The sequence below is a fragment of the Anopheles cruzii genome, chromosome 2, assembly GCF_943734635.1.
Source record: "Anopheles cruzii chromosome 2, idAnoCruzAS_RS32_06, whole genome shotgun sequence".
Lineage (NCBI taxonomy): Eukaryota > Metazoa > Arthropoda > Insecta > Diptera > Culicidae > Anopheles > Anopheles cruzii.
The window spans coordinates 22,072,421-22,143,533 of NC_069144.1; the positions used below are offsets into that span (position 1 = coordinate 22,072,421).

At 49.1% G+C, this 71,113-nt stretch overlaps 4 protein-coding genes across 4 annotated transcripts; 3 read left to right on the top strand and 1 right to left on the bottom strand.

Moving 5' to 3' along the window:
• The first annotated feature begins 14,782 nt into the window (after positions 1 to 14,782).
• On the top strand, positions 14,783 to 26,422 carry LOC128278667 (uncharacterized). Its single transcript, XM_053017399.1, has 10 exons — positions 14,783 to 15,560; positions 18,086 to 18,478; positions 18,560 to 19,002; positions 19,181 to 19,405; positions 22,139 to 22,513; positions 22,588 to 23,302; positions 23,899 to 24,443; positions 24,507 to 25,040; positions 25,113 to 25,331; positions 26,159 to 26,422. The coding sequence occupies exons 1-10, from the start codon at positions 14,783 to 14,785 to the stop codon at positions 26,420 to 26,422; spliced, it is 4,491 nt and encodes a 1,496-aa protein (XP_052873359.1).
• A 63-nt stretch (positions 26,423 to 26,485) lies between these two features.
• LOC128278668 (putative protein TPRXL) lies at positions 26,486 to 27,304 on the top strand. Its single transcript, XM_053017400.1, has one exon. It carries the CDS (start codon positions 26,486 to 26,488, stop codon positions 27,302 to 27,304), a length of 819 nt encoding a protein of 272 aa, XP_052873360.1.
• A 2,154-nt stretch (positions 27,305 to 29,458) lies between these two features.
• LOC128278669 (testis-specific serine/threonine-protein kinase 3-like) lies at positions 29,459 to 30,591 on the top strand. The gene is made up of 2 exons (XM_053017401.1): positions 29,459 to 29,551; positions 29,614 to 30,591. Exons 1-2 carry the CDS (start codon positions 29,459 to 29,461, stop codon positions 30,589 to 30,591), a joined length of 1,071 nt encoding a protein of 356 aa, XP_052873361.1.
• An 8,196-nt stretch (positions 30,592 to 38,787) lies between these two features.
• Positions 38,788 to 42,078, bottom strand: LOC128267784 (ikaros family zinc finger protein-like). The gene is made up of 3 exons (XM_053004704.1): positions 40,408 to 42,078; positions 39,371 to 39,508; positions 38,788 to 39,306 (listed from the first exon to the last, which is right to left on the bottom strand). The coding sequence occupies exons 1-3, from the start codon at positions 42,076 to 42,078 to the stop codon at positions 38,788 to 38,790; spliced, it is 2,328 nt and encodes a 775-aa protein (XP_052860664.1).
• Positions 42,079 to 71,113: the final 29,035 nt, after the last annotated feature.

Here is a 71,113-nt window from a genome sequence, read left to right on the forward strand (position 1 = left end):
GGAAAAGCGATTACCACCCATATTGTTGATGCACACTTCTTTGTCGTGTGCAGGTTTTTCCTGTTCATGCAGACCGAACCAGCCCAAGGCTGGGGACTAGATGATGCCATTTGTCCCACGGTCCAACGGATCTTCAGCTTATGATGCTATCGTGGGAATTTGAACAGAAAGCCCTTCAACTTCAGCAACTTCATGGCTGGATTTTTTCCCGGTAACGCTCAACAATATGATGTATTTTTATAAGAACTTTATAAGAACTTCATTTCCCGATGAGGACTTTTGACAACACATATTTGAAAAATTATAAATACCTTTCAGATGATAGTTTTAAACTATTCTCGACAAAGCATTGATAGTCCCTCACCGATGAGTCTGACCTTCACATAGTGTGCCTTATCTTATCTCAATGCCGCACTGCGAAAACACATCCCAGGTGAATCTAGTGGAACCGGATAAGCGCATTAATGTTTAACGCGCCCATGCTGTAACACATAAATAAGTTCCAGTGTTTTCAGATTCCACAATTTAATTTGTAAATTTATTATTAGCGCCCGTTCGGTTGCCTAAGGGAACGCACGGTATCATTATCTTCCAGGTATCTCAGCCGCAACTTCATTCGGGAACTGTTCCCTAAAATTCTTACCTCGATCTTTCGTACTTTATACTGACCTGCCGCTTCGCTATTCATAGGGCAATTATTTTTTACATGCGACCCTCGCGCGCAGCTCGTTAATCTAATAGGTCCGCAGGGAAATGCTCTCTCTCTTATGGGGAAGAATTGTATGGCTTTCGAGCGAAAAATTACTTCCTTTCTTGCGCGCGCTCTGTGTTCTCGTGTCTGTGTGTTTCGATCGATGGTTTCGCTTCATTTCCATCACAAACAACAACGGCAGCAACGGAACCTGCTCTCAGCATACGACACTCAGGCTTGTAGCAGCTTCGAAACGAGAATCATTCGAGAATCTTGAGTGAAACCATGAATTTTTAATTAGGGCATCCGGTTCAAGCGAAGCCTGTAGTCCGAGGCTGAAAAGGTGCCGACACCGCGAGCCCCCGAGCATCACATTATCCCAATCAGGTGGATTTCGGTCGGTCAAGCCGGGAGTGGGCCATGTTCCTGCTTTCTTGTTTTATGTTTTTCGTATGTATATCTTTTTTTCGTTCGTAAACTAATTCTTTACTTACAATGCCGGCTCTGGCGAAGGTTTAGTAGAGGATTTTTTTCGAACTTAAATGTTGCTTTCTACATTGACTAATTAATTTTGATATTTGATTTTTAAGCTAGAATACGTTAGATAATACGGTTTATTTGGTAGCAGTTAAAACATTATTCAGGAGTGCAACTACCCCACACAATTGAATCCCATATTTATGGCCAAATGTAAATATGTGCACAGTACGTTGCGCGATTTCAACAACGAGAGTGTACATTAGGTTCCAATGGAATTAGTCACCACAGAGCGCGTTGACGTCCAGCGCGCGAACTTTTCTTCGCAAGTCTGCGGCACTCAACTCTACTCACTGGTGGGCGGGTGTGAATGTTTTCTTACATTATCTCTGTGCGCCGTTGCGCCATGTGGTGTGTGTAGTGTAGGTGGCCCCCCTGGTGGGTTCATGTTCCTCCCCGGTTGATCTGCAATCAGGTTTTCGCCGACGCCTTTCGCCAAAGAATGGCGTCTAAAATCGTTCAAGGTTAAAAAAGCGGAACGAAATGGATAGTTCCGATTTGGGGCCGCGCCGACTCGCGCCCGTCCATATGGCTGGCCAAAGAGGGAGATGACCGTTCGAGACATCGTCAGGCGCGTCAGGGCCGAGCCGGCTTGAGAAGAGTGTTCGGAAGTCAAGCATGTGTTAAAACACATTATTTTTCCATTTCCAGTGCACCGATACCGTGCACCGGTGGAAAACCAATCCGTTCGGCATCATTATGTTGTCCGATGGAACCGAACCGTTTCGTACGCGCGCCACTCGGTTCGGTGGTTCTAACGTACAGAAAGTTGCTTCGAAATTTCTCGCCGCAAAGTCAGTCGGTCAGTAAATAAAGATAAAATTACTAACGTACATACATGTACGACAGAATCCACGCTTTTCGAACCATAGCAAATCGAAGTGCAAACTATGCGGCCACCGTGGCGAAACCAAAACGACGGTCTCAGAGCTTCGGTGATTGGTTTCGGTTTTGTGGTGAAACACACCGCGTCGCCACGGGGAACACAGATTCCGGCAAATGGCACTCGACTCTTGAGAGAGTAAATATTCTCAATTAAACACAGAAGCAAACGCGCAAGGTCCGTTTCGGCGTACACTGCCTGAAACGGGCCTGGGTTTGCTGAAACTTTCTGATTTTCTTCGGCCCATGGTTTGAGTACAGAAGCTTGTGTTGACTTAGCTTGTCCACCTTTCGCTGGACCGTTGCTCTGTATGTTTGTTACGGTATTGTCAATAGTTGAACCTGTCGTACTTGTTCCATAACTCTCACAGCTTCCGTGCGGGTATATCGAGCCAGGCAAAACTTTCATTCAAGTTCAATCAGAACGCTCAAATTTTAAACATGTTTGGTAGATTACTGGAAACTGTCAAGAGTATTATTTTATTTACCTTAGAAACCGTATTGTTGGGCTTCAGCCGAGTCCAGCAATATGTAGGTTTTTAATGCATTTTAAATTAGAAAATAATATTCCGAATAAGACCAACTTCTACTAGCATATACCAGGTCAGGAGCCTAATCGATGAAAATGAATGATAATCGGTATCATTTGTTGTCAGACGCGATCTGAATTAATAGTTTCAACAGGTTTTAGAAGCTTGCAGTACACCAAACCTTTCTGGCTTCACCAGAAGATCCTTTTTTGGAGACAACAGTGGCAATTTTCTTCAGCCTCTTCAAAGATAAGTTGAAAACTACATTTTTACATTAAATCATTTGTGTGTTGTCAAAACAAGGTAATGTTGACAAAAACGCATAATTCGCAAGAAGAGGGTTAGACCTGATAAGGCAAACCGTTATCCTCATCCTACCTACACATTAAAGTTATTAACTTGAAGCAACTATTCTAACCATCTGTAAACTGCTGTGAATATTCAAGAGACATCTAAATAGCTAAGCTTTGGCTGGGATGCTGCAAGTCCGCTTCGACAGTTGCGCACACAAGAGCAACATCAAACGGAATAGTTATTACCGGCGCATATTATTGTTAGTGTTTAGCTGTTCATTGTACACGCCATATCAGAGCCGTGTCTTGACTGAAGTGTGTTGTTGGTGATTGTTCCGAAAGTAACTGCAAATTGTCGGCGGGCAGACGGTGCTCCATTCCCGACCGATGGAACACGTGCTTCGAATGTTTTATGTATCGTTTATTATCGCAGCGCGAACAACGGTGCCGCTGATCGGCTAGTGTCGGTGGCCAACGGCTCTGTAGGTATGCAGTGTGTGTGTGCGTTGTAAAGTGAGTGAGCTCAATACGTGAGGTCTTAATTATGCGAGACCTACCGAAAACCACCTCGCACGTGGTGGTGAAGAAGTCGTCCGAGATATTCCGCCCGAGTGACCACCGTTCACAACAGCCCCGCCTCGACGGTGGCGTTGAAGAAAGGGTGGCCGATGTTGCCGAAGAGCCCCCGGAAGATGCTGCTGGACCTTCGCAGCCGCCGACGCTGTTCGTTTCGTCTGGTGCCATACCGCAAACCCGTCGCGGCGCTGGTGCTGGTGTGAAGTTGCCGAAGACATTCAAAGCAGCGACCGGTGCTGGCTCGGGTTCCGGCAAAAATGTCCCTCACTGGCACGCCGAGCCTGCCGGAGGCCCGCCGGACGAGTCACGTTCGGCCAAAAGTCTCGCCGTCTCGACCACCGGATCACCGTCGCTGCTCAGTACCGAGGCCTCCGAGGATGACGAAATTCTCGAGTTCATCTCGCACGAGATCAACGTCAGCGATGAGCTGACGGCAAGTTCCGGCTCGTCCTCATCCTCCGCCTCCGACTCGGAATCGGAGTCGCTTTCTTCGACCGAAGAACGGCACGGAACGGCGGGGAACGCTGCACAACCGTGCACGGTGGTACCCGACGAAGAAGAAGAGCTAGTGGAAGGTGATGGGCGAAGGTTCGCCGCTGCTATCAATCAGGGCAAAATCGTTTTCACCAGAACACCTGTGCCGCTGGGTGCTGCGGCAGCCTCGAGACGGGTGGCAAGGACCAGCCATTCCCTCGACTTGGCGGAGCTCGCCGCGGCGCGGCGCTCACCGGAGGTGGATAGAAGCCGTATACCACGGCTGAGACGGGCGCCCGCCAGTGTAGGTAAGCAAACAACGGTGTGTGTGTGTGTGTGGGTGTGACTAGCGGCCCAAGACATGTCTGTAGGTGGGTGGTGAAGCTGCGCAAGAGGCCGCCCTGATTCGAACGCCCCGGGCTCTGTCGAACAGAACTAAGCAGAGTTACGCAAGGTGCAGGAAATGAGATGAAAATTATTATCAACACAGCAGCAGCAGACGTCGGGAACGACGCAGACTTTTTCCCGATCCTGGCCGGTCGGCAAGGCGGGCATTATTATGCTCTAGGTCACGCCGTGGCGCGCCATGAGCTGGCGGCAACCATCTGACGCAACAACCAACGGCTTGTCATTTCGGGGCGACGGCTAGGGAGTCTAGGCTTATGCTGTGACCGGATCAGCGCACACGCCGGCAAGTGCTCCACGGGGAAAATAAAGAAACAACGGCTTCTCTATAAACTATTTTCCATCTGGTGGGGGCTTAGAAGACGCGCTCCACTTTCGGACGCGTTGCAGGTGGTACCATAATTACCGTCTCCCAGAAGTGCGGGCTCAGTTAGGCCAATAAGTGGATGTCGTAAATTTCGGTGGCCGCTCCCGGCGGCAGTGGGCTTCCCCAGGAGTTGTGGGCTTACGGTAACCCGCATCCAAATGAAGTCTTTCCACTGTTGTGTCCACTGGAGAATACTTGTTCGGCAAAGTTCAATAATTTGTGTGCCACTCCTTGGGACAAAGGTCGTGTGCTCAAAGTTTTCGTTCTACATTTTACGCTCGAGGACTCATTAAGCATTATGTTTTGCGGGAGAAACCAGTACTCAAGTCTAGACCAAGACCTGGTTAAAAAGGGAACTTACTGAATTTTGGGGTCGCCGTGCGACAAGCACAAAAGATATTGAACTTTCTGTGGACGCTCAGTTGAGGTCACTACGTGCGAAAAATTCACGATTCGTATTGGTCGTTCGGAGATTGAAAGTTGCCATGACGAAATGTCATGAGTTGAGCTACAAATTGCTCCGAGCGATTGCTCTATCGCTCTGTTCTCTAGATTTAGCCCCGGGTTGCTAGGTGTTTTGTTTCCAAACCAAAAGAAACGACTTTGCGGAACGAGATTTGATGTCAACGATGAAACTATTTCGCAAACTAATTGCTGCTTTGAGAACTTCGACAAATGTAGGGTTTGAGAATGTACATTTTAGAGTAACATTGGATGCAGTGTTACGAGCTCAAACGAGACTACTAGATTGTTCAATAAGTTTCACGCCTTGATAAGAAAAACACATTTTTATGGTTTGAAATCCTCTTTATTATTCAGTATGGTCTCTCTGAACATCAATACACTTGTCATATGAAGAATGAACCAATATTACCGATAAAATGTACGCTAGTAGCAGCGCCCTCTACTGTTGAAGCTCAAAACTTATTGAACAGCCCTCGTATTGTTTATTCCAGTTCTTGTTAGCTTCTTCATTTATTTCCGATTTGGTTCTTTCATTTCGATGCCAGTGCTGATGTTGTCCCTTGTTTCGGCTTCACTAATATATGAAGTGGCATGAAACCGTGAGCCTCAGCGCAACGTAATTTATGCAACGGCCCATCAATTTGTCAATAGCCGCCAATTTGCTGCTTTCGCCCAACTCCCCTATTCCACGGTTAATCATCACGAATCACGGAAAACTTTGTCGTAGCCGAAGCCGGTTGGTGGTGCGCTGTAATACTTGTAACGTAGCGCTTACACAGATTTCGCCGGCGAAAGGCGACTCTCGTTTCGTTTCGGCCCGACTCTTTTGCGTCCGGACATTCGTCGTTTCGTCTAGTTTAGTATTCATTTGTCAACACGCGGGGCGAGGGAGGATTCGAAGTATGCAAATATGAATAACAACACGACTCGCTGTGGTTGTGCATGATAATTGGATTGTTTGACTATGCTGCTTTTTTGTTGCTTCTTTCGCTGCCAACTTCGCGGTACTTCAAGTTCCTGCGAACTTCTTGTTTTGGACCCTCTTACGGAGGAGACCCTGTGGGTTTGTGGCGATGCTTTAAAGTAAGCAGATGGGTCTCGTAATGTGTGGCGCGGCCCTATTGACACTGTAATAATCCGCTTATTCTCTGCTTAACGAAGAGTTATAGTCACCGCTCGAACACTCCATAAGCACCGGCCGGCTCCCGGTCCGGGACCTTCCCCATAGCCAGCCAGCTAGTCCCAGTGCGGCCGGGTTTCGGTATGTTGTCGGAACGAGATTAACCGGGCCAGCATTTATCTTGCGGCACGCGTTGCTTACTATTTATCTTAGCCCGGCCCTAGCTTTCGTGAGGACGTCAGCCTGCGAGGCCTTGCCAGACCAGATGAAAGCCGAATCAAACCGATGCGCGCGCCTTGCAAAGCGATTAGTCATCAGTTTCAGAAAAATGAGTTCCCTTCCTCTTGTGGATTGATTCGCTTAGGAGCGGGGCCTGTCTGCGGTTGTTAGGCCTAGCCGGTGGAAAAGATTTTTCTCGCAGTACATTTTTCCCGCGGCCAGTTTTCCCTCGCACGCTCTGGCCCGGTAATGGTGGTCGTTAATTTTTCACGGTTCACCGTAACACACACCGCATTAATATTTCCGCCAACGCGGACGATGCGTCTTAAGTGGTACGTGAAAGAAAGGGCTCTGTGGGTGCACATGTGTCTGCACTAGGACACGGTCGCTTCTGCTTGAAAACGCTGGGAGCTCTCAGGAAGTTTGCTCCCGTCGTTCATGTAAAAATATGACGGAATTTGCGTGGAACAATAATCTTAATTTTAATACTTTTCTTCTCATTTCTGTGCATCTTCCGGCGTACCATCTTTAACATGCTGGCACACAGTCGGCACGCTGGCGCAGATTCCGCCATGCTTTGTTCCGCGAAGGAAGAAACATTCGGTCCTCTGAGTGGCTCGTAATCGGAATCGCTGTCGGGCGCCCCCCGAAGAGCACTAGGAAGACCTTTTTGTCTTCGTTCACCGATTTGCATAGCATTAGCGAAGAAGCGTTGCGCGGAAACGATGGTGGAATTCGTTAACTAATGCTAATTCTAATCCTTAGCACACACACAGCAGGATTACAGGCGCTACTTACAGCGTATTGATGGGGGCCCTTTTTGGTGTGCCGACGGGCAGAGCGCGATGATTAGTGCGATAAAAATGAAATCAACACAAATCATCACCCGCGGGTTAAAGGTAGCACGTCGGTTGTAGATCTCTTGCTGGGCTTGTTTCGAGAATATAAGACTTGGTAGAAGCTTAGCAACAATTGTTCGGCAAATATAGAAACTCTCATGTTAACTTTTCCCGTGACACGTAGCCTTGGACACAAAAAGACTGACCTAAAGTCTGGCACCGTGCTTCGAGAGTGCGCTATGTTTCGAGAAGCGCTTCCGTACTTTATTAATCCGACAACAACAATGTTGTTGTCGCCTGCGGGTCGCTGTTAGCTGTAGTCCTCCGTTCCATTGCCATTTTGTTGCCAGTTTTGCTGAGGATCCGAAGAAGAGCGTTCCGGCGCTGCACTGTGTCCGACATTGCCTGAGGAGGAATGACAAACCCGAGTAGAAGTGGGCCGTTTGCTGGTGCAGCTCAGCTGCGAATCGAAGAACCGTCTGCGACTGGACTGCGAATGAAGTTCGCTTTCTCCAAGTGCATTCGTTGTCCGCTGTCCACAATTCGGTAGTGACACTTTTTTGGGGGCCGAAACTTGCTAATAATTCAACCGGACACTACCGGGGACCGGCGCAATGCAATTAGTTCGGGAAGTGAGATGGAATGTCCGTTGGTGCCGGTCGCATCCTTTGCTTTGCGAAGATTTTCTCTATTGTTTGCTAGAGCAGCGGCTATACATACTACTGTGGTAAAAAATTACTGGAACCAGTTGACTTCGAGTTTCGTGGTTGTGGTGCATTCTTGGCTCAACTTCTTCGTGATTCTTTTGCATCAATTTTTCGTGATCTCGATTCATGTCCTCCCACAACCGTGGCTATTGCTCAAACTCAAGAGACCGCTCCGTTTACACCTTTCACGGTCAATAGTTGAAACAGGAGTCGAAATGAAGAATGTGTTAAAGGCTATTGCTAAAAAGAACCTTTCGGACTGTTTAAATCATCGGAACAAATGTAGACATCGATGTACTGATTATTAGGGATTATTGTAAAGGTATATGACATATATTTAGTAGCAAAAAGGAAAATTCCTCGATGTATAAGCGATTTCCCGACATTGTTTGGTCACAGTAGTAGGTCATCCTAGGGCTAGGTTTGTAACTTGTGCCCAGCCCAGCGATTGTATTTTACCTTCGGACACCTTTTTCCAGGTTTCGTCTTCGTAAAATTCTAATTTGATTACTGTCTCAGGTCGGCCGACATTGCTGTGACACGTTGAAGTTTCGGAGTTTGCTGCCGCCCTCCGAACAGAGCCGAACAGGCCCGTCCAAAGGTTAAGACATGCTGCCATATGGCGGATCAAGCGGATGGCGCGGCTGCGAAGAGATAAATCAGTCACGAAAGTAAAATGTTCTGTCAAACACACTGACATCGATTGGCCACCGCGCGCGCGCGTCCCCCCCGTGACAATCTGGGAGCGGGCCGGGGGGCCGTCTTGGCATCGATAACACACACTCGCCGCCTCAGCATAGACATGCATGTTAGAGTTTTCTCCCTCGTTCGTCCATTTTTTTCGCCCGACTGTTTGACGTCTTAAACTGGGACGCACCCCAAATCCCGAAGAGGCCGCACAGGTTAACAAATCTGTTGCGCGATTCGAAATGTGGAGCACAGACGCGCAATAATCCTGTCTTTTTTGTAGGCATATTTAGCGTTTAACTTAATGTGAATGTTTTGATTCGTAGCTGGCTAAAAGCAATAATCTTTAAACAGTGCTATCAGGTGGACTCAGATAACCTTCTGCTGCCGGCAGAGCCTAAACCGTCGCGCGCCCTACGAACGTCAGGAAATCCTTTCGAACGAGGAACGGGTGCGCTTTCAACAGGATTACCGAACCGCTGTCGGATTGGCGTCTTCGACAGACAAAACCCGCTACTTGCCTTTCTTCGTTTGGCTTGTGTGTTCGCCCTTCGGCTGACACAAGACCGGTGGCCATTTAGTGAGATGTGATGTGTCTCTTACATAAATTGTCCATGCGTCGTTCCACGTGACAGCAGCAAAGTGCTGCCGAACCCGCCACGAGCGCCACAATATCGCCCCTCCCTCGGCGGGGTTCCCGTTGATTTGGCCACTTTTGGAGAAGCGTGACGCGGAAAGAACACGGGACGCGCGATCCGCATTTTCTGTGCCGTGTCCCGGCGACGGATCAACCGCGCTCCTTCTCGGGTGTGTGTGTCCCGGGAATATCGGAATTTTGTTCGTCGAAACGGCGCCGTTTGTGTATAGCTTTTCAGCATATTCGTTCCACATCGAGGATTTTCGAAACGGTCGGCGAGGCTTAAGGCCGGTGACAGGAGTCGGCGGTAATGAATCCTCCGAAAAATTGACACCTTTTCCGCTGATTCGCCGCCACGCGACGAGAGGCTGCTGGCGGTTGAGTAGTCTCTTGAGTGTAAACGGATTATTCGATACTCCCTGACCGGAGTTGATGTTGGAAAAAGCGTTGAAGCAAGAAAACGCCGAACATCATGATGATCGTTTCGGTTCGGATTTCGATCACGAAAAAGGGGTCTGTGTTCAACGCTCATTATTGCAGCATTAATGTTGCCTGCAGAGTTTTCATCTGTATCGTACTGTCTATTTGAGATTTATCGTTGCGTTTGGGCTTTAAGAACGCTAGAGCTCGCAATGGTTATACGGGGAGTAACTGACATGAATACTATCAATTGTTGGCACACACGCTCCGCATCAGTGTCCTGTGTGTGGAATTCTAGTTCTCTTCTGAGGACCATTTTAATGGCGCCCTATGAGCATGCTTTTATGACTCACTTCGCGCACTTTATGGTTCACGGAATGACGCAACCTTTAGGTCCTTCGACAACCGTCCTTTCCGTGGTGGACATTACTCTAAACCTGTGCGCATCCAGCTAGCATTCGTAGAAACGGAGACAGAGCGTCTCACACATCGATTCGCCACTGCTGGTTTCGAAATGATAAAATTTATCTCCACCACTACTGGTCGACTGCTCTGGCTCCGGCTCTCTCTCTCCCGCGCTGGGAATCTCTAATGCTACATTCTGTAATGAAGTTGAAAGTTTTATGCTCGTAGCTCATAATTCTATTTTCGTCCCGTGTCCCGCGCGGTGCTTGGTGGTGAGGCCACGAACACGACATTTACATTTACGAACGGCTGGTTCGAATTGAATTGAAAACAAAGAGCCCTAGTACCTATTCCCACTGCGGGCGCGAGCGCGGCCTAGTGCTAAACGGTGCCCTTCTCCGAGGGCCTCCTCCGAGCAGAGTGAGTGAGGTGGATTTTGTGTCCATTGTTGGGGCCATTCGGTAGACACCATCATCACCAACTCCGCCGTGCCGCTTTAAAATAGTGTTTTCGGAGCGCGTTTGTTGTGTGCTCTCCCGAACGAGGCAACATAAGTTCTCGGCTGGTAGTAGATATATCTTTTCAGCCCTTTCGGCATTCGCCATTTTATCCGCGAGACAACCATCGTTTTGCAGTATTGTACGTTGAGCGATCTCAGTGGGTTCATCAGGAACAATGCGGACAATTTGATGTTTATTAAAATTTGGTCATTGTTCTCAATTTACAAATTTACAACGCCTAGAGGGTAAAATAGGGGCCCTCGTGGTCCGGTTCCTTTATTCATGTTTTGCATAACAATTCGAATTTGTATTACCGTCAAGTGTAGGAATATACGATCGAATATATGGTTTAAGATGGCAGTAAACACATTCTGATATCTGCATTTGGCTATTAAATTGAACATACCATAGGTTGATACATTATTCTGGAAGAGGCAGACCTTTGCTTCGTCTTTTATAGGTTAGTTTGTTATATTATAGAGATTTTGAGCTAAACATTGAGTCTCTTTTTACATGCTCAAATAAATCTATCCTAATTTAATTTAGTGCCACTTGTCTTTCGGGGATCCGAAGTGTTGAAGCCCTAATACCCGCGAAGATTTTCACTGGCAAGGAAGACTAAAGTAAAAGAGTCCCGACTCAGATCGTCTGTTATAATCGATCCATTGATGGGGACATCTCCTTTTATTTACTCGATGCATTCGTAGTCTATTCAATTTATATTTTAATCTTTTTAAATTGACCTGCTTACTGGACACAAAGTAAATGTAATATTTTCTTGTACATTTAACAGACTTCCGTGATCCACATAGATTGCTGGAAGCAGGTCTGCTCCTGGTCGTTATTATATGCTAAAGCCCTAAAGCTATAAACAATAGGGAGCTCCTCTCTCTCACTGGCTTCGCTGGCTGTTTTGTTGAGCATCCAAATATCTTTCACATTCTTTGGCACAAAGATGAGTAATGGGACGGGTGGGACAGACTGTGAATAGTTGGTTGGCTGCAAAAGCCAATATTTCCTCGCGGAATGTTCTGTACGGTGATGGGGTCCGGGTTTAAACTGAATTCCGCCGAAGCACAGTTTGCTTCGAGTTTCCAATAGTTGTGAAGGCAGATTGTTGCTTGTTTCCGCGCGTCACCGCGTTCTATCACGTCGAGCAAGAGTACAATCAGCTGAACGGCAAACGAGATGATTCGCTGTTGATGCCGATGTAATCAGCAGCAGTTAGTTGACATAGTGTATGCTAATAACGGGGGGCTGATGGTTATTCTTTCGATTCGATTATCAAAATCGGGCGTATTGAGTCGGCGAAATGGGAGTGATTCAAAAACCAGATGGCTCGACTCCGGTCCGCCGGGGCGTGTTGTAAAACATACCCCAAAACCGTTGTTTATCCCTTCTGACGCAAGCATATTAGCCGAAACGCCGATGACGGAGTCGCACGAAATAAAACCAACGGCACACCCATATGTTTTCGGTTCACAGTTTCCACTTCATCGCCATCGCCTTCGGTTTTGACCCGAGACTCTCGACACTCGAGATAACTGTTCTGTTGTGAGGCGCTGCGTGATTTAACACCCAGCGGCCTCAGAAACATGAGGGCGGCGCAACTTCGGTGTCACGTTATGCTGGGATACGAATCACTTGAGTCGCAACGGCCACTAATCGTGCTGACGTGCCAAGGGTTTGCACGAGCTAGGAACGCTGTTGATCCTAGAAATTGTAACTCTCTTTTTGCCACCTAAACCCGATCCCAGTGTGTGTGATCATTCATCAGTCAAAACGCCAATGATCGTCGAAATGGTGTCGAAAAGTTGGTTCCATTTGCGGCTGAACGCGTCACAGACACAATTTCCTGTTGCGCTTTCCGTTTTCTTTCCTGTTCCCCACGTGTGCCGGCCCCTTCGGCGGTGTTCCTCTCCCCCTTGTTTTGTAGGGACAAAACGGGCCAACGAAGCACGCACACTCGGCGCACGGCGAAGCGCAAGCGAAAACGCTTGCCGTTACGTGCAAAATGCTCGAACGCGGTGAAACGCTTCGAGCGTTCGTTTCCCGGAGCACGCGAAATCCGTTCACTGTGGTTGTTAGGAACGATGGACCAGATGCTTAAAAATACTGTGTCCCTTTTAGAACGGACGGAGCGATTCTGGCCCCTGGAGTGATTTGGTTAAAAAACAATTGGAAAAACATAAATAACACCCTTCACCATCACAACTGCGTGGCGATATACTACTGGGGTCAAAAAATAACGAGAATTTGCTTATAACTCAACTACGAATAGCCAGAGGTCATAAAGTCAGGCGAATGCGGTGTTTGCGGAGCGAGTTTGTGACGAAATGACCACGAATTTCGAGTGCAATGTATTATCGTGATATCGTGAAACCAAGAATAGGAAGGACCTGAAGGATGTACCACATCAGGCGATAATCGGCGAAAACTTGTTGAAACAACAAAACCATGACTTTTTATTTGCTTTGACGTGGTTTTTATCGCTTTCGGCGAATTTTTGGCACAGTATTCTCCCGATGGGACGGGCGGTTCCGGCACCTAAGCCTAATCCAAGTCTCTTCTCTAGTTAGGATGTCCGTTTGTCATGATAGTCGAAAAGCATTTTTTTACACTCTTCAACTCGGCGCTGGTTTTCCATGGAAATGAACGACTGAGGGCCAAATGGTTTCTTAAAATGGTGTCCGCTAATCCTTTCGATATTTCAACAAGATCAGTAAGATCTCGGACTAAGGCTGTCGACGATTTCGGTCTCAACTTTTAGATTTTATTGACATGCAGCTCATCAGTTGATGCTGATGTTGATGGTCGGGCCTCGTTTTCAGCGCTTTTTCGACCCTCTTTGAACTTTTTGTACCACTTATAAACTCTGGTTGTCGATAGAACTTTGCTCCCCCGCGGCTTTTTTACAACATTTTCAGCCTTTTTGGCACCAGAAATTTCATTCCGCACAACCACTCCAATTAAACTGCGTTGTTAAACAGTTTCTGTCGTTATGGAAAACGAAGAATTAATTTTATAACTGCTCAGAAAAGGACCCGTATTGCAAACACTGATTAGTATTTTGACCCATAGTTTGACACAGATGTTGGTGATACCGGCTTAGAAATAAAAATGCTAGTCCACAATCGGAATTGCAAACAAGTTTAAAACAAAAATTCCCATTACTTTTTGGCCACTGTGTCAGTACCAAATCTATATCAAAAATGAAGCATCGCCAAATGACCGACTGAATGAGGTTTTCGTTGTGCTGTTTATGTTTTTGTTTTGCTGGTTACTGGCCAGAATCGGTGCGCGTCTTCCGAAGCGAACGTCTTCTCGAACGATCGCCCAGAACCACCCCATCCCGTCCCAGATCGTCGTGGCGGTCCTACGTCATGTCACAGCTCGCGAGGCCGTCAAATCGGTGGCCGCCAACGTTGCACTGCACGCCGGGTGGCCACGCGCGGGGTTCTCGCTCTGTCTCTCTGTCATCGTTGCGCTAATGCGCGACACACCAGTCCGCTCGTGATGCTCGCCGCGGCAAGATCGCGCGCCGCCCAAGCATCGATTCCGTCGTCGCGATTCGCGCGACCGGCGCCAAAAGGAAGCAGATAATGGTGTGTGGGACGTGTGTGCGTGTGTCCTGTGTGTTTCACCGCGGCGATCGTTGTGCGTGACAGACAGAGCGAGAGATAGGGAGAGAAGGGCGCGCCGTTGTTATGAGTCATAATTATTTCAAAAACCTCTATCCCTGACCTAAAGCGGATGGATCGGACGGATGATTGGCCCCGGTGTAATTGGCCGTGGCGCGAGTAAGAATATCGATAAACACGGTGTGCGTTGCAGTCTGTATCCGCTCATTATCTTTAAAGTGTGTCCGTGTGTGTGTGATCAAGAGCTCAAGTTGATCTAACGTGCCGGGCCCAAGTTTTCCACCGCACGCGTATAAATAAAACGGAATTCAAGTGCGCCGGGGATCTGAGGCACCCGATAGTTGGCCAATCTCTGGCCAAACGCCAGAGCCCGGCGAGACATAGTTCATGGAACAGCGTGCCGATCACCGGCCGCCGCCCATCAGACCGTCTGCTGCATCTGCCCGAGACGATCTGGAGACGTCTGGGTCGTCGTCACGGTCACGGTGTCACCATCATCCGGTTCTGGGCGACGCCGTGATGCGGCTGGAGACGATCCGCGAGCGCAACAGTGCGTACAGTGAGGACGGCAGCGAGTTCATCGACCTACCGCTGCCGCCCGTTCCGGGTCGGCCACCGAAACCGGAGGTACCGCCGCGCCCCAAATTCTTACCGGAAGCGGCGCCGACGGCGGCGGCTTCGGTCCGGCAGAATGTGATGTCGGTGGCGGCGAGCGAGTACCTCTGCTCCCGGCTGCGGGACTTCGAGGAGGAGGAAGGCGACCCCACCGGGGACGAGGCTGATGGCGTGGAAGAGATCATCCTCGAACCGATCGTTCCCGATGACCTGCGATCGATCGAGAGCAGCGCCTCGAACACGCTGCGCAAGAGCTCCTGGAGTGTGTCCTCGTCCACCGGCGGTGACCAGTCGGCCGGGGCGCGACACTCGGCCAGCGACAGCGATGATAGCGACGTAGACGGCGACGAGGAAGATGGCGAACGTTCGTCCGGATACCGGGACAAGTCGCCGTTCCTGCGCTCGGTGTCACTGTCGCCGGTTGGGCGTCGTTACCGTAGGCAGCAAACGTCTTCCGGCCTACGACGCCGGAAGACCCCATCAAGAACTTCCACCAGTGGCCCATCGTCGTCCGCTCCGTGGAGGCGCCACCACGAGCACCACGAAGCAGGTGATTGACGAGAAAGTCACGGGATGATAGGGACTCTCCGAGTTAACGTAGGCCCCAGTCGAGCACAACTGCTCGACTTCTCTCGTAGGTCACCCTCCCAGAACTCACTGCAGGGGACGCGGTTTGGGGAGCGATTTGCTGAAGTGTTTCGCGGCGGCCCACGTCTGGCGAGAAATTCTATGTCTGGCGGCCTGTGGGGTGGCGTTCTAAAAATATGCCTCTCTCCTTGGTTGCGCCTGGTAGTTTGCGGTGATCTTCGATCTTTCTGCGACTGGCTGGCGTAGTTCTGCAAATTAGACGCGCGCGCGCACGCGTGCTGGTGTGCGTGCGTCAGGATTCATAAAGTGTGCGAGATCCCCACGTGATCGTCCCGAGAATCGATCACGAACGGTGCTCCAACTTTCCGAACCACTTCTGGGCGAGCCACTTGGCATTTGCGCCATGTTTGCGCCCAACTTATGGGGCAGATAATTTGCTATCAACGCCACGGGCTTGTGGAATGTAGAGGTGCATACGTTAATCACACGGCCCTCTGGCTGGCTGGTAGAAAAGTGCGCGCGTGCAGCAAAAAGGCCGCTCGTGTGCATTCCCGTACCAGATGCGAGATGACTGCAGGATTACTTGACTCGAGGTGGTGGGGCACTAATTGATAACAATTAACAGTCACCCAGCAGCGCAATCAAGCATACTCTCGTGACGGAGATTTGTTGATCGGTTGCTTGATAGGGGCTGGCCCTTTGGAAGTTGTGTTGGTGCCAACACTACCACACCTCTATTCCTCTTCGATTTCGGAAATGCAACCACCGCCCCGCGAAACGTTCGAATGAAGATTGACAGTTACAATTGACAGCCAGACTTACCGTCGTAGATTAATCACTATCAGTAGCGTGGCCAGAAAAGGTCAGCTTGGAGGCTCGAGACCGCGAGGCTTGTGTCTTGAGTGGTGATTAACGGACGGACTCAGAAAATATGTTCGTCAGAAATCGTAGGGATTCGGGAGCAGAGATTCGCTTCAACATGTTTATGGATTAATTCCAGTCAATTGAAGGCCCCGGGAACCTGTCGTCGTCTGGGCTCTCGATAGACGTTTCCAGTCTCGATGAAGCTTGTGGAGCACGTATTAATTAAACATTCTACATCATTTTCATGTGATGGACCTAAAATGCGCACGCCCACAGTTTTGGAATGCGTGTTCTGGAATGGTTTTCTTTGGGGAATGCTTCACTTTGTTGTAGCAAGGAATTCAATATCTGGGTGTGTACTAGGTTGTTCAAAATGTTTGAAGCTTCAATAACAGGCGCTGCTCCTAGCGTACTTTTTCTTACATTGGTACAATCTTCATATGAACGTATGCAAAGAATTTTTTTACAATGGAAAAATTCAAGTATCGTGAGGTGAATGAATTTTTAGTTTTGGTAGGATTAAAAGCAAACGAAATTTATGAATGTTGAAAGTGTATAAGGACTCATCGCCTTCAATTAATACAGAAGAAAGATGGGTTGCTGAATTTAAGCGTTGTCGAACAAACCTTGAAAACGATCCACGTCAAGGACGTCCAAAAACGGCAACCATACCTGACATCGTACAGGAAAAATACAGGTTATCGTATTGGAAAATCGTCGAGTGACGGAAAGAGATTTAGTAGAAGCCCCTAGGCATCTCATTCGGCAGTGTAAGCGAGGGTTTTCGAAAGAATAATGTGAATTTAGTGCGTCGACTTATCACTATCGATGAGGCTTGGGTCCTGAATGATCCTGAATGATCCTGAACCATGATCCTGAATCAAAACCAGAGACTAAGGAATGGTGTGAACCTGATTCTTCGGTTCCGGAACGAGTTCGTGTTCAGAAGTTGTCGTATCCGTAGTAAATAGTGTGTTGATTCAGTTGCGCAGTTGTCTGTAGCTTCCCAACAGTTCCATTGGTCGAGTGGTTCCAACTTTCTGGATCATCATCATTTTCTGCATGATCTTCATGGTCCAACGATTTTAATTGGCCCAAAAATCATAATCATTGTGTCAATTTTTAATTTTTGTAACCGTTGACACAGCTGCAGCTTCTCTTAATGATATGTTTACATTGGTCGGATCCCACGAACTGGGTGTCTGTGTAGCGCATACAAGGCTCATACAAGGCAAAGACCGCAAAGAGGCGCAGACAGCAGTTGATTGTTTCCTTATTCCGTGGCTGCAAAAGCGCGTGGTCCTACGAAACGTATGCCAAACCCCTTAATAAACGCTAATTGGGAAAAGTTAGCTTAGGACGTCTGGCGCTGGGCAGTAACATCCGCCAGCAGCGAGCGAGACTGCACCGGTCCACGGCGCAATTGCGTCACCATCGGCATTTCCTGCCTTCATGCGATTTGCAAGGTTCTGGCTCGGAATCGGAGCCTTCGGTCTCATCTTTCCCCCCATACATCGATCGGCTGGTTACGTGTCAGCCAGCCACAGCCGCGTGTGTGTGGGTATCAGATTTGGTAATTCGAGCATTTAATTTTTTCCGATCCATCGCCCACCATCGTCGCAGATGAGTCAACCTGTTGCGATGATGACTTTACCTGGGTGATGCGCACTCAAGCCAGACTGGAAGCTCCGAAGGCTTCGGTCGAGTCCGACGTCCGACGGTCGGTGTCGCGTACCGCACCGGGTACGCGGACACCTTCGCGCGCCGATCGAGGCGAGGCAGCATCCGTAGGAGCGCGGGCTGACGCGAGCGGAGCCAGCACTCCGGGCCCGAGCGGTAAACCACCGAGACCTTTGCGCGAAACGGGCAGCCTCGATCGGCGGCGGCACCTCGGCTCGAGCCGCCACGAGCGGGACAGCAAGAGCCGCAGCACCCACTCGCTGAAGGAGAAATCCTCGTCGTCCGAGTTCCCCAAGCACGACTCGATGTCGAGCAACCTTAGTCTAAACTCCAAAGGTGAGCTGGCGACCGCATCTCTTCCTCCGCTGAGTGTGTTCGCTAATCCGGGACGTTCGGGTCGCATTTCCACCTTCCAAGATCATCATCACGATTCGGGCAGCTACAACAACTACAACAGCAGCGGTAGCGGCAGCCAACAGCACCAGCAGCAGCATCACCATCATCATCACCCGCACCACCGTCAGCGGCAGAGCCCGAGTCCGGGTATCTGGGAACCGCCGCCACCGCCACCACTGTCCCACTGGGACCCGCACTACTACTGGGGGGCTTATCCACACCATTACCACCACCAGCAGCAGCAGCATGGCAGCCGGGAGGAACTACGGTTAATCGACTACCACCGGCGCCAGCAGCAGGAACTCTACCGTTACGGGAGCAACAGTGCGCTGGGCAGTAGCCAGGATCTGTCGTCCTGCGCGAGCGGGTGCTGCAGTCGGAGCTTTTATCCTCCACCACCGCCGCCACCGGGCGCTGGATGCTGCTCCTGCGAACATCGATCGCCCTGGAGCAAGGATTGTCAGGTTTGCGAGATAGCTCTACCTTTAAATCAAATAATACCAAGCCACGCCGTTGACCATGTGAAACACCCCATTGATCGAGTAGCATTTAGTGCAAGCTTTAGTCCCATAAGTGTTGTTTTGAGTGGACTTCAACTAACTAACCCAGTGGTATCTTCTCTCTCCTACTTCCCTATTCTAGCGCCAGGATACGGACGAGCGTCTGCGGCGGCTGCAGACGGACAAGGAAGCGCTAGCGCTGCAGGTGAAGGTGCTCACCGAGCAGGTGCAGACACTGACGGCGAAGATCGGCGAGCTCGAGCGCACGGTCAAGGAGAAGAACCAGCTGCTCGCGAACGCCGAAGATCTACTGCAGCGAGTAAGCGTATTTGCAAAAACAGTTGGCATCCAGATTGACAAACAAAAAGTACCGCGAAATATTACAATTTTTTTCTTACATCCTTCCTCCTTTTTTGTTTTGTTTTAGACCCACTAGTTTTAATAGTTGTCGCCACATTTTCTCTCGTATCCTGTTTACACCTCTATCGTTTCGTATCCTTAGAATGCCCTCGGCCCTCTCTAGAGTATACTCTGCCATGTTGTGTGTACTGTTTTTGCATAATGCATAGAGTATGTTGCACCCACACCCGGTAGAAGCTCATCCCTTCAGTTCCAGTGCTCTGCTACGAACAGTGCATGTGTAAATTGGAGGCTCATTTCTCAAAGGCTGTAGGAATTATTTGTCTTTTCGTTCATCTAGACACTCGTCTTGTAGCATGAGCTAGTGATTGCATTATTACATTAACATCCGCCGTAACGGGTCCTTTTCCGGTGGTCCTTTTGTATATGAACAATTTAACGCGTCATCAAAGGTTTAGTGAAAGAAGCAGATTTATGGCAAGAGGATCATCGGTTTTAGAAAAGGATCACATTTTTAACAACAAGAGGCTCAAAACAGAAAAACAAGAAAACCCCTTTAGTTATTTGTGTCGCATACCTTCGGGATCGGATAAATTCCTTCGCAATTGAGCACACGTTTTGTGTCTACACGAACACGCCTGCACCACCGTGTCACGCACGCACACAGTTTAATCGAATGAAATTACGAACTGTTTGTCAGTTGGGTTGCCAATTTTCAGGCATTTTATGTATTACTATGTGTGCTTATGAGTGTGTTTGTTTGTGTAATCCACTGGTATTGGTGTCCCCATGTTTTGGTTCCCTTTTTTCGTGGTTTTTTTTCTATATTGGTTTAACCCAACTCTGATAATTGTCTCACTTGTACACAATGCCGCATTTACACACAGCCAGCAATAATCAACAATAAGATGGTTAAGCACTTGGGGTGTAACATTCGCAACAAACACAACACCCGCTTTGCCTGTGTGTGCGCTTCGAAGAAAACCCATCCGTCACACCTCCTCATGCTGTGGGGTTCTTTAGGTGTGAAACAAACTACCATCGGGTTGTACTTTTTGTGTTTGGTTTTGGTGTTATAGCGAATTGAATTGACACTGTTTGGTTATGGCACATCCTCATATCGACTGCAAAGTATGCATCACCTAACACAGGATAGGAGAACTAATTGTACTCGATTGAAGCATTCCTTAAGTCACTGCCAATAATTGAAATAAAAATTGTTGCATGCATCTATTTCATTATTATCTGCATCCAACTTCGCCGTTTTCTATTATACTAATTTTCAATACTAATGACAATTTTGTTTTAAATTATATTTTTAAGCTTTTCGGACTTAAGAACTCAATCCAATCACTCAACCAAACGTTAAAATAATCAACTAATCAGATAATCAAAAAAGTTTTAAAACATAACAAACTAAAAGCATTGCAAAGTACTGTGGTTTGGGCTCATTTCACGCTTCAGTACTACGGCCGGTCGTACTAAAAGAGTCACCGTAGTCAACCGACCAGCCGTAGGTCCGGTATTATCATTCAAAACCCAGCCCGTGGGTAACCCGGGACGGTACTGCCTGCTGACAGCGTGATCCCAACCGATCCTTACCATGACGGTGCACACTTTCAAACGGGACTGGAAATTAATTTCGATTGTTTTTAATTGCTAAACGTCCGTCCAGCTGTTTTGATTCTATTTTGTACCTTTTTGGTCGGGCGTTACCGAGGACCATTTTCCTCTTTAGTTAATTGACACGGAAAGGACACGGCGTGCTTATTTCGGTCGTTTCGATACAACGCCTTTTCCCTTTTTTCGTCGTCTAATGTAAGGATTCTGTTAACTAAACACGGTGAGAGCTTACAGAGCGCGCTTGGTAGCTTTGGAACCAGTTAATAAGTTATTTAACATCGAAGTCAAAACAAAGCTCTCGGCCGCTTGCAAAGAGCTGTACGAAGGCGTGGTGTATTTAAAATGATAAGCAAACCGCAGTTTTCTCTGGTATTTACACGGAATGGCTTTTTGAAAGTGTACCATTTGTGTTGTGTTTACGGTTTCGTCAAATAATCCGCTCTTCGCCATCAAAGCCGAGGTGCTCGCGGAACATGGTTAATAGAGCGTTGTTTTCGTATACTTCTGACAGACAGTAGAAACCCCTCGGGAAGGTCCTTCTGTTAAGTCGTTTAGCCGTTTGTTTCTTGTTTTGCCACGGTCCGCTTTATGGCGCAACAGTTGCTTAATGTAGTAACATCTGCTGACCCTTGGCCAAACTCTTGCCCTTTGTGCTGAGAGAAGGTGAAGTGTTTGCTAATCTGACTTAATCAATTACCATTTTTGATTATTTCGACTAATGACCAGTTTGCAAAAAAAAAATTGAGAATGGAATAATCCCTCAAAATAATGCGGACGGAAGCATTTCACGCCATGGTTCACCATTTCGATGTTCATTCCATTTTAAGCAACCGATTTATTGGCATCTTACGTTATACAGTAAACTTTCTTTAATTTGTTTGTGAATTAATTGCTTGCTATTTGCTGTACGTACTCAATGTTGTAGTTTGCTACTCCTTTCTAACATATTGGATCATTAATTTCTGCAATAATCTTTGTTCTTTGCTATCCTTAGTATCATAGCTAGTGGGATCTCCCGGTCATTTTGGTCCTTTCACCTAATGCAAAAACAATAGAATGTTACACATTTGCCATCTGTGAACTGTACTTCTGATACTGCTTATTGGAATGCACACAGGAAATGCTGTCGCGGTCATCGCTGGAAACGCAGAAACTAGAACTGATGTCGGCCATGAGTGAACTGAAGCTCCAGCAGGCTGCACTGGAGCGGGAAAACCTGGAACTTCGCACGAATTTCATGACCAGCTCCAGCGGATCGGCGGCCCTGATGAATGGCAGTCTCACGAACGGTGGTGTCACTTCCGCGGTAACGAACGCACTGAATAACAATAGCATTACGTCGGGGCTGCTCCGGCGGCCTCAGATTATCACCAACACGCGAATGGTGGGCATGTCGGCCTGTGTGCCCGGTACCGCCTTAACGTCATCCCCGTTGCACCACGGAAGCCACGGAAGCTTGCCTCAGACGGCTATCAGCCCCATCACACCGAAGGTACGGGTCGTCCGTCGATTTATTTGCTCTCTCTCGAAACTTATTAATGCAGTGCCACCGTCTATGTTTTGCAGACACCGCCGGCCACGTACCGACAGCGAGTCGATGTTCACTACAGCAGTCTTCCACGACAAGCCTTCGCCACCACGCTGTCGACCGTCAGCACATCGAGCGGATCTTCGACGGCGACGGACAGTAATGCGAACCCGAAACGAAACGTGGCCTTCGGTAAATGTCTACCATCGCTAGAAACTTATCTTACTAGGAACACGAACGACGGTGACGGCGACGACGGGTCTGCTGCGCTGGAAGAGCCGGAAGAGAGCTGGAAGAGCCCGGAAGAGCCGCTCGGAGTGGCCAAAGAACAAAGCGCACATCCCGGCACGGGAATGTCATCGTCAATGAACGCTCTCTCGCTGGCCCGAGCGCTCCGTGCCACGGAGGAAACGAATCTGCCGCACATGAAAGCGGCGTCGGCATCGGCCAAAGAGTTATTGCACAATCAAGCGGCTGCTGAACGGTCCGGCGGCGGACCTCGAACGATCGCTGATCTGGCTTACGGTAGTCCGTACGTTGAGGTACACCTGCTGCGCGCCAATACGGAACCGCCGTCACCTACGGTCCCAGTCCCGCCGGATGTCAAGCATAAATCCGAACCACCGAAAAGAGTGCCAGCTACGGGTCAGGATTTCAAAGCGCCGTCCCTGTTCGTACCGCTACCGGCAACCGCAACACGACCGCGGCACGAACCAATCGATAAACTGCGAGGATTTTCTGTACCAAACCTAGGTTTTCGGATCGTTCACAGTTGTGCTTGAGTTGGCCCTATTTTGGGTTTCACAAAACCGTTTTTTCTTCATTCGTTTTGCTTGATCGTTCGTTGTTTCGCTTCTAACTTCCGTTGTTTCAAATTTACTGTTGTTTCGTTTCGTTCTTCATGTGTTTTTTTTGTCTTATGCGTAAAAACAAACTAACAAACACTCCATTTGCTGGTTGTCTAGGAGCTCTTCTTTAAACTGAGAAGAGTTCTCGAGAAGTCCTTTCAAACCGCCACAAGTGACATTGAGCCGGCACTATTATGATAATTTGGAATTAATTCAAAATAATCCAACTCATGCACCAAAATTCTAATTTCTCACCTCGCTAATTGGTCGTGCTTCGATTCTGTGTGTAGGCGTAATTTCAGCGACCGTAACCGATTCTCTGTCAGTCCGAAGTACTCCGATGCGTAACCAACCATAACCCGTAATGCGCTTTGTCCGTGACCGATGTCGCTGTGACCGATACTCTCTAAACATGTCACCAAACACGCTTGTCTCGTTGTCGTCGGCTCGAATGCTGCTCCCTCTGCGCGGGCTAACGTTTCTTCCGATTCTCCCTTTCAGCCGAAACAGAAAACGCTAACGATGATCGGACAGATGGATCGCTGCCTCAACGGAGCTTTACTCCGCAACCGGCTCCTTCGCCCTCGATGAGCAACAAGCTGAAGAACATTTTCGGCAAGATCAAGCGGAGCAACAGTGGAACGCTAGACGATCTGCCAAGCGGTGTTGGTGGTGGTGCCGGTGCTGAGGGTGAGTTCAAGCGTGGCGGCGTACGGGCGACTGCCGGTGCCAGGTTAGGCTGGAGCGGTTCGGCGCCGTACCGTAAGCCTGACAAAGCGTTCCGCGAATGGGATCTGGAAGCGGTGTGCCAGTGGTTCGACCACCTAGGGATGAGCATGTACGAGGAGGAATTGCGGCGCTGGCTCACGCCAAGCGCAGCGGCTGCCACGGAGCTACTGAAAGCGTCACCGGTCGATGTGGAGAAAGAACTAAACCTGCGCCATCCGTTGCATCGCAAGAAAATTGTGCTGGCCCTTACGGATGTATCCGGAACGGAGAACGACGATGAACTGTTCACGAGTGCTGCCAAGCTAGACACAGCATGGGTACGTAGAGCATTACTCGTCTCTTTCAACTACTTTAGCTGAAATTCTCTATCGAAACGACAGATTCTACGATGGCTGGATGACGTTGGAATGCCACAGTATAGGGAAGCGTTTACGGCCGCCCGAATGGATGGTCGGATGTTACACAAACTGACCATGGACGACTTGGTGCACCTGCAGGTAACGTCGTGTCTGCACGTTGCCAGCATACGCCGCGGCATACAGCTGATGCGTCACGAAAAGTGGCATCCCGAGAGTCTGGTACGGCGACCATTGCCACCGGATTCGACCGTGAAGGATGACGTGCGGCTCTGGAGTTCCCTGCGGGTGCACGAGTGGCTCCGGGCGGTCGATCTGGCCGAATACTCACCGAACCTACGCGGTACCGGTGTTCACGGTGCGCTAATGATATTCGAGGTTAAGTTCACGGCTGAACTGTTCGCTGATCTCCTGAGCATACCGTCGAGCAAAACGCTCCTGCGCCGGCACCTGGCCACCCACTTCAAAGATCTACTCGGCCGAGACATCATACAGGTGAAGCGGGAAGCAGAGAACACACTCGGCTTTCAACCGCTGACGATTTCGGCAAAGATCAAGGTACGCATCGCAGCGACGTGCGTCTTCCTACCGATGTCCTAACGTTTTTAACGCATCCTATTTTTTTTGTAGACACCGAAGAAATCACAATTTTCACTGAAACGCAAAAAGAGCACCAAAGGCCTGCTGGGCGGAGAGGAATGGAGTGACTATGTCTGCCCGATGGGTGGCTCAGGTCAGGAACATTATCCGGCGGGAACTGCCGCCGCTAGTGCCGCCGCTGCTGCTGCTGCTAACGCCTTTACCTCAAACGCTTGTTCCGCTAACACTAACAATGTCACTAGCATTGGCGTAAGTTCCCTTCGTTGACTAACACCGAAGCTGTTTCTCTTTTGCTCGCTTGGGCTGTGTTCTGGCTGCCACATCCGGAGGATTATCATTACATCATTCTTTCTCTCTTTCTTTTTCGTTTTGTTTTATTTTTCTTTCTGTTCGGACAGACCATTGACACGGATAGGGCTAGCATGATGTAAAAGCATTAGTGGGTAACCGACCGAGGTGTCTGGGCATTTGGGTGCGGGTAGCGCGTTCGATATCCTGGAAGTGTGTACATCCGTTGTAAAGTTAGGTAGTGGAAAAAAAAATCAAAAAAAAACTTCGCAACAGTTAACGAATATCTGGCAATGAATAAAACAACAGCTCTCCAGATACGAAATGCAACTGAAATCATTGCGGTAGATTTAAAGGAGGACACGATAAATTAAATTGAACCACGGTCAATAGATTCTTTAATAAATGTTTGTTTTACCCTCGTTTCGGACCATCAAGTAGTGTGAGTGCTGATTAGTTTTTCTTTGATTTCGAAGGATCGGTTAAACGATTGATAAAAGTGACAGAAAACATGTTTAATTTTTCCCTTTCATGTAATGCTCTCTATCTAATACCAGTCGAGTACCTCTCGTAGCACTGTATTGCAATCATACTCATCCTGCACCGCAAGTGTTTGTGGGGAACCTTTCCCGGTTGCGGAACATGTTCCCTCAATTGTATATCTGTATGTTTCTTTCCCATTCTATCTATTGCGTGCCCTGGAATGGCTCTCCCTGCCTCCTTTTCTTCGCTCGGGTTATGTGATTGTAATCAATCGGATATTTGCCCCCGGATGTCTACCCTCGCAGATGACGAAGAATCCCTCAACGGTACCAACTGCCTATCCCGACAGCACCACCAGCAGCAGCACCAGCACAACTACTTCCGGAGTCGGGTCGGAGCATGCTTCACATCATCCACCGCCGCTGACTAACGGCTCGGTGCCGCTGACGATGATGATGATGGCCAGCACTAACGGGACGGCAAACGGGAGCGGCAGCAGTGGAGGCGGCACAGGTGGTGGCAGTGATTCGCCCACATCGACACGAAGCTCCACCACGTCAACCTCCTAGCAGAGGCTTATTTCCTGTTCCGTGTCTTCGACCGCGTCCTCTCCCATACCGAGCAGCTTGCTAATGAGCAGTGGCCGAGCGATTGGTACCGCTACCGCCAACGGTGGTAATTCGGGCAACCACAGCAACAATGGCTATTTTATTGCCTCCTTCTCGCCCGTTAAGGATGTTTATAAGAACAGCCAATCGACCAGCCACTCCAACTACTCGTCCTCCTCGTCGCTCGTGTCCAACGGTTCGCGGCAACATTCTTCGCAGCACTCGACGGCGACGATGGTCGGCAGCAGCAGTGTCGGTGGCGCTGGCACGCCCGGCTCACAGGCGGCCCGAAACGGAGCCACGGCGGAGTCAACGGTTCCGGTGCAGCGATCCGCTTCCTTCAACTCGTCGTGCACCGTGCCGCTCAGCATCAGCAAAAGTACGCAGGTGAAAAATTCGGCCTCCTTCAGCAACTGCTCCCTGCTGTCGAAGGTCGCCAAGAAGGGCTCCGGTCTGACCGCGTCACTGACGGCGCATCCGCTCCTGCGGCTCACCTCGAACTCGGCGACGAACCTGCTCAAACAGCAAACGACCAACGGCACGTCCAGTTCGGCCAACTCCATCACGAACACCTACTCGAGTAACATCACCGAAGCGTTAGCCAACGCCGGCAGCAACCCGAGAATCCCTTCGGCAGCCTCGGCCGCGAAATCCACCATCGGCACCAGCCTTTCCTCTTCCACTGGTCAGCTCCCGTCACCCTCGACGGCATCGGTTTCGTCGACCACCTCAACCGTTACCAGCGGCACAGTCGGTGCTTCTTCACTCAACCAATCGACGAGCACCACCGCACTATCGTTGGCACAGTTTGGCAAGAACAGTATCGTAGACTATTACGTGTAATTCGCAACCCCGCGGTGTCCTCTACCGAACCGAACCACACTGGTGGGACGTGGTAAGCTAAGCGCAACGAAACCGGAAACAGGAATCTACAGTATAGGCAGCACAAAGGGGGCAGGAAAAGCGTCAGTCAAGCGCGGCACAAACGTGAATCACGAAATGATTGTCTTTAATGCATATCTTATCTTTACTCTCTAATTAAGGACTTATATATCTTCTCGTGTGCAACTAGGCCACACCACGAACCCACACCGAAACGAAAGGAATCATAATGAAACACTAAACGGACCAAAAACAGCTTAGAAACACAGTCTGTCAGGAACAGGACTGCGTGAGAGAGAACAGTGCTCCTTGGCGTTCGACCGAACTCCACCTTTTCTTCGTCGATTCGTTCCATGGGCTTTCTGGCGTTTGTAGAAAGTAACACAGGGTTATTCAGAAGGTTTCTTGCCCGGAAGTATCAGAATAGACCGCAAATATCGGAGCGAAGCAAATGGCATACAGCGTGGGGACAAACACAATTGAACAGGAAATCATTAGACTTAACGTAGGCAGCATAGCAGCGGCAACAGCAAACCGCGGTATGCGTGGAGAAGTTAAAGCCAAAGACAATAATATTTCTTTCGTAAAAGGTAAGAAGGAAACCACTTTCGAATTCTCTTCCGGTTCCGGATGAATGCAACCTACCGGCGACTTTGAGCAACCCGTCTACGTACGCGCGCGTTTTGCCGTTTCAGGCCGGTCGTCAGTGAGAGGCTCAGTACCTTTTTTACCTTTCGAGCCTCACGCTTCGAGGACAATGCTGCCACCACCACCCCAACCCACATGCTTTAACTCTGACCACACACGAACCAACCTATCGACCCATCTGCAACGCCTTGACCGATTGGTGGTGGAAAGTGAGGCACTTTTGTCACGTAGCTCTGCATGATGGATGGAACTTACCGATCGAACCCCTCTCATACCACCAGCACCGAGCATAGCAGCTGCGCTTGGGGCTACCTTTAAGGCTATTACTTCTACGAGTTTACCGAAAACAAAACCCTAGCATAGCGTGCATAGTTTGAAGCATAGTAATGAATTCGAGAAGTGAAAACTAAAAGTATCATATCTACTAAGCGTTGGGGCGGGTGGCACATTTTTGCCGAAACCACCATCGCCCCGTAGTCTTGTTATCGCACGCGCACGGCAACGCAGTGCGGTATGTGGAATATTGAAATATGGAAATTTCTATCAGCGTTAATATGATACACGTACATTGTTATATTGGATACCAAAAGGAAAGTAAATTACCACAAAAAACCCTTACCTGCAAACTTGTCGAGAACCTTATGATAAGTAACTTAGTCACGATTCGTCTTACGATCGACCGGCAGTATCGAAATTGTTAGATAAATGCAAATTGTTGGCCATCATCTCGGCATCGCGCGAAACGAACCGAACAACGAACATCGGACCACCAAGGTTCGCGCAACACCATCGCAATCCGATGTTTGTTCGCAAAACTTTGTAATTCATACTTATTGGATGAAATGATCGAATGCGCGACCTCTTTACACATAGAAGTCAATGAGAAACTTTAGTAGTGAAAAACTTGTTCTCTTCTTACCTACACACTCGCCATTAAGGTACGTGAAACGAGAGAAAGAAGTGAGAAGCTGAAGGTGACATCATGACGAGGATCAGTTGCGAAAATGCCGTACACAAATCGAACGTCAACACTGGGAACAATGTGAACAAGGGGAACCTGGTAGAGATAAAGTACTCTCCATCGTCTAATAGGCGGTAGTGCAGAGGTAGTAGTTGCCACTAGAATGTTGGAAAAGAAAACAGACATGAACCACCTAAAAAATCAGTTGAATAGTTAAATCTGCAGGATTTAGATGTCCTGGCGCTCACGACGGGCGTGAATTGTGCTGTACTATGACATTACATAAATTATTAATAAAAAACATTGAAAGATAACAAATTTTTTTTGCGTGTGTTTCAGAGATCCCTTGGCTGTATGTTAAAAAGTAACGATGACATGGCTTTCAGAGCAGGCCATGATTTTCACGATTGTCATGAACCTGGTTTTGCGTTTAGTGTTTAGTACGACAATATCTAAATTGTTCTAAATTCTAGTAGCTGTAAACAAGGGACACGGAATATTGACCAATGTCTTACGCCATCGAACAACCGATTCCTTCGCCGATTGAAGCGCTTGGCTATCGTTGGGTGAAGCATTTAAGCGAAGGCTGCTTCTCGAAGGTAACAAACCGCAGGCCGATGTCGTCCGAACGAGAATCATTCTATTGGCCCACTCTCTCCAGGTACATTTGGTGGAATACCGCGATGAAGAGCAAGCTCACCCCGTTCGGCTGGCCTGTAAGCTGATCGACACGAAGAAATGTAGCGACAAGTTCCGTAAACGGTTCCTTCCCCGCGAACTGACCGTGCTGTTGCATGTGCGCCATCCGTACATCGTGCGCATCCATGCTATCGTCAAGTGTCGCAGCAAGATTTGCATTTTCATGCGCTACGCCGAAATGGGTGATCTGCTGACGTTTCTGATCGATCACGGACCCCTGGCAGAGCCCCGAACGCGGATCTGGTGCCGCCAGCTGGCCCTCGCGCTCCAGTACCTCCACACGTCCGGCATCGCGCACCGGGACGTGAAGTGTGAGAATGTGCTGGTGTCCGCGAACTTCAACGTGAAGCTCACCGATTTCGGGTTCGCGCGCTACGTCACCCAGAAGAAGGACGGCCAGCTGGAGCTCAGCGCAACGTTTTGTGGTTCGTTCGATTACTCGGCACCGGAGCTGCTGAAAGGACAAAACCCGTACAATCCGAAAGCTTCCGATGCTTGGGCCTTCGGAGTGGTGATTTACATGTTGCTGAACAAAGCCGTTCCATTCAAGGGCAAAACGCGAAAAGTGTACGAAGAGCAGATGGCACGAGCGTGGAAATTCCGATCTCGCGTGAGAAACACACTGTCACCGGAGGTGAAGTCACTCGTCCGCAATTTGCTCGAACCAAACGCACTGGTCCGGTGGACCATCGACGAGGTGCTGGTGTGCGACTGGCTGGTACAGGATCCTCGGTTGCGTTCGCTAAACGCAGCCGAATTTGCTGCGCTTGCCGAGGCCAGAGTATTTGCCCGTTCGTCCGCCGATATGGAGCGGGTGCGATCGAAGCTTCAGCAACCGGAAGCCTCGGAACGCTCGGTAACGATGATCAAGAATCAACGCTCCGACAATTTGCGGATCTGCGTTGAATCTTTGACCTCTACGCGAGCGTCCGTTTCATAAGTCTTGGAGATCATCCACCGAAAATGGTTAGAAGCCAAGCCGGTTAGAAGGCGGAGACCGTTCAATATTTAGTTCGAATAAAAACCAGTATTTTTAGTAACTGCTCACGGCGGTCACTTGCCATTTTTCTTCCATTCTCCAAAGACAACGCATTTGCTGCTTTCGTTTGAAAAACCATTATTTATTGTAATTATTGAAAATATTTTTAATATAATATTTATAAGTCAATATAATTGTATTTTTGTGTTTCCTTTCTGCGGCTGAATTTTCAATTCATTCGTTACTCCATAATTTGAACCATCACCATCATTTAATAGTAGTCCTTTTATCGCTTCTCATTCCGTGGTGTAGCTATGATGTGTGTGTGTGTTTGTGTGTGTGTTTGGTGAAGGATCTTTAAACCGCTTCCATCTGTTACATTCTCTCGCAGTGGGTGGTTGTAGGTGTACGTGTGTATGTGGGTATGTTTGTGTGTGTTTCGGCCTCTTCTCGCTCTTCGATGGATGAGGTGACAATTTCGGAAGGTGGGCTGCTGCTGCTGCTGCGGTTTGTTTGTTCTTGCTTCTGTGTGTTTCACATCTGTTTAACACGCGCCATTTGCGATTCCTCTTGACCGCAATTGTAGAGGGATTGGGATGTGTGGGTAAAATTAAAGTTGCATTGGTTTCTAGTGTTTTGCTTTTGGTTGCTGCGCGGTCATTTAAAACTAACGTTTTATTTGTGTTGTTTTCACGCTTTTTGGGCTCTAGTACTTACTTCGGTTTCGTTAATATGCTCTTATGTTTTAGTGTTTTAGTGCCTCCTGTCGACCGCCGACCGCCGAGTTTGCTTATTGCTCTCAATCTTAAGTATATAGGTCGCTCTTTTGTCGCGTTTGTTTGCTATTCTTGGCTGTCCTCTCTCTTGACGGCGCTTCGTTGATCCTCGATTTTCGCTTCATGAAACCGTTCGCATCGGGTGCGGAAAGAGAAGGTCTAAGCAAGCGATGAACACAAGATACATTTTCCAAAACAGTTGGTGCCAATTTGGTTACTTCAAAAACAAAACAAAAAGAGGTGAAAATATATGCCAAACACAGTGTGAGGTAAGAGTTTCTCGTTTACTGATACTTAACGGGTAAAAGTATGAACACATCGTTTACACGTCCGCAAGGGCTAAATTAAAACGGAAAACAAATTTTATTAAGAAACACAACACGTCAAGAGACTACAAACTAACCTGGGATGCAAAAGAAAATGTTGATGCAAAAGGCATAGGAAAAATAAACTCGATAAAGAACTCGAACAAACAGATTATTAATCATGACTGGTGGATCTCACTATCATTAACAATTTTCATTAACTTTTACAAATATTTCACAGATTCGATGTATGTGGTGGTAGGTAGGAAAAGAGAGAAAAAATAACAATATACAATAGAAAGCAACCGCCGTTTTTGTTTCAGTTCAACACAACTTCGTTACAGTTACAGAAGCGCTCAGTATAATTCGTCCTTCCCTGCGCCTGCAAGATATCCTAATGGGAACGAAATTAGAACAACTATCGATTGCTATCTCCCATTTGCTTCTTCTCACAATAATCCTATATACTTAGAACGAAACAATTTAATACACTAAACGAAAAAATCAGCTTCATACCTAACGCTAAAGAACCACCGGTAAATCACAATATGACGGAATGTATTAATTGCGTACGTTTTTTTTCTTGTTTGTTACAATTTCTATTGTTTTTTTACGCTCGCCTTTGCGCGCTTTAGCCGCTCATTCCATCATAATCACTGTCTGGTACATTCGCCCTGCCATTGTTGTGTTGTGTTTTTTTGGTTGTTGTGTACGATTTGCACATTCGAGTCCGATCGCGCTCATTCGAAGAGATTATTTGCATCTTTTTGTTTCTTGGTCACCATCATGCCGGGCCAGGCTTCCAGGCCGTTCCAGGGTTTACCAATTGCGGGATTTCAGACGGTCTTGGAGTGGAACTCCGATCACATCATCGCTGGGGCCACGTTCGCTGCAGTAGGTTCACGGAGTTGAACGAGGTGTTTGCTTTTGCTAATTGGCTGCCACTTGCCACTAGTAATCTTAAATTTGTTTGATCCTGCTTTGTAATTCTCACTTTTGTTTCGTTTAAATCTTTCAGGTTCCAACATATTCCTGTGTCCGGGAGTTATTGTACTACTTGCCCGTGCCCTTTTCTTTTTGCTATTTTTGGTTGTACGCGCAGTGGTTCAGTATATTGATGCTGCCAAACCGTTTTCACAATAAACCTTGTATCTCTTCTCAATCGGCCATTGTACTACTTCGATGGTTAGTTTAGGTCCAGCTTGTGTTCCAGGGTTTTGTTCACAATTGCAGGGATCTCTCTCCTTCTCCTTCTCACTCTCTCTTTCTCTCTCTGTCCAATCTGTTTTCATAAGGCCAGTTCTGAATTTCTAAATGTACTCCCCGTACCGCTTCGTGCTTCGTCGCTTTCACTCATTGCTCTAATCTCGCTATGTTGCCGCAGCATGGGCCGTGGCTTGCACTTACGCACTCTCCGCTCTACATAACTTCGGTATATTTTGTATCACACAAGCGTACACTCTCGTCATCTCGTCATTGCACTGTTTTTTGTTTTTTCAAACTAAGCTATAATAATTGTAATATAATTTTCCTGCCGTTTCCCTGTCCGCACGACACACACACGCGCAAGCATTCCTCTTCTTTACATGTGCCACACTTTGTCCCCTTCACGCAACTCAGTTGCATCATCGGTCTGTGGCAGGCTTGCTGTTAGTTAGTTTGGTTTTTCTCAATTCGAAAATATGTTTTGTCTATCTACGGTCTTTTTTTATTAAATTGTTTGTTATAATAGTTTATAGTTCACATTTGCTTTTTGCTTTCCCGTTTTGCTTGCTATTAGCTTGCCGCAGTTTGCACTAGATGGCCTGCATGGTCAACTGATAAGAATTCGGTATCCTCGCTGTTGCACAAGAGGTCTGACTATTCATGCTTTACTAAAGTTAGTCTGGAAAAACTATTGCAGCATATTTGATTGCGGCAATCGTTTGGTTTTATAGTTTTTGCGGTTCCTCATATATACGGGTCCCGTGTGAACTGGTTCGCTTGTTGGCCTACTGTGAGATTTCTATTTTCCTGTTGCAACGCGGTTTTCAAACTTCTGGTCGATTTCTGGCTCAGGTTGGCTCAGGTTGGCCGTTCTGCTCTATTGCCGCGTTGTAAAGGTTGTGTGTGTAATCATACTGTGGAGCGAAACGCCATCGCCTTACTTTCATTTGATATTTCTAACTTTCTAACTTTGTTTCCGTTCGAAGGCACCGTTCTTGTTTTATCTGTCGTTTTGCTACACATTTGCACTGCACGGTATTGCATTTCTATTTGTGGTTCATGTGGTCAAAATGTTGGGCGTATGTCCACGTGCTGGTTTGCTGGTAGTGTTACATTGTGTGGCCTCAGTGGCCAGTTTTGGTTTTCATTTACTATTTTGCTTTTTCGTGCTTCCTTCCAGGAGCAAAACCGGCGCGCGCTCCATATTACTACTGTCCCGTTAAAATTTGCTGTCCCTGTTCCTAGACTATGTTCCTAGTTTTGCTTGTTGCAGAGGTAGAGAGGGCTTTTGTTGGGTACACGTTTTCTGAGCAATTGAAGCAACTTTCAGTTTCTAAAATCGTTTCGCACGAGGTCGCAGTAAGTTGGCTTTGAGATTTTGTGTCGCTTTTCCACCGCTACGCCTTGGTACACCCCTCCAAGTGTCCAAACCAATCCCCGTATGCCTGGGGGTGGTAGCTGTTTTCCCAACCCAGAAACAAATCCTTCGCTTTCGATGAGCTTGTGCAATAGCTTTGAGGTAAAGGTTTTGGATAATTTTCGAATTTGGTGGGGCACCTCCGTGGACACACAGCAGCAGGCGATGGGAACAAGAGCTGTCCGGATGTCCGGTGGTTTGAAGTTTGCCTGTGTGTGTTAGGTTGAGTATTTTATATACATAGCCTCTCTCTCATGCGAATCCACAGTCCCCCGCGGTAACGGTGAGTGTCAGAAAATTACGGTGCAAAATGCGGCCAATACGGTGCGAGTAGTGGGTAGTGCATGAAAATTTACTTTACTTTCCTTCTCCCTCTCCCTCTCTCTCTCCCCCTCTCTCTCAGTTGCCGTCTAAACCAGTTTTTTTATAGCTTTGTTATGTTAAATATCGAATAATTTCAATTTGTAGCATTAGCTTGCTTGTCAGTACCGTCCGCGGACGTCAGGATCCATCCAGAGTTTTGTTTGTTGACGAAATGTTTCTTTAGTACGAATCTCGAATTGAATGAATGAAAAGACTCATCGGTGTTTGTCCATCGCTGAGTACGAAGCGTTAAGGAGAAGATATTAAATGTTACAATGTTTGCTTTGTTTTGTTTCTTCATTTGTTTGCTCTTATATAATTTTGTGTGTAATCAACCGTCAAATTGAATTTCGGTGAGTTGCTTAGCTCATCGCCGCACGCTCGCACGCACGCACGGGTGTTGTATGAGATTAATGCCAATGTTTCTATAACTGCTAGTGCGTGCGTTGTCATGGAATCGGCTCTTAAAAATCTCATTACTTCCGTAAAACTCACTCCGGAGAGTGTCGCCGCCTGCTTAGCGCCTACGCACTAGAGTTAGGGTTTGCGTCGCCAATCGTAGCCAATAGGATTTACAATAACGAGAAGAGAAATTTGTGAAATTTAAGCTTCAAGAACGTGGTTTTGTTTGGTTTCTCAGTTTTTCCCTGCCACCAAGCTGCCGTTTCTATTATTTGTTCGAACTATCGCCTAGGAAATTTAGGCGTAGCACTCGTTTGTTGCCCGCGTTTCTTCCACCTTCATCGTTCGCTCTTCTTGGCCGCTTTCATAGCATCTTTGTTTGCTGGTTCCTGAATTTTGTCCCTGTACTACTCTCTGCACGACTACTAACCACACTGCCTGACACACTGTACTACATTCTGCGTTTCTTGTTTTTTTGGTTTGTTTTTTTCTCTGTTTTCAAAACATCTACAAAATGGTCTAGAAAATGTAAATGTAACAGTGTTGCTTGCTTCATCTGAATGATTTAGGTACTGAGAGCATAGTAAATTTAACACACCCACCGGTCTTCTTCGCCAATAATTACTTTACTAGTTTGTGCTACTTTGTTCACTTACTGCATGTATATGAGTTACCGTTCGATGCGGCTAGAGTAGCTTCCGGAGCGTTAGAGGTGTTGCTCTACTGGTTCACACTATTGTAATGTTGGTGGTCTGAAAACTGAGGGCCCTCTCCAACGGGGGCTACTGTTCTGTTCGTCCTTTCTGTTTTGTACAAACTGGCCTTCTCTAACGGCAATGAATGTTTTAAAAACCTCTTTGAAAGTCTTATCCCGAAGAAACAACATGTATATAGTCGATTTGTTTGTGTGTGAATGAATGCCCCCGAATTTGACATTTGAACTTGGTCCTGGAAAATATATTCTTCTCTACTCTCGATAGCAGCAGCTACTACATGTTTGCCAGTATTTGAACATTAGATTTGAAACAGGTAATTGTGTGTGTTGGCTGGTTGCCTCTCCGAATCGTAATGCGTAATGGTTAGTAGTTTTGATATCCTGTCTCCCGTCTCTGTCTTAAGTACTTTCGGCAGCTAAGTGTTCCTGGAAAATCCCTGCATCCCTGGTTTGCTGGTTTGGTATTGTGTGCCACTTGTTCGGTTGCGTTCGGTACGGATCTTCGATAGTTTTGCAGAGTTGCCGGGTTTGTTCCGACGTCAGGTCTGAGTAAATAGTAGTAGTTATAGATTTGCTTGCTTACTAGGCTGAAACACACGCTTACACTTACATCAAAAATCGGTTACTATATCAATTAGTGTGTTGTGTATTCTCACTCACTGTCAAGCGCCCACCGATCCTGTTTTTCTTTGCTATCGTTTGTCCTTACCTAATCGATCACTGTCGGGGCGTTGCGTTTTTGAACTCCATCATATTAGTCTACACACTTCGTTTACTTTCTGCCGAAATGGTTTCATAACAACAACAAGAGTGTGTGTGTGTGTCTGTATAAATATAGTTACTTGCTTAGTTCGAAATAGTCGTCCAGGTTTGTAGTTGTTTTGTTGTTGCTTAATATCCTTTCCCCTATTATGTTGGCGTGCGCCCGCTGCTCTAAGTTACTAAGTTTGCTAGCTTTGAACGGAACTGCCCTCTTCCATACGTTAGATTTCGGATAACACAGTAGAGTAGCCCCGGTAGAGCAAACCAAAAATAAAACAAAACAAACTCGAAGGAAAACTATCAAACTACTAAACGATCCTATAACCTATAACTGAACAAACAGAAAAGCAAAACACACAAAACCACACACAAACACACACACAACTGAGCGCTCCGAGCCCCACCTGACCGTTCGATGAAAGTTGAAATATATTACAGTTCACACACACACACATACACACGCATACGGGCACAACCACACGCACTCACATGCAATCGCCAGAATCAAGAAATCAGTAACATTTTGTTATCAATTTTGCGCCGCCCTGGTCGGTGCGTTGTTCGATGGTAAAAGTGACCAGACAGGACTTCAGCATAACTATGCTTCGCTCCCCCAAAACCGTAGTCCAACGACGACGTAGACTGCTTGGCAGTGTGATTGTGTTTGTAAATGGTAAGCGAAAAGAAAAGGGAAATGGGGAAAACGATCGGGGGTTTGGAACAGAGAACAGAACAGTGACCTACTAAACTTCAAACTAAACTAAACAACAGAATAATATAACAAACCGAAAACAACAAACTGTACAAACGTGGGGGGGGATCGGTTCCTACCAATCTATGTGCTCTATCGCTCTATTTGGGGTCAGCAATCGGGTCAATCAAAACAAAACAAAACAAACAAAAAAAAGCCGCGCCCACGCTGCTGATCACTCAAGAACAGCGTTACAGAAAACATCAACCAAATCGCGCCACTCGCTCCGGTAATGGTAATGTCCTAACTTCCTAAGGTAGGTATTAAAGGTAGGGTTCGTTCTTCTTCTGCCCTCATCTGTGTGGCTCTCGGTGGCTTGGGATGCTACCGTACGCAAAACGGCGATCGTCGTGTGCCAGTGCCTTAGGGGAGGTCTCGCTTCAGCCTTGCTGTGTGCCTGTCCGTCGGTCCTCTATCTGTCCACGTGCTGGACGGATTGATACTACTTCTGTTTCCTTTTGACCCTCGATCTCAGGGGGGCACTGAGCCTAATACTGAGCAATATACAATTCAGTATCGGCGGCGGCACACACTGGCAACTGGCTGAGAGGGTTCCGGGCACTTCACTTCGACAGATCGGACCGAACCACTGCAGTTGGCACACTGGTGTTGCGAAACTTCCGCCCAACTAAACCCTCGTCAATGGGGGTTGTCGGGACCGGGTGGGTGTTGTTTGCGGTGGGTTCCGGGAAGTCGCAAAACCAACTGCAGTGTCGTACGCATCGCCAAGCACGTGCCTCTACAGTCGACCTAGGGGGGTCCTGCCCAACTAGCACATCCCTTCCGTTGCTGTACATTAACCTGTGCTTTGGCTCTCCGTTCCGAGGGGATGTGATACAGGGCACCGACCGAGCAGTCAGATCTGCGAAAGTACCTCTACGGTGTGTGTGTGGCGCGTGGAGAGCTCACACCCGGATGCCGCGGATCCGCTTGCCGTAGTTAGCTCCCATCTGAGGCCCGTTGGCTGAGCACGTTGGTTTGCACACTTGCTGTGTGTGTGTGTGTTAAGTCTACTGGACGGACTGTAAATCTGTGCGGAGTACGGCGACCGGCAACACTCCACTCCGGAGCACTCCGGATGGAGGATTTCCGTTCCGCGATTGATTCGTTCTAACTGTCTATTGCTTTGAATGCGCTGAAACCTTGAGTGTGAACCAATGCGGCGCGTGGCCTAGCCCTCCATAGCCGCAGAGCCGCCATGATGGTTACTAACTTCGGCGCTTTGTTTTGACAGTTGACACCCGTCAAAAAGCCAAGAAGCTGCGGCGCGCCTCACGGCACACGGTAGAGAGGATGCGCGAGGATCTGTGGACTGGTTACCCTGTATCGGTGTGTGTCGGCAGGTTAGTGTTGGCCCCTGCCGTAGCCGCCCCCCTGGGTCTGGTTGGTTGGTTGGTTGGTTAGCGATCAGAAAAAGAGAAACGTCACCAGTGAAGTGTTTCTCTTTCCCTCGCCTAACATCATTGATGGCTTTTGCTGAGCAGATGCGAGTTGAACTCGTACACGTTGTTCATCTGCTCGCCGCAGATGTTGCACTTCCACGGGTTGCTCTCGCTGTGGCAGCCCTTGTGCAGGAAGTAGAGCGTCTGATCGGGGAACTCGATGCCACAGAACAGGCACTGCAGGTGGCGCTTCGATTTCACCGTCAGCGACAGCAGCAGGTCGGTCTCCTGGCCGGTGGAGGTGATGGTACCGTTTGAGGTAGTTGCGACGCCGATGGCGGCCGCACTGCTACTGCTGCTGCTGGTGCTACTGGTGGAGCTGCTGCTGGAGCTGCTGGAGCTGTTGCTGCTACCGTTGGCGCCCTCCTGCGCTCCACCAGGGCCGGCCGCGAGCGCGTTGGAGCTGTTGGGCCCTGGACTGCTAGCCGGCACTGGCGAACTGCTCGCCAGCATCCCATTCCGGGTGGCTCGGGTCGTCGCTCGGGCCGAAATTCGGCGCTTCAGGTCCTCGCGTAGCAGTGACTTCAGGGGTGATACCTGCAAACGGGAGCGTACAGTGAAACGGAACCACCGGTGGGCCGGAGTGCGCTCCGCCATTTACCTTGATCAGCGACGTCAAGCTGGAAGAGGGCGCAACGCAACTGTCAACGTGGCTGGAGTGGCTAATATTGTTGGACGCCATCGCTTCGGCGCTACTTCGGGGTTTGGTGTCGTTGTACTCATCGTTTGTGGTTGGTTCCTGCCAGCGGGGAGTTATCGGTACGGAAGGAAAGTTAGTGTTTGCGTTGGAACAAACGTCATACGCCGGGCATTTTCTCGCCAGGACTATGGACATATGGGTCCCGTCACACCCCCTACACAAGTTCAACAGATGGTTCACGACGAAAGAGCAAGTTCTAGTGATTCCACTGGACCTTATTCTAATTCTTAGTTCTAGTAAGTTTATCAGACCTTGTATAAGACCAACTTCGGGGACGTCAGAGTTGGATGATGGGAATGAACCAATAATAAGTTCTGGAGAGTCCTGTAGACCTTATTCCAGTTCTTACTTCTATTGAGTCAACAGGACCTTCTAGAAGTCCGACTTTGGGGCCTTATTAAAGTCCCCAAACAAGAATTTGGGAATGAGTTCTAGTGAGTCCACTGGACTTTATTCTAGTTGTTAGTTCTAGGGAATTCCTCGGACCTTGCAGAAGACCGAGTTTAGGAACATCAGAGCTGGACAATTGGAAAAGACCATGCCGTTTCCATGCTAAGATCCACGCGGAAATAATAAGTTCTGGACAGTCCTGTGGACCTTATTCTAGTTCTTACTTCTAGTGAGTCCATAGGACCTTCTAGAAGTCCGATTTTGGGGCCTTATACTGTTTTGAGGACTTTGGGGCGAAAGAATTAGTTCTGGAGAGTCTTTTGGACCTTATTCTAGTTGTTAGTTCTAGTGAGCCCATAGAACCTTCTAGAAGTCCTACTTTGTGGCCTTATTCTGTTCGGGGACTTTGGGGAATGAGCTCTAGTGAGTCCACTGGACCTTATTCTAGTTCTAAGTTCTAGTGAATCCATTAGTCCTCCTAGAACCTGGACTTTGGGGGCGTCAGAGCTGGGGAAAAAATCTGATTAGAGACAACCGGGCCAACTCACCTGTTTGATAGGTATTAAGCTTATCGATGGTGTAATAGGGTTATCAAAAATAATGTGCCTTGAGCTTTGTACTAGTGTCGGAAGCATCGTGGTGTTGGTGGTCGACGACGTGGACGACGTCGAGTGGGAGCTGGAGGGTGCGTTGGAGTCGGCCGAGTGCGGCGACCCGGAGGGCGACGCGGCCCCGTTCGGTGGCCGCACGATGGCCTGTATGTCCAGCGCGGACGAGATCGTGGCGGAGGAGGTCGAGGTGGTCGGCGTGCTACGGTCGTTGCCGCCGCCGTGGTTGCTGCCCGGGCTCGGCCCGTTCGCCAGCAGCAGCGGCGTGCCGTTGTGTGACCGGCCGCCGCCACCGCCGTGCCCCGCAGAGAGGTCGTGGTGCGCGTCCCGGCTGCAGTTGAGCGGCAGGCTGTTGTCGTCGTCGTCATCCGCGTTGTCAGCCATCGAGATCTCGACGTGCGGCGTGAGGAAGTGCATCGGCGGGGTCCCGTTGTCCATGGAGCGCTGCATCGAGTCAGCCGCCGACGACGCGTCGCTCCCCGCCCCGACGTAGGCCGACGCGTTGACCGCGTGGTTCATGGCGGCCAGGGCCGCCGGCAGCAGGTTCGCCGGGTTGTGCTGGTCGAGCGCCAGCAGCAGCGACGACGGCGTGCCCGGGCCCGGGTTGTCCAGGTCGATCCCGTGCCGGTTGAAGAAGTGCACCCGCAGCGACTTCATCGTGCCGGCGCGGTACGAGCAGAGCGGACACGTCTTCACCAGGTCGTGCTGGCCGACGTGTTCGTTCTGGAAGTGGGCCCGCATCGCGATCTGCCGCTGGAAGCCTCGGTTGCAGATCGGGCAGTGGTACGGCAGGGTCTTGGTGTGCGTCGTGAAGTGCTCCGCCAGGTGGTCCTTGCGGAAGAAGCGCTTCTGGCAGACGCGACACTCGTACGGCTTCACGCCCGTATGGCGCATCTTGTGCCGCCGCATGTTCGCCCCGTTCGAGAACTTCATGTTGCAGACGTCACACTCGAACAGCTTCCGGTTGCCATTGTTGCCGTTGTTGTTGTTGTTCACGTGCAGCGGATTGTTGTTGTTGATCGCGCTCGTGTTGTTGTTGTTGTGGTGGTGACTGTGGTGGCTGAGGTTGTGCTTGAGGTTCTCCAGCAGCTGGGCGGCCGCGTTGCTGGTCGTCGTCGTGGTGGTCGATTCCGAGTTGTCCGAGAGGTTATCATCACCGCCGCTAATGTTGCCTCCTCCACCGGGGCCACAGCCCCCACCACCGCCGCCGCCGCCGCTGCGCAGCGAGGACATCGTGCTCGAGAGGCAGCTGGCGAGGGCGCTGCTGTCCATGCTCGAGTCCACGGACGAGGCGACCCGCTGCTCGCCCAGGTCACCGCCGCAGTCCGGTTCGTCTTTCGTCGTCACTGAGCCGACCGCGGCCGCTGCTGCCGCAGCCGCTGCGGCGGCGGCCGCCGCTTTCATGATGATACTGGCCGGCGGTTCCATCATCGAGGCCAGGGCAGCGACCGCTGCCTCCGCCTCCGCCGTCGCGCTAGTCGTGGTCGAGGCGGACGCCGTTGCCGCCGACGACGCTGCCGCCGCGCCCGAGCGCTTCACTAAACCGTGCGCCGTGCGCCTTCTTAGTCCATGGGAAGAGGAACCGGCCGAATCCGGCTCACCGGTGGACATAGCCGGTGCGGTCGCGATGACGGGACTCGGCGCCCGGGTTCGTCCACGGACACGCCGACGCCGCTTGCTCACGCTGCGTTTCGTTTTGTGGCGTTTGCGGGGCTTCCGGTGCGCGAGACCAACCACGGGCGCACCGAACGCATGCGGCCGTCCACTGCTCAGGCACCGCCCTTGCACCGGACACCGGACGCCGTGGACCGAACTGAAGAAACGGGTCCTTTCCCTTCCAATTAGTTACCCGGCGGCCGCGCTGAAAGAGTGAAATGAGGTTAGCAAGTTGGTAGTCAGAAGGAATTACAATTTAAGTCGCCAACGCCAATACCCCGCCAACAAATACCGAATACTGGTCAGAAACCTCAAGAACATGTGTTGGACGAGCGGACCAAAGTGGACGGCACCCTCATCTACGCGAACGGAAGGAAGATGCTCAGATTTATGCTTGGACCCATATGTCTGGAGAATGGCGTTAGAGTCTGCCGGCCTTCGAAACTGATTCGAATTCAAATCGAGAAATCTCCGTTGAGTGCTTCGGAGAGTCCAATGCGGAGAAACTTGGAGCTCGGAGCTTCGCTGCCGCCCCAAGTGGAAAGCTCCGAAAGCTCCCCACAAAATGAACCCTTTTCATCTGACACAATCGCCGGCCAATTCATCTTTTATCACCGCCAGATTGTGGACTAATCCAAAATCGGTCAGCCCAGCTTGGATGTTTTAGTTTCGGCAACAGTTGAAGACTCCAGACTCCAGATGTAGCTGGCGGCCACGTTAGCAATGCGTCCACAAACTACGTCAATGCAAAGTTCGCTCCGTCATGGTCGGCTTTTCAGCTCGATTTCCCGGCATTTCCGCCCGCACAGTGAACGCGGGATGAACGGCATCGTGTGGTGTGGTAGTGGCCACGCACTCAGCCCTGAAGCTCCGCGTACACGCGCGCGCGCGCGCGTGTAGTCACTCTTCGGCCACAATTAGGTCAGAGAAATCGTTTCACTCTCCGTCGGGCGCGCTCTCTCTCTCTGTGCTGTGTGTGTGTCTGCTGTCTGCCGGCAGCGAATTAATATATGAAAAATAACGCATCCGTCGGAAGACTCCTCGCGCGACACCTACCGAGAGTCTCTTCGCGTTTGGGGAGTTAGAGAAAATCTCACATGACTAATGCAATGTTGTGAATTGAGATGAGGTAATGAAATGAAAATTGCACCAAAGAAGCGCTAACCGGTCCCGGAAGTAAATACAAAAAATCCAGCATGGTTGAAACCCAAACAAGGTAAGGTAAGGGTGATGATCGACATCAATCGACTAGTCTCACTCACTCAGAGGGCGACCCCTACCGGGTGTTCATAAAGCCACTTTAAACGATAAGGATTGTTTGACGATTTCAGAACAAATACCGAAAATAGATCAAATAACAACCTTTTGCATAAATCATAACTAAAAGTAGAAAGGCAGAAAAAGAAGACCAGAGTGAGCCTGTTGAAAAGTGAGACACAGACGATCAAGGTGCAGAGAAGCGAAATGGTCCTGAGGAGCGAAACAGGTTGATAAGATAATTATCGTCCTTAGGCCACCGAGGATAACGAAAATACCTGTTTTTGACATGCAACTCGATGCCACATGTATCCATTCTAGCCTTGCCTCCGATGGTGGGTCTCAATTTAACGATCGATCGGTTTCATGGGCAGTGCCCCAAAAGGCGTGCAAAAACGTAGACGGTGCCTGTTGACAACACTGAAATAATTAGAACGAATGATTGCACAGATTAATGACAGACGCAATGGATCTTCAGGATCCGCCTCAACCGCTGTCGCTTTCGGAATGGTTCGCCTTGAGAACGCTACGCTGGCACCATCACTTCCTGCCCCCCGCGATCGATGCGGCTGGATCGCACACAACAACAACAATATTGCGTTGAAGTTTGTTTACCAACACCGGACAGTGGCTGATTTCTGGTGGCTGCAAAGTGTCAAAATGACGGAAAACAGCGTGCAGCAACGTGCGGTCGGCCATTGGGACACACTTTCCGATATGATTTTTTAGTGCGATGCTGCCGCCTTCTGCTCTTGCCAAACACTGCGGTGGGTGAAATATAGAAAACCTGCACTAAACCTGACCGAAAAACACAATCCGCTGCAAGGGCGCACCTGGCCACACCCTTTGCCAGAGCGACAGAGGACAGAGCGCTTAGGATATCGGTCTTTGCCATTTCACAACTTTTGGGCCCGTTTTAGCCGCTTTCGTCTCCACAATAATCCGCGGCCGTTTTCTTCTCCGCAATCCCACAGCACTCCTGGCGGGGGCTCCTCTAGGCTGATGGATATTTCGAGTGAGTGCGTCCGCGGTCGAAGGTGGCCTTCGAGCTCTGCTCTGCGGCAGCGGCAGCATACCGGAGACTATTGCGCACTAGGAGAATTCGTTTGGACTGCTCGCGGCGTGGTGATCACGATGCCGACCGTCACTAAACTACTATCCTGTTTACTGTTTACGATCGGCCACGCGGCGACGACTAACGCAGCGTCGCGGCGTCGCACAAAAAAACCATCGAAAAACAATGTTGCGAATTTCGCGTTGGCGGTTCGGCGGTGGTAGTGAACTGGCAGAACTGGCAGCGATCGGCTCCAGGGGGGGTTCGGCCGACGGACGATTGATGGCCCATACTCGAGACCAGCACCGCCGGAAGGATGCATTGAACCGTTATATGGCCGGCCCATGTACTACTGGATTCCTTTGTAGCGCGAGGTGAACTGCTTCTTCTTAATAAATCAAGAATCATCTTAAGCAAAATATTCTCTAAAGGCCCCCAAAGACTCAAGGCTAGACAAGTCCGTTCAAGGACAATGCCGCAGCTCCCCGATCATCGTTCTTGTTGGTGCTCCAAACAAGAACGACCATAGGATAAGTCTGCTTTCTCTGGTCGTTTCCACGATTGTGTCACGAAATGTAGCACAGCAGGCAACAGTTATTCGTTTTTCTGACCAATTCTGCAATTGTGCCAGGCAATAGGTTGGACCAAAACACACAAAAAAACTCTCTCTGCAGAAGCTCTGTTGATAGCTGGAACCTTGATGATTCAGAAGCCAATTTCACATTTATGAAAACGGAAGAAAATCAACATTCGCCCGCAACGAAAGGGGCACAGTTTTGTGGAACTGAGGAGAGATCAGGAGATCTCGTGCACGTGCGCTTATGCTTCCTGTTGGTTTTTCCTTTCAATGAAAGGATCGTTCCTCTCGGAGACCTATCAGTACGACCGAGTCATCGCTCGGTGGTCGCAGGTCATTCCGATATAGTTCACGGCTCGCTATGGTCCGCTGGTGAAGCGAAAGTGCGTTGCGAAGACCGACCGGCTTTGCGGTCTGATTTGTACGCGTCGCCGTCGACGAAGATATGGTCACTCTTTAATTTTTTTTTCTCGTTTTCTCGGGCTGCCTCCAAAATTTATGGGGTTTTGATTGACTACGCCCGGCCGATGCGTGCCGGAGGATGTGCCGACCGACCTGGGGCGCCTAGATGAAACCGTTCCGGGGCTTGGCTTGGCCGGGCACTTGTGAAACCCCTTCTTTCTTTCGCTCGCGACGCCTATCTCCGCATAATTTCCATGGGCGAACTGACACTGAACCTCGTGCGCGCTAATGTCATTCAGTTTCGGCTGAACGGTATATACACATCTCAACCAGCTCTTAAATCACCCGACACCGCGTTTCAACCATTTCATCATTCAGATTTACGGCCACCGCTCCGAAAACGTGAACCCCCGAAAGCGGTGCGGTGTGGTTTATCGCATCGAAATACCCTTTTTTCCCGTGAGACCCTTTCATTGGGATCATCCTGGCACCGATGGGACCGAACGGAACTTTCGGGGTGTTTCAGTGACGTTACCTTAGACAACTAAACTTTAGACTCGTTTTCTTTGAATGAACCCTTACTAATTATATTGCCACTACGTTGGCGGGACTTTCTCGTCTAACATTGAGCGTAGTTGAAACAATTTCAAATAGAGATAATAGTTGGAATAATTATGTTTTAGATAATAGACCTCAACATACTCTCGATACAACTTGTGGCAACGATCAAGTCGATTATCTATCTGTTGTTGTGACAGTGTTGCTGTTGCTCGAAAAAGCAATTTTAGGCTTAGGAGTATGACCAGCTAAGGCTTTACTAGCTGAGTTTTATGAGAAAAAATCAAACCAACGGAAAATGTCAGCAATTTGGGTCGGCATGATCACCATTTGGCTGAGTTTTCCACCCCATAAACAATATATCAAACCAACCCTAACAATTACACACAATACAGCAGCTATTTCTAGCAGTCCAGCATCATGATAAAAAAAAGTTCGTTGCAGTAAAATATCTGAAAATTCATTCTTGATTCAACCGGGGATCAGATCACTATCAGATCGCTATTTGGATATTACGGCTTCCGACTACGACGGCCCCTCTGAAGCTCCCATTTCTGGTTGGACGTTAAACTATTGCCCCAAAAGCGCACTCAGCGCGTTTGAGTGCCACAGAATCCTATTTATAGTATTTCTCGTTTTTTTGGCCATTTCTATCGTTCTTCACATTATTAAGCGCATTTACATAATAGCATGATAGCAGCAGCAGGCTCCTTTCTCCTGTGTAACCTTTTTCCAACGCACGCTCCCCTCGGACCTCGGCCTGGCCTGCGCCACCGCGTTCGCTTATTAACCGAATCGAGTCCACTCATAAACGGGTCAACAAATGCGGACTAGGTCAACATCACCCGCTGAAACATATGCGATATGGACCTCGCGGCGCAAAGGGAGCGCATAAAGCGTGCCCGAGCGGCGTCGACGGCTCCAACACACACACACACACGGTCGGCCACCGGCTGCCGCAACATAACCAAACAAAAACAAAACCAGACCAGCAAAAACGGACCGACCATGGAAGGAGCCGGAGCCGGCGGGCGGAAAGAAAATCGCATCGAAATGTGGCAGTAGCACAGGTGTGTGTTCCGCCGGGCTAAGTTCCGCTTTCACCTGCCTGCCGTGGCCGACTCGAGAGCCCATTGCGCGTTCTCCTATTGATTTCTATTGATTGATGGCGCACCGCACGTGATGGCGAAAGATCAAACCGGGCCGGGTTGTTCCGGGACGGGAGCGAAATGTGTGCGGGTGGATCGGAAAAATGGGCGTGAGAAACCGTGATTCGGGGTGAAGGAAACGACGTGCAGGGACGGAAGCCGTAGCCTCAACCTAATGGAGGATATTAGGTCCCTCGGGAGTGTTGGATGCCGAATGAAGCCATTATCCCAAATCGGTTCAACCCCGAGGTTGAGAGGACATTTTGCATAACTGCAGGATCTTGGAACAATAAGGAGACATAAATAGAGTTCATGAAGCGTAAATGCACGGGAAGCTCTGTGTCAAATTGTCGTGATGTCATTCGAGAGACTTTTTCCATTTCGTAATGTAATGGAGAATCCATTACAATTGAGGTTCTTTTTTGGAGTTTCTTGTCCACGCTCCGTTTTCTATGTTTTTTTCACTGTTCGGCAATATGTTTTCTTTTTTTTGGTTATTCGTTTTGCTTTTCACATTTTCAAGTTTTATATCGTTTGTTTACATTTGCGTGTCTGTTTTCGTAACCAGATTCCTTATGTGTTCATTTTTGGCATGACCCTTACACAGTTTCAGCTTATTTACAGGTCTTCTTGTTTCGTTTTAGATTCATACTTTCAGTTTTCACTATTTTATATCATTCTTTCTAGTTTCTACCTTCGTTTGTCATCTTTTACTCCCCAGTTAATGTTAGATCAATTAGAACACCACCACCGCGCGTAAAAATAAAGTACAATCAGGATTGAATCGGAAACAAACTCATTCTAATTGCGCACCATTAGCGGTTGTTCCCCGGCGATTACGCAACAGTCCCCGCGCAAGAGACAATCGATGACTAGACGTTCGCGTAGGAAAGAAGGCGAAAGGCGTGAATTGACCCACCGAAAGCGACCACACCGTTTGTTTTTTTTGTGCTCTTATTTCAAGCAGCCGAAGCTACGCATCTCTCTAAGCGTTCGCGTCCCCGATTCCTGGTGGCCGCCGACATTCTCGCGCCGCACCGCGCAGTGCATTGCGTAGCGTGTTGGCCGCGCGGCGCGCATAAGTGTTGTCCCGTGGCGCGCGCGTGCCCTTGCCGCGCCGGTCCGAGATTGCACTCAGCGACTGGTGCACTCTGTGTTTGCTGCCTGCATTACGCCTGACGACGACGCACGACGACAGCGGTGCCGGCGGTGGTGGTGGTGGTGGTGGCGCAGCTGGCGGTGGTCGTGTCCCAATTCGGGCTGCGGTGCAACAACCTGTCGCTTGGCGCGGCCTTCCCCTCCCTTCGGAGCCACCCTTCCAAAGCGCCACCTAATGAGATACGGCCTTGCGTGTGCGATGCTGGCGAACGGGGGAAGCTCTATTTGGACGGCCAGCCTGTTCACCCCACCGCACCGCCACACGACTAGGTTAGGTTCTGTCCGCGACTCTGTCTTGACTCTTGAGCGAGTGTGTATGTGTGTGCGGGGGGGAGGCAGGATCTTAGGAAACCTGTCCAGTATGGCAGTGAGCCGTTTAGAAGACACCACTTAAAGCTACGGTCAGCCTCGGCCACGTAAATGGTAAATTGTTTCATTTGCTTCTTAATGCATTTAGAATTTCGTTTTAATTTTGGGACATTGAAGTTGTGGTGTCTAAAGCTCAATTAGTACTGCCACGGACATTCGAGATCATTACCCCAACTTCAATGTTTACACTTCAAACAGAAGATTCGCTATTTGATAAATAAAACGGCACATCAAGATCGTCATGTCAGGGATGGACAGAACGAAATTTAGCCACAGCAAATTGACTCTAATCCCTATGTTTGTCGATATACTTTAGTAAATTCACGCAGCAACACGTGCTTGGAAAAATTCTGCAAAAAGTGTTGTAAATCCGATTATGTCTCGTTATGAAAGTGCGAATTCGTGGCTTTGCTGTCAGCTGCATTCTCAAACACTTCCTCTATCGTTCGATTATCGTGATCCGAAACCAGAATTATCCAGTGGTAGGCCAAAAGGTAACATTACCTCGAACGAAACGTATCATACCGCAAAAAAGTTGGAAATCTCTTATGCCTATGTTTAAAAAGTGAAGAAATCAGCAGGATGTAGGTCACACGAAGTACATAAAGCGATAATTCGTAACGATTAGAAGACAAATAGTGCAAACAACACGGCCACACGAGAGCTGTGAAGACACAATGCTCACAAAAGACATCTGTGTGAAAATGAACGATGAAATAAACGCTGAAGCACAGACTTTAATAAGCTAAGGCATTGAGTTTTGCACAAGATTACATTGCGTGAAAGTTAGCAATCATCTTAAGACCCAAATAGCGATAGAAGTTTTTGATAAACATCTTATTGGAGTGACCCCACGAAGAGTGGACAATGATACAACTCATTAGAAGTTATGTACAATAATCCACTAAGAATTGCGCGAATGTGTACAAAAAATAAACAATATAATATACGGAAGGAATAAACCGTGAAGCTCAAGAATTCAATTGTAAGAAAGTAAAAAAAAATTATTGTAGTTGCAGGAATATGATGTAAATGTTTCCCATGTTTAATTAATTAGTCCACCCTTGAAATAGAGAAGAAAATTGAGTTAAAATTGAAGAATTTTTTGTGAGAACTGACAGTGACAACTAAAAGCTGGGAGTTGCTAATCGTGATCTAGGTGTTCTCCTAAGTATTATGTTGTCGTTCACCACAGGTAGTGAAGGTATGGATGGATACCAGAATCTTGAGGGATCATGTCTGTGTCTGAACGCCGTATATTGTTTGTTTGTCCGCGATCAACACTAAAGAAAGAACTTGCCCACATTGGGCCATTAGAGCTTTCTCAGCCTTCTCTTATGAAAAAGAGGTTACGAGATCTTTTATATTTAGTTTCTGAAAAGTTTACTTAGAATTTAGGTCAAACAATAGTTAGATATTTAAGTCCATGGCTAGTCTAGGTCCAATCTAGGTGATTACCCACCGGTAGATATTGTTCGATAACTAAAACGGCACGAGTCTTGAGTCTTGTACTCATCGGACGTTACCGAGCAGATCTTCAACGAAATCTTCGTTGTAGGAACCGCTGCCATGTACGAACACTAGCGCTTCACATTCAGAAAGAACATGGTCCAGCGCAGTGTGGCCAAGTGGCTTGCGTCTGTCTGCCTGTCTTTGTGTCCCTCCAAACGGAGTCACATGGAGTGGGACTAAGATTCTGTTGCGACACTGCCGTCAGCGAGTTGCATACTCGGGCGTGTTGCAGTTAAGCGCCAGACCTCGGTGGTTCCCGCCCCAGAGGTCCATCCATTCAGCTCGCATACGCACCACTTGACACGGTGGCAATCTGGGACATTGTCCACCCTCGTAGCCGACTGCACTACCTACACCGAGAGTGATGCAGCGAAGTACTGGACGGCAGCAGGTTGGTTGGAGAGCCAAAAGGGACAGTGTTTCGATGCGCCTGTCTAAGCCTTTGAATGCCGGGGACCTTCTGCCGTGTCGTCCTTGCCAAGCCGTTTTCCCTTTTGCTATAGCGACCCTCCCCTGCCCCCTAGTTTCACTCCCAATCGCCGTCGCAGCGATCAGCTGGCTGGCTGGCTGCTGGCGAGGAAAGCCCCGTGCGCCGTGTCCGCTGTTGCGTTGCGCGAGGCTTTGTAGGCCACAGTGTCTCTAATCATTAACAAACACTAGCGCACCCACACACACACACACGAGCGCGCACGAGGGAGCGTCTCATGCGCACAACCTGTCCTCGTTCGGTCGATGGCTTCATAATTAATTCTTCTCCGATTCTCCTCCCGCAGGTCTTACCCGCCCACCACGCAGGCATTGCTAGTGCCGCTGCCCCGATCTTGGCCACCGATCATCATCATCATCGGTGGTGGCTTTCGACACCGTGAGTCACAGCCCACGGCGGCGGCGGCGGTGGCTCTCCTGCGGGGCCTTTCTGCCTGACTGTCTGTGTGTGTGGTGGTGGTTCTCTGGCCACCGGTTCCGACCGACCGTCGCGTAGTGGACGTAGCTGACCGACCGTGCACTTCTCTAATCGTCTCCAACCAATCCGCTGAGGCGCTTCGGTCGGTTCGGGGTTGGAGCGCCGGAGTGTGTTTCACAACTCACGCCGCGTATTTAGTGCAGCGCCTTTTTACCTCAGCCCGAGCGAGAGAGAGAGAGAGACGATGGTTGCGGACGGGCGAACCCGCGGGGTGGGTTGCGAAGTCGGGACCGACCGACTCGAATGGAGCGCTGATGAAAGACGTGGAGCAGTTGAAAAATGCGCATAAACAGTGGTAGAAATCACAAACACTAGGCGGGCGCGCCGCGAAGTGAAAAATGGGAACTCCAGGCAGCCGCCAGGTGGTGGGCCAGGCAGACAGGCTGGCGGGGCAAGGTTTTTCAGAGCCTTGAAATGGGAGAGGCAATGCGGGAGCCGATCAACCGACCGACGAAATGTGAGAAAACGGTGCGGCGGCGGAGGTGCGTGCGGCTGCACGCACACGCACCGGCTGCTTCTATTGCTTCAAGATGGCGGCTGCGCGCCATTGCCACAGTGTTGCCATTAAGCCACGGCGGCCGGGTGCCGCTCTATTTTAGGATTGTGTCGAAAGCTGCGCGCCCCACAACCGGCAGGGCAAGGGCTTTCGGTTGTTTTCGCCGCCGACACTATCTGCGGGGCTGTGCGGGTCCACGGACCTAGGACCTGCCGCCGGACGCTGGTGTTGGTGAAAAGCGTCAAGTCAAGTGTAACAACTTTGTGCGCTTTCCACCGCGCGTTCACCAGACACATTGGGACACCTAGAGCCACCATAATCCGTCAGGCGTCCGTCAGAGATCGAGACGACGACGGTGTTGACAACCGGGCCGGTTTGGCAAGGCAAGAGAGGTTGCGAAAGAACGTTGGTCGGCGAAGAACACGGTCGCTAGTTACGCCAGCGGGCGAGGAGCTAGAAACAGGTTGTGGGGACGATATGTGGCCAACTTCGGACGGTCATTCCGATTCTTCATCCCTTGCAAGGGGATCCTAGAGCGGTGGCTAGATTTGGTTCTGTAGCCGTATATGCACTCCCGGCCTTGTGGTGATTCCTAATTGACTTCTAGCCGTCAGGATGGCCATACACCAACAGTTCCACTAAAGTATTCCAAGAGCGTCAAGTCTTCGGACCTGGGATACACCTTTCGGATGAATACGGGGTCAAGGAATCTCTATTGATCCAACTCCAAACAGGAGTCGAAACCTCGTCTCAAAGATGCCCGACTGGCCACTGACAACACCACCGTCCACCGTCCGTTACGCCACCGGACCGCCCCGTGTTCGGTTCGGTCGCGTATCTGGTTGACCCAGTTCCTGGGCTGCCCGGTGCAGGTGTGTGCCCCGTGTTTGGCCCCCGGCGGCCGGAGTTGCGAAGGCGTTTCTCAGACCGATTATGTCAGACGACAAAAATGCCTTCTGCCCGGGCGCGCTTGACAGGAGCCCAGCCAGACAGCTTAGTGTATTCTCAAAGTCAAGCCACGAGCCATGGGAAAAGTTGCAACTACGGCGATAATTAATTCAGCTCATGAAACTCATGTTGCTTTAATGTTGCGATAATATGACCACCGTTGGGATCGTCGCTGCCGATAGAACGGAGCCCTCCTATCACTGACCTATCACCGATGTTTGATACTTGCCCCCTGGTTCCAGCTGCAGTTGGATGGAACATAACATGACAAGGACTCGCCCCGGTGTCATCGTGCAAATCGAGATCTACAATCTTGTTGACGGACTCGCTTGGCCGGGTATTAATCCGTTCGGTAATTTAGCCGGCCGTGGCCAAGGCGTGCGCTTGCAACAGCGAACCCCATCCGTCGGATCTCTCGGATCTCTGCAACGATGATTTTACCGACCGACTGACCCACGGTGTCAGTTTTGACGGGGGGGCGACCAGATTTTCGATTGCTTTTGTTGGATGACCGTCCACGTCCCGATGGCAATGGTGAGATAGTGCCAAAGGTGTGCCTAGCGTGCAATGGCCGACCGTGACAGTTGGAGAAGGTGATGGCGAGATGCTGAGTCCGAAAAGTTCCAATCATTCCCTGCGCTGGACCAATTGTGTTTTGGCTAGCTTCCAGTGTTTGGTGGGAACCTCCTTTGGTGAAGTAAAAACGACGGAATATGGTGCATTTTGATGGGTTTTTTTATTAACGTTTTGATAACTCAATCAACTGGAAATCAAACAGTCTCCAGCAAATACACCAACACAGCAGGACGCAAAAATGAGCCATGCATTTCGATTGTCAAATTTATCGCACATTAATCTATTAAATCAACGGATACAACGCATAAACCGCAGCGAAGCCGCAGTTTCCAGCTCTTCACCAGCTCACCACGGCCTGTAACTACTTTCGATTTCAAACAGCGTTTTGCGTGCGCGATCTCTCTCTCTCTTTCTCTCTCTCTCTGTCTCTCTCTCTCTTAGTCACTCTTTCTCGCGTGGGGCTCGCGTTCCACTTGAGATTACATTTTTGAGGAGCCAGCGGCCTCGAGCGTCCTGCACCTGTTTTCTATTGGTCCCCGCGCGTGGTGCTCCCCACGTGGTGCAATTTGTTGCGACAGGCCCCTAGACACACGCGCGAAGCACGCCACCATCATTAGCCGTCGTCGTCGCGCAAATGGCGTCGCGAAAACCCGTTCCTAATGAAAGTGAAACCGAACCAACGAAGCCGGTCATGTACCCTGCTGGCAGTGGCCGCCCAGTGGGCACACGGGCGTGTAGTGGTAAGAATGGAACCGCTCCAGGTTCTCCGCGCCATCCGCGTCTTGTGCTTGCGCGCTGCGTTGCGTTAGAGCTTCACGTGTTCACTTTCGTTTCGGGCTGTGCGTAGAACAGCACGCAGCGCGTAAATGAAAGTAAGTGAGAAATGTGAGCTTGTTTGATTGCTTACTGAGCGGACCACGGGCTAGAGATTGTAGTAAGAATGATGGATTCGGTGTTGCTCATCCGTGTCCTGGAAGGAAGTAAAGTCCTGGAAGGATTTACTTTTCGTTTACAGTTGTTGAAGTTGAAATTTACTGAAATGATTGCCCGTATCGATTATTCACATGTTCCGTCGGTCAATAAGTTGTTAAGCTGCATTTTTAAAACTCTATTAGTTACTTTACAATTAGTTTCGATATCCATTTGTACAATTTTGTAGAATCAGTAATGTAATTTTCTTAATTGGTATTTATCTCAATTTTTCTTTCCAAAGTCCATTGGGAACAAACACGACACTCTAAGCGATTCGAACTTCAAGTCCCGTATTTTTTTGCATGTTTGCTCTCAACTAAAGAATTAGTTGTCAGTGGAAGTTGTGAGAAAGTAAGAGCAAAATAAACATTACTGATTATTTCAATCAACTATTCATATCAGCTATTCCGCTTGGATAATAGGGCGACCTATTGATCGTTAATAAGCGTTCTGGTGTTCCCTTTGCAGAGCCTGAAAATGTCTCAATATACAACAAATCCAATATAAAAAAAAAAATCCAACATAAAATATTATTCACGTATCTTGAACCGTTAATTTTGTCATGTGTCTTTCATTCTTAATTTACAGTAAACTACATTAACTTAGTCGATAGGTTTACAGAATAGAACTAATAAACACAACACAGCCCATACTTTAACGTTACAGAACCTGGGAAGCGGTTTCCAAAAGCTGGATTGAAGGATCATCGGAAATAAACGAAGCGAAGAACCGAGTATTTCGGGCATCTCTACCTACTCGACTTAATCAATTGATTACTTACATCAAATATTCCGTACGTCCGGAGGGGACCTATTGATTGATTATCCAACAGAACTATGGCCCGTCCGTCGCTCATCTGTCTACAATTTGTTGGTTTCTATGCGAAGTTCTAGCTCGAAGTTCGAAGTTCTTTCGCAACTCTCAAAGCAACTCATTTAAATTACGGAAAGTCATCAAAACAAATATAAAAAAAATCAGCTTACTCACTTATAAACCTATGTAGTATCATTTGTTAGAAAGTTTGTTAAAACAACGAAACTTGGATTGGATGTTTCGATGTTAGAGTATTTTTATCCTGTTTTCAGATGAACAACAACCAACAATGACTCGAGTTTCTTAATTGTTTTTAACACGCTGATTAACTTACTGCATGAAACGAAACTAGATAATAGTAACTTTAGATAATAAATAATTTTCAACGCTCAATCCCAGCGAACACCGTTTTTGCCACAAAAGTTCCGGCGCCTCCACCACAGCCAACACCCCAGCCCAGTTTTTCCAAGCACGCCGAAAAAGCCGACGCTGCCAGGAAATCGATAAGAAGGTCGGCCGGGCGCGGAACGGCGATGTGTTGCGTTCGTCCTGAAGGAAGCGAAACCCCAGCGAGGTCGTTGAACCTCGGGGCGTGCGTGAAAGTGCGTACACAGGCCGGCCGGTCGGTGCTTCCGTCTCACTCTTGCCTCACTGGCGAAGAAGAGCAGCCCAACAACAATTTACTTGGCGCGTCGCGTCCTGCCACAACCCCACGGCACGTGGGCACGACCTCGGTTCAGGTTCCGTCGGCTCCCCCACTCGGCGGGAGGCTCCTTATGTACAAGTGGGCCATGGAACGAACAGGAGTCTCCCGGAAAAGCGTCACCCGGCGTCCCCACCGGCTGGGAGGACATTGACCTTACGCTCCCAAAACATGCCGACGACGCTACGCACCGACGCAACACGCAATACGGGGACGGCGGCGTCTGGGTGTGTTTGCATGGTCCAGAAATTTTATCGGGACAATGAACTCGAGTAACCCCGAGAGAGAGCTGTGAGTGGTGGCGTTTTCCACACGCACGTCACCTAGAACTTGAGGGGAAGTTGAGTGACGGTCGCGAATCGGGAGGAGAACTTCATGCAACGACCGGCAGTGAATGTTGGACCGGAAGGGGCTACCGAGTGCCGGGGAGTCGGTTGATAAGGGCCGACAAAATGCGAACCTATTTAACGAAGGATATGGATATGGGATCTCCTGCGTGGCAACATGTGACCGATTTGGGTGGGGTGTGGGTTAGGTTAGGGTTCAATAACCTATGTCTATGGGGTGGATAAAAGTCGATTCCGGATTTCTGCTGCGCCATATGAAAGATGACCTTTGATTAACTCTGCTTCGTTCACATTCTGGGATCCATTTTGTGGATGTTATGGTAATGTTCTTAACTTTAACACGTGCACTATGTATCCCAAACGATTGTTGGGGCGGGGTGTTAATGTAAACAACATTGACAACATTGACAACATTGATTGAAGAGAGTGAACTTTGGCAAAGAAAAGCAACCAACTGGACGATGGATTTGCTATTAGGCTGTTTGAAGCCCACAGCGGTAACAAACTAAATTTTTGTAATTGTATGTTACTCCTTACTCCTTACTACACTCCTTAAAACGCAGGAACGAAGAATTTTTATAAAATAACAGGAGAACACACTCAACAAGTCGGACAAGGTCGAGTTGTTTTGCGGTGTGCTTTGGTAGCCTCGATGTCAGTCACAAACGGAGACAGTCTGCACTTGAAGAGAGAAAAGAGTTCGGATGCGCCTGAAAGTATGCAATGTAGGATGCAACTCCAAGCCCTATGTTCACCTGTCACTACCCTACCCTAAGCCCTATGTTCACCTCCGAAGCAATGGCAGTTAGTTATCCTCTCGCTTTCGTTCGCGCTCGCTGTTCGCATGTGGTCCACCGGCCAGCGGATCAGGATCTGGGGCCAAGAGAAAGTCCGTCAGAGGTTTTAATTAGCCCACCGTTCGGACACAGTATCCTCGTTCCCGGGGCCCATCTCGGGCTCATCAGCCGGGACTCAAATCGGGTGGAGCAATAGTTGACGGGGCGACGGAGATCGTCACTAGCGTCATCGCGCCTCCTCCCGGCGCTGCGCTACTGCGCTGGCCTAGTTCCGGACCGAGGGCGAGAGGGAAATACTGGTTTCGCCGCCACCCCCCCCGCTCATAAGCGTTTGGCCTTCGCCATCGCTGGCGAGAAGCGACCCAAATTGACCCATAAATCCCGTGTGCCAGCGTGGTTCCACCACGCGCCCCTTCTGCCCCGTTCCCCCGGGTCGGTCGTGAGCTCAGTGGCACTGGTGGCGAAAATGGCCACCGCGTTGCCCAAGCCCAAGTCGTCGCGATGTTGCCCATAGCGGGAGGCTTCCCAGGAGGCCCCCCGAAGAAATCCGTGTCGACTTCAGCTTTCGGGACGGTACGGTCGCAACCGGCAGCCGGCGGTCGGTGGCGAGGTCTGGGTTCAGAAACAAAACAAAAAAACAGAAAACCAACCCCCCCTCCATAATATTCCCATAGTGTCCATCCGCTCTCGGGGCCGTGGTGGCTGGCGGCGGTCGCGGCAGAGAGTGTGGCACAATCGGAGCGCTAGATTCAGCCGAGGCAACCCCGAAACGGTGGCGGCCCCGAGCCAGGCCTCGTGATGGACGATGCTCCCATAACATAATTTCTGCTTCTTTATACGGCAACGCAATACGGCGGTGGCGGCGGTCAGAACTGCGGAGAGGCAAACGCGCTCCACAAAGCCGAGGCACAGCATACGTTCGGGCCTTATTAGGCGCTCGGTGTGGATCACCAGCGATCACCCCGGACTGGACTGCGGGCCCCGGAGCAGCGCACGGTGGCCATCGTGGTGCGGCGTCGCGCCGCGCTCCCCCCCGGTTTCGTCGTGCCAATTTCGAAAGGCCCGGCGGCCACACGACCAGAGCGCCGCTGGGAAAGGGGCCGCTCAGCTGATGTCTGGCAGCGGCGAACGGCCGATGTGCACGGTCGTGCAAAATGTCGTGAACCGAGCCGAGCGTCAGCTGGGACTACGAAACCGAAACCATTTGGTGAAGAAAAATGTATGCAGATTATGCCGAGTGATGGTGATCACTCGGTGGCAAGCTCGAATGCCTATCGCAATCCGGTCGGGAACCCCGGGACAGGATGCGCAGCATCCACGGAGGGACGGTGATGGTCTTTAGCAACATCCAACATTGGCGTTCAGTTCAGTTCAGTTCATGTTCAGTTTTATTGTACTTCAGCATAATACTTTCAACTTTCTTCGGAATATTAATAACTCAACAACAGGTGATCTACGATCGGCGAGCTGAATAGATAGAAAGATCTTAATGAGATAGATAGATCTTTGTTCTATGTTTTCATGTTCAATTTAGTTTATGTTTGGTTTGGCTCGATTGGTAACAACTCTTGGTAACTACAATCGAACTTCTTCTTACTACTTTCTTTGGGGTTATTTGAAGACTAAGGCCGACTGAACCAACCAACCAACCGAAGACCATTGAAGAACTGAAAGCTAACATCACAGCGGAAATTTGCTGCTATTATGCCCAAAATGTTGTCAAATGAAATGAAAAATGCCCAAAAACAATTGAAAACGCCCGCTTTTTGTGTGTCTAATGTAGGCGGTTATTTGATCGATACTGTATTTTGACTGAATTGTTAATAAACGGCATGCTATACCCTTAAAAAATCTTGATCATTTGCCAAAATCGACTGAAAAACTGCGGAGTTATCTAACATTTAAATATCCCCTGTCGTGAATACCAGTATATTTCTTTAAACATCTTGTCCGGTCATTTGATCCTCATTCTCCAAACTAGTTATATCGTTCTGGGGTATCAAGTGCCTTATACGCTGACAAAGCTTCAGGTGTTGCTTCAATATTAGGAATTAGACGGTCCGGCAAGCAAACAGCTTCACTGTTTATCACGCACGATCAACATCGGCAATCGACTGAAAATCGATGAAGATCTACGCCGATGGCCAATGTTTCACAAGAAAAGCAAGTACCACAGTTATGGTTACTATTAGTAATATTGTCTGGCTCAAGTTTTAGCCGAATTCTCCCAAATTTCTGTTTAAGCTCGGTGCGCCATCTGTTGAGGAATTCGATGAACGATTTGACATTCAACTGTGATTCGTGCTGAATTCGGCTTTCATGTGTAAAACTTAATAGGTTTGTGGAATGGTTACGATCTTGTGTATGGTATGTTTAAAACAGTCCATAACCCTTGAAAGTCCTGTGCCCGAAGAACCGACCTGACCCTCCACCAAACTAGTGTCAATCGGAACGATTAGTGCCTATAGCCGGTTCCTGATTACGTAACCAAGCTTTTGAGTGAACACAGTAATGTCCACAGTTCAGTTGTCCCAAAGGTTGGGCTTTCGTCCAGGAGTTCGCCGGAACCCTTACCGTGTCGATCGAAACCCCAAAAATCGTTCCACCCCCCGGTGGTAATGAAGTAGAATGCATTCTACGGCACACGGTACGAGACGTTGCGTAACCTCCCGACAAACCCATTCCAAAAGTTTACGACCCACCTACGTGCCCTTTGCAGCTTCCTGCAGTGACGGGAGGGGAGGGCCAGGCTGAAGTGTGGTCACACACATCGCGTTTCGATCGCGGTCCGTATTATTAATGGAAACGCGCGTTTGACAGCTCCCGGACCTGAACGCTCCCCGAAGTGCTCCGGGGAAATGGGTTCCAACCGGCTCCCCCCGCCCCTTTGCCTCACACGAGAACCCAATGTCAGCGTATGATCACCTCCGCTCCCCCGTTGGCCACTCGCTGCCACATTTTGCATATTTCTCTCTCGGGCGAGATCAATAGATCTCGCCACCCGAGTGCCTTTTGGGGGGAGCCCTCCTCGTTTCTCCACCAGCTTCGTGACACACTTTCCAGGCCCGAGAGTATGAACGGCTCGAAGAGGGAAAAAAGCAGCAGACCCAACCCCGGTCGGGGCTCGACAACCAGCCAGAAAAAGAGAAAAAAAACCGGGGCCCCCGGGAAGGTGGTTGCCATTAGAAACCTGCTGTAGCCCACAAACCCAAAGCCCTCCTTACTTTGCCCAATCGGCAGCTGGGGGTGTCTCGGATCTCGGGGTACGCGGCGGTCTCTGTCTCGCGCACTTCTTCGCAAGTCGATTAAATTGTCCCAGTTAGACACGGAGATGGCCCGGGCTGAGGGTCCACGGCCGAGAGGGAGCGAGAGAGAGAGAGAGAGCTAGAGGTATCCAGAGGACCAGGTCTCCGGCTGAACACGTTTCACGGTGTGCTTTTTAGCCGTACCTCGTCGACCAGATCTCTGGGGTGGGCTCCACGCTGGTGGGTATTCGGAGGTGGTGCCCCTGTCATTGGTTACATAATGCATGATCATCGCCAGACGAACCCGCGGCCGCCGCCGCCAGTGGAATGTTTTTCGAGGTTGGCAGAGCGCGGCAGAGTGATTGGGATGCAACGCGACTCTGGCCACCACCACCACCGAGACCGAGGCTGAGTGGGAAGATGAAAGAAACAAGAGTTGCCTCACGCGGCCGAGTGCCGAGGGTTTCATTTTCGAAAGAATCAAACGAAAGGGAAATTAAACCGCGTGGCCGGGAGCGAGAGAAAGAGAGAGTGAGAATGCGCTACCCTTTGCATTTTTGGGAATGCCTTGCGAAGCCTGAAGAATCGTCATCGACCAACTTGCTGGATGCACTTCTCCAACAGTTTCGGACCGTCACTACACTATCAGTAGCCAACCAGTTTGCCACCGGCATCCGATTCTTCCGATTTCGAAAGCCTGTACGGCGAGTTCCACCAGGCTCTGTAGCGCTACCGTACCTTGTACCGAGCGCAGAGCGTGGGGATGTTTCTCAACATATTTTCGATTGCCCAGCCGTTGCGCTCCAACGCGCCCTCATTGCGCGCCTTCGTGCACACGTTGGTAATAGTGGCAGCAACACATTACACAACGATCCTAACACGCGGCTCCGCTCACGGCTCACGGTTCCACACGATCCACAACGTCCACACCGTGCTGGGGCCATCCCTGATTTGTGGCCCCTAGGAGCCTTGCACTGCGCTGCGGTGCGGTGTGTGTGTGTTCGCCGCGTTTCACAACCCACCTGCCCACAACTACCAGGCAGGCTGTTCAATAAGTTTTGCGGTTCGATAAGAAAAACACAATTTTATAGTTTGCAATACAATTTCAGGAAGGCACCAGGAAATCTGGACCAAAGAATTTGGATACATAATTTGATGAAAAACGCTTTCCACGCATTCCATTTTTTTGGGTCTGGAAACAGATGGAAGTCGCTAGGGGTCAAATCTGGTGAATACGGTGGATGGCCCAACAATTTGAACTTTAATTCATGCATTTTTGACATTTTCGAAATGCTCTTGTGATAGGGTGCATTGTCTTGATGAAAGAGGATGTTTTTTTGTTCTGCAAACCGGGTCTTTTTTCCTTCTGGGCTGGTCGGAAAAGTTACAATAATATTCAGAATTACTATTGTTTTGCCGGTCTGCAAGTAATCCAGAAACCAAATTCCTTTCGCATCCCAAAAAACTGATGCTAACACCTTTTGGGATGATTTCTGGACACGAACTCGTTTCGGAGCCGAAGAATCAGGTTCACACAATTCTTGTTTTGATTCAGGATCATAGTGATAGGCCCAAGTCTCGTCTATAGTGATGAGTCGACGCACAAAATTCACTTTATCCTTCCGAAAACGCCTAGGGCTTCTACTAAATGCAGATTGCACCAACAAAACAAATTAAATTCAGACTAGTAGCAGCTTCCTCTGTTATTGAAGGGCAACACTTATTGAACAACCCCTGTACTCGCCTTCTATCCTTGGCCGAACGGTTCGTGATCGGATACAGCGGTTAGAGTCTACCGCATTGGACAGCTAGCTACGTTTCGACCAACCAATAAGGATACTTGCTTCGTGTTCGCACTACTTACTACAGCCGACAGTATCGAGCTGACCAATTGAAAGAAACCGTTTTGGATGGGCAAACTCCGCCAAATAGAGTCCTAATTGGCAACCCCTCTAATGGAATGCATTAGAACTCGCCACTAGAGTGGATACCGTACTTAGTGAAGGATTACTTCTGAGGATCCGTTGGCTGTCGTCGGAAACCGGCTGATAATGCTGATTAAAAACAGATCCAGATGCCATATTTCTAATGTGCCTAATTTTTCTTCGTTTTGAAACATTAAGCGATAAGGGTCGGTGTTTTGTGTTTTTAAATATTTTAGTACCCAGCTCGAGCTTCTTCCTCGAATGGGGGGCTTGAAACCCTTTCCAATTTTGCTGCACCCACTCGCATTATCCCTTTCGCTTCTCAGCAATCTCGGCCGACGCGTAATTGAAGCACTAGCTCATCGTATATTGTAATGGATCTTCCTTTTTTTCGGTTCTGGTTAGAACAGTTTCGTCCAGTTACGAATGTCAACATGGGGGCAGCATCGACAGCAAAAAAGCGCCCTGCCAAGAGGAGCCCGATGGCACCTCGCACAATTACTCTAATTAATCGGGCACCGGATGCCCGGGGGCGCGTATGAATATTTGATGATGCCTAAGGGGGTTCTTCCAGTAGCCAGGCGGCAGGCGACCTGGACAGTTTCGCCTCGGTACGGAACCTTTTAAATTAGCACACAATTATTTGGTTCGCTTTGGGCCATCTGTCACGGTCTCCCATTCTTGCTCGCCCGGCTATGATTGGTGCCCCTCGGAGGCTCAGGGCCAGGTCCAGGCTTCTAATTAATTTGCCTGCCCTCGGTATCTCGGCAAAAAAACCCGGCCAAACACCGGACAATCCCTAGCGAGATGGAAAGCCAGCCGGCCGGCCCGCCGTAAATATTTAATGTGCCGCGTGCCTCGCGCCAACCCTTTTCCAATATTTGGAAGATTCCGTTCGACATTTGAAGGTGGCCGACAATCGAAGCTCCCGTCCAGGATACGGGAACAGGGATGTGAACCTAAACCACAGTAGAGCACCGCCACCGAGGATCAGCGATGGGGGCGATCGGGTTTTGCTATTTCTAGCGGCACCGGCGGCCGAGATGTCGACCTCAATTTCTTTGCTTCAATTAATGATCAAACAAAGGCTGCAACGGGTCGTCGTCGACTCGACTCGGTGTCCGGCCTGCCGTGGTCGCATTTTTCACATTCTGTCACCCGCCTGCATCGGGAGAGGCCATTCATCGGCGATCCCGCCCGGCGAGCGTAAAGGTTGATTGACTTGTTGGCTGGGTATCGATCGATCGTAGCCGGCAGGCCCAACCGCGCATCCTTTTCGTCCTTTCTCGCGCCCATTAATGGGCGCGATTTCGAGGCGTTGCGTAGCGTTCGCGGTTTGCGCAAATGAACCGCGCAAACACCGGCGTGACCGATATGCGCACGCGGTACACACATTCCTGCGACACAGATAAGCGACAGAAGAACTATATATTGGTCGACGGGCGCGAAAACAGACTCGGCAAAAAAACAACACACAAACAGCAGCCACACACACACACACACACGAGTGTGTGTGGGGACAGAAATAGAAAATAAGGTCAATCTCTCTGTCGCTTGTCATCTTTCTCACCGCGTTGTGTTTTTTGTTTTATTTTCTTCTCTCTGGCTCTCTCTCTCTCTCTCTCGCTGGGCCCTTGTCGCCCACCCGCCCACCGCGACCGTTGCGCGTGTTAGACACCGTACGCAACAAACCACCCCGCAGCCCACACAGAGACCACCACCGCCACCACCACCATCAGCCAAGCCTCGGTCACTGTTAAACCCATTGCGCCGACGGGGAATCTAATTCTTGCGCGATCGCAGCTTACGCACCACCACGCCCGGCGATACGCCCAACCTGAAGCCCGAACGAGAGAGGCGAAACCGTATAGTAAATCACATTTCACTCACTCGTGCTCACTCGCCTCGCCTCGCCAGCAGCGAGATTGCGTGAGTAGCTCTCGTGCATATCGGGCGCGGACCGCGTCGATTACGCGCGCGCGCTTGGCGCGATCGTTGAATGAATCAAGCGAAAGTGAGTTAAGTCCCGGACTGCGACTTGTGTGTGTGTCGTGCACTCGCACGAGTATTTTGAACCGGTTTTGGGTGAACCGGAGAATAAGAACACACCGCCCCGCGTGAGTGCGGCGTCCGCCGAGAGCCGCGGGATGCACACACGTGGTCCGCGGCACTGAAAATGCGAACGGCGAACGAGAGTGAAATTACACACCACCGGTGCTCAACCTGTCCGCGGACTGGGGGCTGTTTTCTGTGGTTGCGCGGAGTCTTCTAGCAGGTGGTTCCGTCCGTGAGAACGCTGGCTGCAAAGCATTGCCTCTGCTGCTATCGAAACCTCCAGCTTATTTAAAGTCGAAAATGAGATTGAGTAAACAGATGACTCCAGCTGTTAATTTGGTCTTCTCTAATGATGCTTTTTTTACAACATTACCTTCTTTTGACATCAACAAAATCATTCCATGTCGCAAATGTATACAATATTTTTAATTTGCAACTTATCTTTCAAGAGGTTTTGTCGACTTTTGTGCCTGAAAAATATGTACATTTTGCGGACACCATTTGTTTTTTGCTCCCTTTTGAAGAAAACTACTACAGAATCGCATAAAATTCTTGTCAAAGCTTGCTCTTGGAAGATTGCAGTGCTTTGAGTGATTGACAAAATTTAAACATGGCGATTTTGACTCAACAAACAAAGAGCGTCGAAGGACTCCAGAAAAGTTCGAAAACGCTGAACTACAAAACTTTTGGACGAAAACGACACGCAAACGCAGCAAAATTTTGCCGATCTGCTAAATACTCAGCTAAATAAGCTGTTCCAATACGCCATGTCCCTACATTTTCAGATCTTGGGTAAGATCTAGAAGGTTGGAAAATGGGTGCCACATGAACTGAACGAAAAACAGTAGGAAAAATGACAAACCAATTATACGAAATTTTTGCGCGTCATGTACAAAAGAAAGTCTTTTCTCCATCGGATTGTGACTGGCGATGAGAAATGGATTCATTTTTAAATACTAAAAAGGAAAATTTATGGGTCAGTCCGGGAAAACCATCTACTCCGACTGCGATCGATTCGGCAAAAATACAATGCTGTGTCTCCAACGGAACCACAAAGGTTATCGAAAAACAACCAGAACGGGCCTTGGCTGGGAGCTGAGGAGCAACGGTAAGCGAGAAGGGAAGCCGATTGGATACGTCACCGGAAAGCCCGATTGCCTGGAACGGAGGATCTTCGAGAATTGAGAATGAAATAAGGCGTGGTGACGCACGTCGGGAACAACTAGTCTTAAATATTCACTAAGTAATTCTTAATTCGAAAGGCTTAGTTGAATCCATGTTTTTGATCCATTATGACAAAGTACAGAATGAACAACATGTCCATAGTATTGTTTTTGGTACGCGCTGATAGCGGTATTTTTTGAAGCGTCCGCATTTATGGACTCTATCGATTGCTAATCGAAGTTCTGCGGACCGAACTGACCTAGCTTTGTCGAGTGAGCACGGTCTGATAAAAACGAATGATAGAGCAAAGCGTGATCGTTACCTATGAAGTTCCTGTGACAAGAGCTCCAGTAGCTCCGATTCGCTGCGTCGGTCTTTAATGTCTAGGGATTGTGGTAAGTTTAGCTCCATTCATTCCATAACCGGTCTTGAGCTCGAAAATGGAATAATTAAATTTAATAAGTCGTTCGCAGTCGTGTTTACGAAATCGGTGCCAATAAAGTCAGAGATGTTTGTACCAAATACGACCTTTTATAGCCCTTGCCTTCAGGTACAGGATAATTTTTATGATTGGACGTTAAACACATCTTCGTTGCCGTACTGGAAACGTTGTCGAAGCCGGTTGGTGGTATTCAATTGTTTCAACAACACACTATTTACAATTATGTACTGACAGCATACTAAGGGGTATTAAAATTCAATCTCAAAGAATGGCATTAAGTTATAGGTCTCAAAGATTGGAAACAAAGCGAACGTTCATTAGAGTTAACATGTTTACGACTGTTTATGATGTACAACGTAGACGTAGAACGAATGAATGATCGAGCATCGTAAGTTAACATTCGTGACATTTACTATGCACTCACATTATTCATCAATGCATTAGTGAATCTCGGTTCTTTTTATTAAGTTACTTCAATAGACTTGTTGTAGTTTTTCCGAATGAATATTCATATGATATTTAAAATCTATAGCGAAACTTTTGCCAGAAGGACTTTTGTATGATTACGGTTCAACATCCCGCCATTTTACATTTGGACACCCCTAAAAACCGACCAACCAACCCACTGCGATCCCTTCGGTGTTCCCAAATAAAAAAAACGATATTTCCGGCTGACCCACTACTACGGTTGAAGTAATATAAAAAACGAATGGCATAAAACCAAATTAGGCAACGGTGGGCCTTGTGGCGATCGGACGAGAGAGTGATCGCGATCCCAAGCCCACCACCCATCGAATCCGTGTTGATCAGTGTGCGAAAAGGAGCGGACAATTAAAACACGAATTAATAAAATTCAATCTCACTCACTCACAGCGGCCACAAAAAGGCGGTCGGCCGACGAGCCAGCACGATCACGGCTTCCTGTTCCAGTTTTTTTCTGTTCCTGGCATCCAGTGCCCGTGTGCTGCCCTAATCAGCACAGCTCTGGTCAGTCTGTCATTCGCAAAGCATATACCACCGACGCCGGGCTGGGCCACGGACAGGTTTGCCATCTTCCGTCCGGGTCCGCCAACTGTCAACATGGATGCCATGCCAGCGTGAAAGAAGATCCCACCGGCGATGGTTGTCACGCCCTAAATAACGCCCCAGCCCGCTTGCGCTTAGCTGCGCATCCGCCCCACGCGCGCCCAGCCACTGGAGCGGCTCTCCCTGGGCCGGATTCCCTTTTCTGTGTTGGCCAACCCCCTCCGCCTGCAACACACATGTGCACCGCACCCTGGCGATCGGTGGCTTTCTCCCGGAGGTTCCCGTTGGGGAGAACCGACCGAACGAACGAAAGGAAAGAAAAAAAAACCCACGGCAACATGAAGCCCCCGAGGGAGACCCCATAATAACACTTTCTCTTTGCTCTACCTCGGATGGTAACGGTGTGGAAGCGGCCTGGAAGCGACCACTTGCCGCCGGCAGATGACGCGCGCTCGCTAGCGTCCGGGAACTTCACTTTTCAATCTATCATAACCGGACCGGACCCGGGCGGCCTTTGACGCGAAATTCACCGTTCCATTTCCAGTTGATTCATTGAGTTTCATTGAGTGATCTGCCTTACTTCGGTCAAAGTACAGCTTCTTAAGTTTAATTCTCATCACCAACCAACAACACACCAGCTGACACTTGCTCGGTACCAGCATTAAAAATAGAAACTCCCAGCACGGGCGGTGCACGCGCACGTGGTGGTGCTCTCTAGACGTGCCCTCGAAGCGCGGAGGGCCGAACTATTTCTGGCCTATTTTTTATTCCGCGTCTGCTCTCTATTTGGATTTTCTCTTTTTTCCTGGAACAGATATAGAGGGCGATCTAGCGAGAGAGAGAGAAAGAGAGAGGGAGAGTCGGAAGCGCAAAAGTTAGGGCAAAAATCAAGGAAACAAGCAAAAACAAGCAAGAAGCCGATGAAATACTACTGTGGCCAAAAAATGACGCCAACAACACAAGCCAAACATGATAAGTCAGGTAAACACAGTCAGATGATTGAGGAACGATGTTGGTCTAGTTTGCGTCGAAATGGTCTGCAACATTTTTAAGCTTCTGCTTCTGCAACATTTTAAATCTTTTTGGCAGTAAAAATTTCATTCCGGACACAACATTTAATGGAACTCCGTTGTTGAACAGTTTCTGACATTTTGAAAAATGAAGAATTCATTTCTGACTGTTTACAAACGTATTGCAAACACTGATTAGACGACAGTGAATATAGAACAGTGCTACTCTCCCACTTATAGTTTTGGCATGTATCCAACGGGAAGCGAGAAGGGAAGCCGATCGGATAAGTCACATAATCGAGAAATGAGATGGGAGTCACAACGACCATTCACCCAAGCAGGTCTAGAAGGGAGGCTGGAAGTCACACAGTGTGCATTTTAATAGCATTTCAAGCGTCGTGACGCACGCCGGGAACAGCTACTTAAAAACATTTCTCCGGAATCCGAATCACAAACAAGTTCAAAATGAAAATTCTCTTTTCGTTTTGGGTCACAGTATTAAACGCTCATCACTGGGCGATCGTATCGGACTTTGGCTTCACACAAAATGTGAAGCAATTAAAAGTTAATAAAATGGCATACAAATCGCGATGGCTTTCGAATGAAGGAGTTCCAAAGCCTACTGAGCCACTTGGCGCGCCGCCTTACAAATGTCATGTTTTAAACGCACACACACACACGAACGAGGAGAGAAATGGGTTCATTCGAGCATCCGTTGTTCGTAAATGGCAAAACAGGGTTGCCACCGCGGCCGCCCTGCCCTTAATGGCCAGCTGGACGGCTAGTGGCCGGCGACCTTATTCCTTTAGTAGAACAAACGTGTGCATGTTTTATAGTGTTGACCTGGCCCTTCCGCTTGGTAGTGCCATAGCTTTCTGGTGCTATTAATAACACTGACAAACAGCGTGACACATCTCCAGTAACTTTCGCCAGCCGCCAGGACACGGCTCCCGGAGCGCCGTCTTAGATCGTGCGAATATGAGTGATCGTTTGCCCTTCGTTCGGATAATGAATCAAATAAACCAGAAACAAGCCCGATACGTCCCCGATCAGAAAAGGTCAAAACCGGTAACCTGATTTGAATGCTTGCGTCACACTGGAATGAAAGGATTGCAAGATCAGCCAATCGTCTAATGCGCGCGTGTGTGTGTGTGTCTCACACACACACCGTGACACTCACGGACAATGACGGATATTGGCCATTGGATTGAGTTGGGGAAAAGATCCAATCTCCCAAAGACCTGTCTGCTGGGAAGAGCCAGGCTCAGCATTTTCTTAGCGATTTTTGTTAACTGTTTTTTAGTTTTGTCTCTGTTTCTTGCTAAACTGTCTCCTTGCTATGTTGTTTTCTTCTCTCTCTTTCATTATTGTTGCTTGTTTGTTGCTGCTTCCCTATTTACTGTTTCTTGTAGCATCTACTACGTCGTACTAATCACTTAAACAGACTCGTCCAGCTCCCTGTTCCCGCTGAATGAAACCGAAAGCGAACGCCCGTCCGTTAGCGCGCGTAATTCAATGTTCGCCTATGCTCTCGCCAAACACACACACATACGCAACGGAACCCGCATACTTCCCCACATTAAGCATTAGAAGCGGTCATGAGCGGTTCTCGTCTGCCGTTCGCGTGACGCGCAATGGTTTCCGATTTGAGAAATGATCCTCCTCTCTAATGCTTCCCCGCGTCTCACCACACACACACACACCCACACACACACACCCACACTCACACACAAATGGTTGTGGTTCTGGTGTCGCGTTGAAGCACATTTGCGAATCGAGAGCAAAACTTATTCAAATGAGGTCAACGAACTCGAGCGACACAGTGCGAGACACAGTGTGTGTGTGTGTGTGTGTGGGGAGGCAACGCGGCCCCCAGCGGGCACTCACCGGCGCGTGGTGACACTAAACGGCGGGGGGAGCGCGATTGGCACTCGCTCGCGACCGAGTGCAGTGAGTGGCCCCGATGACGTCACCGGGTGCAGTTTCGCGCAACGAAAGGGTTCGGAGCGACGAGCGACACTGACCATATACGTGCGTGTGTGCTCGGCCGGTGCATGCAATGTTGGCTGCTGCTGTTGCTGTTGTTGTTACTAGCGGGTAACGCGGCGCACCGACGCTGCATCGACTGCACCGAAATCAGCTGTTGGACCCGAACCCCTGCCTGGGGGTTCGGGCGGTTCGGCGGGTTTACTATCGCAAGAAGGGGGAGCGAATTGCAACACACGCTCGTTCCCTCTCTTTCCTCTTCGCCGCAGCTAATGGCCGAAGTTCGGACCTGAATGAATGGTGGGTACGTTGAGAGGTTCGCTTGAGGAGTTGGGCCGTTTTTGTCACAGGCAAAGCGAAGCGCGATGCAAGTTAGGCTGGGACACACAGAGCGCACGCTGGGTGCAGCTTCTAGTTCAAGGTCGAAAGCGAAAGCGCCACTTTGGGCAGTTAAAACCGAATGGGGGAACAATGTGTATCCAGAATGGGGTGCAATCGGGCGGCTTCTTCCTGCGTTCATTCTTACGCATTCTACGAACACAACTGTACATCGGATGAATTGTTGATGAAGGTCCAATATCTAACTCATGAACGAGGAGAACAGCATCATATTTGTCGATTCATCATCTAACTACATCTGTTGTGGTTCTTATTTGGGTTAGCAGTCTAACCACCAATTTTGGGCATCACTTTTGCACTGTCGTCCAAGCTTCCTGGACAGCCTGGCAGTCCAGGATACTATGGCTTTAGTTGAGCATCATGAAGGAACCCATGGTGCGAAGTGTTACAGATGATACAGATCGATCCCAGCGTGGCTAGCTGACAGATTTCGTCAGATTAATTGGACCTATTTACCTTGCGCAATGGAGACGCCCAGTACTTCATTGAGTCTAATTATCAAAAATTTGTTGGAAACGGTAATCCTGCTGAGTGACGGTCGTCGATGATCGCGAAGTGCACTCGCGAACAGCCTTCCTAGCCTTCGGTTTCGTTTGCGATGGTCTTGGCACGGGCAGGCTCCTTGATTGGTGCTAGTAATCGACAGAGTTGAGACCTGAAGTAGATCTTCTCGAACTAGAGTAGAAATCATCAAGAAAACATCGCTTCTTATAAATTAAAAAGTTCCAGTCAACTATCGTATGTCTGTTCCTTTCTAGCTTCTTGCATTCTATGGATCTCAGTCTTTTCCATCCATTCATCTGATCGTTTTTCCAATTGTAGATCCTATGTTGATCCTCTAAACGGTTAACAGTTAGTTCCTGTGGTTACCTAGGACAACGATCTCGACGCAAGTTTGAGGTTCTCCCGGACGTGAAGAATCTTGCTACTCGATCCTCGAGCACATCCAAACGTTTTATGCTAGGTCGTAGTTCTATGTTCCTGGTCGGAGATTCTAGGTATGGTTGATCTTCTCTAGACTTGTTCTACAGGGTATCCTCCAGAACTCAGAATTGGAAAGGTTGTCCAAAAGGTGATCCCTGTCCAG

Coding starts and splice junctions, on each gene's coding strand:
- LOC128278667 (XM_053017399.1), top strand. CDS start 14,783: ATGGAACAGCGTGCCGATCACCGGCCGCCGCCCATCAGACCGTCTGCT. Junction 23,303..23,898: donor ATTTTCTGTACCAAACCTAG/GTTTTCGGATCG, acceptor TCTCCCTTTCAG/CCGAAACAGAAAACGCTAAC. Junction 25,332..26,158: donor ACAATGTCACTAGCATTGGC/GTAAGTTCCCTT, acceptor CTACCCTCGCAG/ATGACGAAGAATCCCTCAAC.
- LOC128278668 (XM_053017400.1), top strand. CDS start 26,486: ATGAGCAGTGGCCGAGCGATTGGTACCGCTACCGCCAACGGTGGTAAT.
- LOC128278669 (XM_053017401.1), top strand. CDS start 29,459: ATGTCTTACGCCATCGAACAACCGATTCCTTCGCCGATTGAAGCGCTT. Junction 29,552..29,613: donor GCGAAGGCTGCTTCTCGAAG/GTAACAAACCGC, acceptor CACTCTCTCCAG/GTACATTTGGTGGAATACCG.
- LOC128267784 (XM_053004704.1), bottom strand. CDS start 42,078: ATGTCCACCGGTGAGCCGGATTCGGCCGGTTCCTCTTCCCATGGACTA. Junction 39,509..40,407: donor GCTTAATACCTATCAAACAG/GTGAGTTGGCCC, acceptor CCCCGCTGGCAG/GAACCAACCACAAACGATGA. Junction 39,307..39,370: donor GCTTGACGTCGCTGATCAAG/GTAAATGGCGGA, acceptor TCCCGTTTGCAG/GTATCACCCCTGAAGTCACT.